Here is a 70638-nt window from a genome sequence, read left to right as displayed (position 1 = left end):
TCCAGCACTCTACCACAGAACTAAGAACACTTTGTCCTAGGTGACATGAATGCATGATTGGCTGCAAAGACACTGTGAGAAGACATGTATACAGACAGACAGGATAGTATATTGATTATAACCAAGTGTCACAAAATGATCAAATGATCATACATTACGGGAATTTTGGCATTATTGATTGTACAGAGGGCGAAATTATCGTACAAATACGATCATTATCGTACACCTGGCAGCGCTGGATAAGAGCCAGGGCATGACCAGGGGAGTGTGTTTGTGAACGCACAACATCCTCTTTGGGCCAAATTGGAGGAGCTGTATTAATTTTGCTCATTTTCATTCTCACTTTCACTCTCCCTCCCTATCTCTCTCTCTCTCTCTCTGCAGAGTAAAGATCTCCAGCTGGACCTCATCCCGGCCACGGCTCCGGGGTCAGAGGTCAACCTGAGGGACGCTGCTCACGAATTAAACGAGGATCGGGCGGCTCTTATCGCTGAAGCACGAAAGATGATCGCTGAAGCACTAAATAAGAAGTTTTCCCAAGTAAGGCTTTTACTGCAGGTTGGGTACTGAAACCTGTTACCCGCTTTAATTGGTACCGCCCGGTACTTTTAGAACCGGTACTACCGATACCGAATTGCAACACAGATTTAGGTGACTCATTTAGGGGCCATGCCCGAGATTCAGAGTGAAATATCCGCCCTCCGGCGCTCCGAAACTGGAGCTGCATGCACCTTCACTAAAATTATAGGGCATAACACATAACATTATTGTTAGAAATCCCCCCAGAAAACTGATTTAAATCACCGTTTTAAAAGTATTGTCTCAGCACCGCTATCGGAAAAATACGAAATGATTATAAATGTCTTATTATAAAGCATTTTATTCTCCCCAGAGTGAAGATCTCCAGCTGGACCTCATCCCGGTCATGGCTCCGGGGTCAGAGGTCAACCTGTGTGACGCTGCTCACAAACTAAATGAGGAGAAGCGCAAGCCGGCGGCTCTTATCGTTGAATTACTAAATACGTTTTCCCAAGTAAGACTTTTACTCTGAAATGTACATAGATTTGCTAGAAAGATAGAAAACATATGATGTCACTAGGTTGACTGTACAGTACAGTACAGTACAGTACAGTACAGTACAGTACAGTACAGTACAGTATAGTAAGTGTTGGTATTAAGTATTTTGAATTCTTATACAGGCTCTCTCCCCCTCCCTCCCTCCCTCTCTCTCTCTCTCTCTCTCTCTCTCTCCCCGCAGAGTAAAGATCTGAAGCTGGGCATCATCCCGGCCACGGCTCCGGGGTCAGAGCTCAACGAAGAGAAGCGCAAGTCGGCATGCAAGAGGAAGTATGTCCCCTTTTCATGTGTCTTCCTATCAGATCTGGAGAAGAGAATGTCACTATGTCAGACGCTTCTGAACGTGACGGCCTTGCGCCAAAGCTCATGTCGTTAAATTACTGATATTAGGATAGCTTAATTTGCTGATATGGGAGCTCTCTGTTTAGTTGTTTAGTTGTTTTTAGTTGTCTGTGAGCTTCTGTAAAGCCTGCTAGTTCCCATTATAACAATTCTCAGTGTTGTAACAGTAATTAACCTCGGTCCGCGTCTCAAACTATGCCGTGTTGGGTCCTTGAATGTGAGGGAATTGGGCCTGGAAAGTCCTTGAGCTTGATGTTTAAGAAGGTGTGGGAGGGGATTGATGAATAAGGAGGGTACGTATGACAATAGCTAATTGTGTGTGTGTGTGTGTGTGTGTGTGTGTGCGTGTGTGCGTGTGTGTGTGTGTGTGTGTGCGTGCGTGCGTGCGTGCGTGCACCCAGGTTAATCATGGCAGAGCTGATTCAGACGGAAAAGACCTACGTAGGAGACCTGCGGGAGTGCATAAATGTAAGTTCAGCTGCACAACAGAAGGTCTCGAAAAGTATGGAAAACGAATTTGATAACTTCCAAAACTTAAAAAGAATAGCAGTTGTAGAAAAGAAATATGCAGGGGGGGAAAGCTCTAGTTCACATACAGTGTCACTACACATCTTTCAGTTTTTCTGAAGAATAATCTGCAGCAGTAGAGAACTTTTAATTGAAAATGCAGGAACCCTGTTGGAGATCTTTGGTGGGTGATCTCTCTTATGTTCTCCATGCAGACGTACCTGTGGGAGATGACCAGTAGAGTGGAGGAGATTCCTTCAGGGATCATCAACAAGGAGCACATCATCTTTGGAAACATGCAGGACATCTATGAGTTCCACCACGAGTAAGCCAAGAGAACACTGTTGTACTGAAACCACTGTGTTTAGCATTGGGGAGAATGCCTTTGAGGAGTCCTGCACCCAGTAAGGGATAATCAACTCCTAGGTGTGCGTTAAATGATTTTAATGCACGACGTGGAGGCGAAGTGCATTAAAATCGTTTACCGCACCCGTGGTTATCCCGCTTATACCATGGTCACTAGCCAACAATATAAAATAAAGACAATCACAGATTTTGAAAATGTAAAGTTTTTCACAATCTATAACTCGGTTTCCCTAGCAACACCTGGGAAACCGACTAATAGGCTACCTGGAAAAATCATTACCATCCCGTCAGCTTCTCATGCAATGGAAACCTTGTTCACTGCTCCAGTAAATAGGATGAACCTTGGATACGTGCCAGCAACGTGAAGTAATCTAGTCTGCCCAGCTCATAGATGCAACCCTTTGGCTCAGAGCCAGAAAGCTAATGTTATGCGAACAAAATTCAAAGTCAATAACATTGCGTACAGTTGACAAACAGTCAATATAATTTAACAGCATGTTTAACAACAAGAATAGCTAGCTATCCAGCCATGTTATTGTCCTCAAATCAATATCAAGATTTTCACCAACGATGAGATAGGCTCTGTGGGTCTGAAGTAGAATAATGAAAAAATATATCACACTGTACAGACACTGTAGCCTACACTGCGCGCAGCGCCCCCTGCACTCTGTACTCGGCCAAACCACATGGAAGATTTACTCGTGTGTGAAAACAAATGACACAAAACATTTGCCTCTTATATGAAAGGGTAACTCCGGGGAACATCTGGACCTGATTCAATGGACAGAGTCCAGAGAACATGTCTGAAATTGGCTTTAGTGAATATGTGAGATGATCGCATGTGATACAAAGTAGGCTATCAGTAAGTTCAGAGGGGCGGTGTTTCTTGCAGTTTGTGTGTTACATCGCCATCCTGTGGTGTTCAGAGGATGAGGCACTGCTGACTCGGTGTTGTAAATAAAATATTCTGATTTTTTTTAGACGGCTACAGGTTGGCTAGCGGATGCATTTTCGAACAGTGATTAAAACTACGGACTACGTGTGCGTTAAAGGGATAGTTCTGTTTGTTTGAAGTTGGGTCCTATGAGGTACTCTCATACAGTCAGTGCCCTGGGTAAAGCAATCTGGACGCATCACGCACCGAGATAGGAGAACTGCACTCCAGCTGCGGCAGGCACAGAGAGCTGTCTGCTGAGTGTGAAGGGGGCCATGAGCAAAAACATAAAAAACAACAGAAAGAATACATAAAGTGCTTCCATACTGCTCACCTGGCATAATGCAAGTCTCCCACAAGGCCTGAGATGCCAAGTTGACTTGAAAAGATGTCATTTACACCTTGTTTTTAGCTAAAATCGCCACTATAGCAAGGTTGTACCCTAGTTGTTGTAATTTCAGCCGCTAGCTCCATTGACGATTTCAGCTAAAAACAGGGTGTAAATGACATATTTTCAAGTCATCTTGGCATCTCAGGGCTTGTGGAGACTTGCATTATGCCAGGTGAGCAGTATGGAAGCATTTTATGTATTTTCTCTGTTGTTTCTTTATGTTTTTGCTCATGGCCCCCTTCACACTCAGCAGACAGCTCTCTGTGCCTGTTGCAGCTGGAGTGCAGTTCTCCTATCTCGGTGCACGATGCATCCAGAGTGCTTTACCCAGTGCACTGACTGTATGAGAGTACCTCATAGGACCCAACTACAAACAAACTGAACTATCCCTTTAAACAGTTTTAACGCACACCTGCCGGCCAATCAGAAAAGAGTATCCACCCAGACCACGGTATACGAGATATCCACGTTATGAAAAAGTTGACAGCTACTCTGACAAGATGGTTGATAGTTCAACATTAAAACAAATTGCAGCACCTAAAGAATAGCAGGTTTCAGCAGTTTCACATAGGCTAATCTGCATTTCCTCCTCAGAGATACTGAATGATGATAATGTTTTGTGTCTGTCTGTCTGACTGTGTGTGTGTGTGTGTGTGTGCGCGCGTGCATGCGTGCGTGTGTGTGTGTGTGTGTGTGTGTGTGTGTGTGTGTGTGTCTCTCTCTCTGTTTCTTCATGTGTGTGTCTCTCTCTCTGTTTCTTCAACAGCATCTTCCTCAAAGAGTTGGAGAAATATGAGCAGCTGCCAGAGGATGTGGGCCATTCCTTTGTCACGTGGGTATGTACTGTTTGTTCACTACTGTTTGTCACATAGGTATGTACTGTCTGTTCATTACTGTTTGTTGTGTTTGCATAAAGCTGTCATCCATTAAAAGCCCACCTCCAAAATGGTCAATTTTTCAGGGATTAAGAACATAAATGTTTTAGTGTAGCTGAAAAAACATGGGTAGATACTGTCCAAAAATCACAATCTTATTTTTTTTTAGGAATAAAGATAATAATATATTGAAGCGCACAACTTTTTAAAATTACACTGGGGTTTGAATGTGATTTGTAGACAAAGGGCTCATAAAAATTGCTTAAGGATTATATACAGGTTACAACAGGTTATACACAGTTCATATATTCTCAAGTAATAAAATAAAATAATCTTAAGCATTTTCCCCTCAGCAGCAGCAGTGACTGATCGTGAGATTGTGACTCGTTTCTCTCCTGTAGGCTGACAAGTTCCAGATATATGTGAACTACTGTAAGAACAAACCTGACTCTGCCCAGCTCATCCTGGAGCACGCCGGACCCTGCTACTTTAACGTGAGTATCTCCGTCTCCCATTGGCCGCTAATGAAATAGGTCCAAGTCAATAACCTCCAATCACAGCACTGTGTTTCTCTGTGTGTGTGCATTACAGGAGATCCAACAGAGGCACCGACTGGCTGAAAACATCCACTCCCACCTGATCAAACCTGTGCAGAGAATCACCAAGTATCGGCTCCTGCTAGAGGTAACCCGCCACGCCAGGGTACCGCAGTACCATCCGGTTGCTATGGTTGCCGTCTCCATGGTTCCTGTTGTAATGGTTTCTGTGTGTGTGTGTGTGTGTGTGTGTGTGTGTGTGTGTGTGTGTGTGTGTGTGTGTGTGTGTGTGTGTGTGTGTGTGTGTGTGTGTGTGTGTGTGTGTGTGTGTGTGTGTGTGTGTGTGTGTGCGCGTGTGTGTGCATTCAGGGTCTGTTGAGGTGCTGCGAAGACAGCAGAGGAGAGATCAAGGAGGGCCTGGAGGCGATATGCAGTGTTCTCAAGAGAGTCAACGACGCCATGCACCTCTGCATGCTGGAAGGTGAGATGTCTGGAAGTCAAATTTGACCATAAACAACAGCAGCACAAATCTACGCTCGACTCCAGGGAATAACAGCTAATTTTCCCCACTTTTCTCCAGGTTTTGATGAAAACATCACGTCACAGGGGGAGCTCATCCTGCACGAGTCCTTCCAGGTCTGGCAACCAAAGAAGTTGATGCGTAAGGGCAGAGGGCGCCACCTCTTCCTCTTTGAGAAGTCGCTGGTCTTCAGCAAGGAGGCGAAGGACTCCAGCAGCACCAGCAAATATGTCTACAAGAGCAAACTCTTTGTAAGTAGATGATAAGATGCTCCTCCGCCCACTGAACAGAACGCCCATCGCCAATCTGGGATTTATTTGATTCTGAATGTTTGATGTATTCATATCATTTCTTGAACAGTTTGAGTAGTAGAGGAGAAAATAAGTATATCTATTTTTACACTGTCCCTTTTTGATGACATCACGCATGACCTTTGTGACCTTCCCCCCTTCTCCCTGCCCAGACATCAGAGCTGGGGGTGACGGAGCAGGTTGAAGGAGACCCCTGTAAGTTTGCTCTTTGGGTGGGACACACCCCAGTCCACGACAAGAAGAAGATCGTCCTCAAGGTAAAACTCTCTTCTTCTTCTTCTTCTTCTTCTTCTTCTGCTCTCTTCTGCTCTCTTTTAGGGTTAGACCGATATGGGTTTTTAAAGGCAATTTTTTAAATTGGAACTGTGAGTAGTAGCTGATGTTTTGTCCAATTTAACATCTTCAAATTGGACCATTTTCATAGCAAAGGTTTCCCCATAATTGTATTATTGTCATGGTGGAAAGGCCTCTGAAATGACATTTAGAAAGAGATAAAGAGAGCAGTTTCCAAGAAACACTCAGAAAATAAAATGAGTTAATCAGGAAGTCAATTTGTGGCGAACCCTAACCTTTGACCCTTACTCCCCCCACTCGTCACTGACCAATGGTAGGCGTTGAGCATCGGGAACAAGCAAGAGTGGATCAAGCACATCAGGGAGGTGATCCAGGCGTGCACCATTCACCTGCGGGGGGCGCTGAAGGAGCCCATCCACATTCCCAAGGCCACCCATGCCAAGCACTACAAGGGACGAAGGTACTGGAAACACATTCTGCACATATAATATCTGTAGCTGTGAATATATTAGATTAGGACATATCTGAGGAGGAAATTATTTTTTAAATGCACAACTGCACATCCTCTACTTGTGCTGCAAACTCACAAGTCTTTTTGTACTCATATTTTCTCATGGTTATACACTGCATGTCTAGATTTTCATTATTTTCATCCTGCGTAGAGGTAAAAAGCACACACAAACACACACACACACACACACACAGACACACCCTCTCTCTCAGTGACCGTGTGTGTGTGTGTGTGTGTGTGTGTGTGTGTGTGTGTGTGTGTGTGTGTTTGTGTGTGTGTGTGTGCTAATCCTGTAGGGATGGAGAGGAGCTGGACAGCCAGAGTGAAGGCAGCAGCCAGACAGACACTGTTTCTCTGGCCTCATGTACCTCACAGAACACACTGGACAGCGACAAGGTGAGAACGCACACAAGAGACACATACACACACACACACACACACGCACACACACACACACACACACACACACACACACACACACACACACACACACACACACACACACACACACACACACACACACACACACACACACACAAAAACAGCTTATGTACACGATATTGTGGAGTGGTTGGCTGAGTCATATGTACCAGTTGGGATGCAAATTTTAATCAATTTCCTTAATCAATTAATTGGTCATGTTAACGATCAATTAATCGATTAATCATTATGTTGAAATACAACATAGGAAATACAGAATGCAGGTTTTTACACCTGTAAGCCTACTCAACGAGTTAATTAACCAACCAAGCTTCCTGCATTAGCTGTCATTGCGCTTGTAGACATGCTGAAATTTCAATATTGCATTGCAATGTTTGCAATGAATACTGTTCGCCCTTGTGGTGTTAAACCATTTCAGCAAAAAAATTAAAATGGACATAGCATTGTCGATTAATCGGTTAATATATGTTGGGATTGATCGCCGATTGATCAGTAGTCGATTAATCATTAACATCCCTATGTCCCGGACGGTAAGTGTGGCTCTGTCCGTGGACTAAAAGCTTCGGCCCCTGTTTACATCTGCTGCTTTAGCAACCTGGCTTGTATCTGGATTGTGTCTAGATATGATTTTTGACACCTGACATGTTTCAATGTTACTGTCCAAGCTTCCTGTTTAGTTGACATAAACTTGAGTTGGAAAGTTTGTAGTCGTTAGTCGTCAGCCAGCATTCATGTAATGTCCAGTGAAGAATGCAGGTCGTATTCTCACATCCTGACTGATTGCCTCTTCCCCTCCCCTCTCTCCCCCAGCTCTCTGGTGGCTGCAAGCTGACTGTGGTGATCAACAACTTCATGGCGGACAACAGCAACAAAGAAACTGAAGCAGTCATGCACATCCAGCAAAATAAAGTAGGTGCAGGGACCAAGAAGCACTATACGAAGAGCAACAGCGACAGCAAGTTGCAGCGATTTGTCACCAGCTGGGTGAGGAAGTCCCTCCCGAACTCTGACCGCTCCAGGCCTTAGAGCAATAAAATCCCGTTTGAAAGGGTGTGCAGACTTTTTAAAATCCCCTTTTAAAACAACGGGCAAAGCTTTGTGATTACCTTTGCATGGTATGAATTTGATTATTCTTATTTCTGTTGTGCTTCATAATATATTAGTCAAAAAGAGCTGAAATACATGACCTTTGTATAGAACATTGTCATGGGATGAAAGCAATGTGCTCTTGATGTTTTCGTCATCATTGTTATTATGAAAGTTATTATTGATATGTATATTTAAGGGATATTTCGATTTTAGAAATGTTATCTTGCTTATTACAGTAGTTAATGAAAGGGGGAGAGGGTTATGAGAAGAAATATATAATTTCCCCTTGTAACAGTGGTGAAACTAATCAATACATTTGAATGATATTTTTCTTCACTCTGCATGTGCTGTGACTCTTGCTGTATTTTTTTATGTTATAGACTCAATGTGATGGATTTGTTATTTGTTATTGTGAAAAAGTTTATGCCTTCTTAGGGCAAAGAGAGTGTTTAGTTTCTTTTATTTTTTGTGTTGCAGTTATTGGACTATTCATTTATGTTAAAGCTGACAGATTTTCTCCTGGGTTATACTGAAAAGAACTGTTCAGCACTTTTATTCTAGGTTGTGCTTTTCTTTCCTATATATTTATCATTTAGATTGAAATGTAGCCTATATGTATATATTGTAGAAATTCTGCCTTTCGACGATTCTTTAAAAAGGTTTTCTACTCGTAAAAGGAAGGAATGTATCAAATTGTAATCTTGTAAACAAATAAAAACTTGAAGATTCTTGAAATGTCATTTCTTCAGTGAATTGGCCCATTCTTTCCTGCCTTGTTGAGGAGGAAACATGCTTGTCAGGTGGTCAAGACACTGTCAATGCACCGAAACACAAACGGGTTTCTGATGGACTGGAAGAAAATGGGCTCATACACCCGATAGACCGTGCCTGGATACAGGGCCGCCGCACCCTATACGCAGAGTACGCAGACTGCGTAGGGCATCATGTGCTCTTAAGGGCCTGTTTTTTTTTTTTTGGTGCCCGCAGTCAGGCCACTCACTGAACAGCAGGCCAGGCGCCGCCTATTGGTTTACTAGTGGTTTTATTACTTTATTCAGGGTTAAAGTTGGTGCATCTCATTGTAAAATTGGACTCGGCCCAAATTGGGCTTCAAACGGCCCAAATTGGGCTTCAAACGGCCCAAATCTGGCTTCAACCGGCCCAAATCTGGCTTCAAACGACCCAAATCGGGCTTCAAACGGCCCAAATCTGCCTTCAAACGGCCCAAATTGGGCTTCAAACGGCCCAAATTTTTCGCCGCCACCCTTCGCATCCTTCAATGCCCGGCCTGAATTATGATCCCAGTAAATATAGTAAATATACTGTATAAATAAGTATTTGGTTTTAAGATTGCAGTTGTGTATTTTGCGGGGGGGGGGGGGGGGGGGGGGCACCACAAAACAATTACGCTTAGGGCACCCAAATGGCTAGCAGCGGCCCTGCCTGGATACATGGCAACTGTAGTTCCTTTAGGTACAAAGCCCCTGGTGACAAACACTCCCGTTCCTGCAAATGGCAACGTGCTACTGCTAGGCCTCCGTTCGAGGTAATAATGAAATAGTAAGTTTTATTTTTTCATTGGTAATTGTAAATATTCGTTTTCTTAAGGTTTTAGCACAATTGACACAGCTGCTCATAACCAATTGGCATGTTGTAGATACATTTGATCTGAATTCCTTATCTTATGATGAAAGACAAACAAAGAAAAAATCCATAGCATAAGCTATTGGATATTTGCAAGTCAAGATAGCTTATATATATATATATATATATATATATATATATATATATATATATATATATATATATATATATATATATATATATATATATATATATATATATATATATATATACAGGATATGTGTGTGTGTCCATATATATATATATATAGCCTAATCTTAACAGTATTTGCAACATCACAGATTAGATGAGACAGACCAGCAGAGCAGGTGACTGGTGTTACCCTATGAAAAATATTGCCACTAGAGGTGTAATTTCATGTTGTTCCCAGAGGAGGGTGCAATACACTTGTCTGTGTCTGTGAATCTGAAGTGGTAGAGAGCGCTCCATGCATTTCCATTAGTAATACAGGCATTTTACCACAAAATTGGGGTCAACCTCTCTCACTAATTGCAACAAAACCAATCTCAATGGATTTTGTGTCCTAAATATCTATCTATTTGTATGATTATTATTATTTTTAACCATATTCACGTAGTGTGTGTTTTGATAGGATCATATTCAGGTGATTTTCACCCCCCATTTAGAACATATTGAGGACACAAAATCCATTGAGTTTGGTTTTGTTTGGCCACCTTGGGTGGTAGGCCTACCAAGTTGTGAAAATTCCCAATAGCCTATTATTCAGCATTGGCTGAGAATGGACTGTAAAAATAAACAACCTGGGCGAGGTCTCCCTCTGACTCACTTCCTGGGAGTGCTTGCGTGATGACGTTCTGAAACTACCTGGAGGACGCCCCCTCCCCGTCCACGCCACGCCTCTCCTCACCTGCTCCTCATCTGTCTACGTGAAGATTTTGGAGAAGTTTAGCTCCAAGCAGCTAGTGTGTAACTAGTCAAAGCTGACTAACTTTAAGTTTACAAGAGGATTTAAGTATCTGTGAAGTTTAATTTGAATTTGGGCGAATTCCCTGGAAGTATTCAGCTAGGTTTAAAAGAAGAAGTTCACAGCCAGGAACAGAGAAGTTTACAGGTAGGCTTTCGAAGTGAAAGTTGTAGTGAACTATTTGAGTGAAACCGTCTGCAAAAGTGATTGCAAACTAACGTTAAACGTCTTTGTTTGAAGTGGATACAGTTGTGCATTTAATCAATCAAACTTAAAAACACTACGTTAGCTAGCTTACACGCCTTGAACTGTAGGTTACAACTGATTCCATCCATGGCATAAGCTAACGTTAAACCAACGACATAGCGGGTTAATTGTATCTATGTGGAATGGGTCTTTTGTTGAAAAAAAATGGGGGTATTGTGTGTGTGTGTGTGTGTGTGTGTGTGTGTGTGTGTGTGTGTGTGTGTGTGTGTGTGTGTGTGTGTGTGTGTGTGTGTGTGTGTGTGTGTGTGTGCGTGCGTGCGTGCGTGCGTGCGTGCATGTATGTGCGCGCGTGTTGTGTGTGTCGTGCGTGTATTGGGGACACTGTATGTCAGATGCCACAAGCCCCACTTTCCTTTGCCTCACCTTACTGGTTCTGCCACACTTGCAGGTTTCTGCCTGCCTGCCTGCCACGCTGTTTCACAACAGTTTCGTCTCTCTGCATTCCCGAACAGCTGCGTTCTCCCTGCTGTGTTATTTGCAGAGATCCTTTTTGATTCATGATGACCCGAGTTATCAAGATTACTGGCTTGTCATTGTGTGAAGAGCCTTTTAGATTTGTTTCAAGATTCGATTTCCTGATCTTGCCTAGCTGACCTACAGTGCCTGGGGATTTTGAAATGATATCCCAAACCAAATGAAGTTTTATTGATCAGTACTGTCAGGAGCCATCCTCTGCACAATCCCCCTGAAGAGCATGTTGTTTGGCAACAGGATCATGATGGGAGTCAGAGTAGCCTAGTTGTAAAGTGGGTGTTTGCCAGATACTTCAACAATGTTGACGGTACATGCCATGAGTACATTAAAACCACTGGCTGAGCGGAAGGTAAAAGGCTCTGGCCTGTGTAATTAACAGCCACTCTGTGTGGGCTTTAAAACCACTGAAGTATTTGTCCTCCAAAGCTCCCTATATTTACACACGCAAGTTTTGCTATTCCTGATAAACCATGGATGTATATGCTGAAGCCTCAAGAGCACATTCCTTTTGTGATACAGTCACTTACATAACATGTTAGCCATTTACATTGACTAGAATAGCTTGTTTGCGTCATGCACTATGAAGAATTCCGGTAATGTGGCACACACTGAAAGTAGGCCTCTGTTGTCTTGGTGAAACATTAGCTATGAGTTGAGTTGAGTTGACCTCTTAGCTTGCTTGTGGTGGGAACAAGGTGCTCAAGAGACCGTGGAGAATTGGTAACGGTAGTTGTTTGCACACTGGAAGGCCAACGGCAGAATCACTTCTGAGCTCTTTCTGAACAGACTCCAGACTGCACAAGTGTGACTGTTTACCTACTGAGCTCCTTAGCTTCACTGCCCCAGCTGCTACTGAGTGTTTGCTTTAGTAACAGTCTTCTTCTTCTTCTTCTTCTTCTTCTTCTTCTTCTTCTTCTTCTTCTTCTTCTTCTTCTTCTTCTTCTTCTTCTTCTTCTTCTTCTTCTTCTTCATCATCATCATCATCAGGTGGTTTGGTTCTGCTCTGTTTCCCTCAGACTGATTAATAATTCAGTACTAGTGGCCTGGCCGTCCAAAGGCCAGCTGTTCCACCACACCCACCTGAATGTAAACACCTGCATCAACATGTTCCACACACACCACTTCTTTTTGACTGACTGTACTGTGGAAGCAGATCGTTGCTAATCAGTTACCAACTTACTGTTCAGGTGCACAAATAATCTCTCCGGCATGACCTGCCACTCCTCTAGAGTACAGCAGACTGTACACTTGAAGACGGGGCATGGCGATGGCGCTGATAATCAAAGACTAGCAGAGAGAGATTGCAGCACGCCCACGCTTTGGGCCACGCATACATGTTTACCACGTAGGAGAGATACAATCAGAAGTCCCTCTCGTTTCCTCCTCTTGATCTCATATTAGCACAGCTTGGAGTCTGTAAAGGAACCCAGGAAACTTTACTCGGGGCAAGCAGACCTATAGCAGCAAACACCCCCGTCAATTATTAACGGGCCGGCGCTCTCATTCCCCTCTGCGTAACCATAGCACCAAGCGGAACGAAACCCAGCCGGCGGCTTTGGGGACCTGCTGTTGCCTTGTGGGAAAGACCACAAGCGAACCTAACATAGACACACACATCCACACAGTGGGAGTGAGTGGACCCGTTTGACTTTATGATCCCATCAGAAAGGCAATAATAGCTGGGTTGATGGATCCATGACCTAACTGGTGGAGTTTGTGACAGATTTTTCGGTGATGGGTTTATATATTTTTAGGTTTTAACTTTTGTTTTGTTTTGTTTTTTACATTTTTCTTTTTTGCGGCCTCCCTCCTGTGGACTGTCTTCCCTGGATGTCTATGTATCGGTGACGTGTGTGTGACAGAGATGTAGACTAGACTACAAGGGCATTTACTGACTTGGCTCAACTCTGGAGTTTGCCTCTATGAGTGTCGGGCAGACCAGGGGTGGCTCAGTTGGTCAGCATCTGCGTTAACCAGAGGAGACCACATCACTGTTGTTGTCATCATGAATCTGACACAGCGAATGAAGCTGATGAAGCACTTTGGGGCGATGCCCCCGGAGCCTCCGCCGCCACTCCTGGTGGTGCCTGTAAGTGGATGGATACTACAACACAAAGGATCGTCTCGATTTGCTTCCATCTCTTACTGTTATAGATGTCTAGGTTGGGCAGGGGGTATGTTCCCAGAACATTGGTTGTGTGTAGCTTCATTCTCTTGGAGTGCTGCAGATCAGATTGCTTGTGGTAGTGGCTGTTTTATACTGCGTATAGTTGACTGTGGTAAAAGTGGTACTAACATCACCTACTGTTTAATGACAATTAGGGCTACAACTAACAATTACTTTCATTAATATCGAGTAATCCCCCTCTTCGATTAATCATATAGTCTATAAAATGTCAAAAATAATAACAAATGCCCATCACAAGTAGGAGAGTCCAAAGTGACGTCTTAAAAGTGGAGAAAAGAAAGCAAATGTTAGTACGGTACTTGGTATTATACTTACTTGTTAAATGACTAAAATGATTAGTCTATTAGCCACTGATTGTTTCAGCACTAAGGCAGTTAATGAATGAGCCTATCCTTGTGTGAAATCAGCACAGTGTTTCCAAAGTCATGTTTGAACTTACCCACAATAGCCCTCATTCACTACCCTGACTTTATGCAGCACTGAATACCTATCTGAATACCTATCTATACCGATCACATTTAAGATGCCTCAGCTTTCCCATATGGCTGAATGGGCTTTTTTGTGCAGGTTCCACCTTAAATCCCGGGCCATAAAGGGCAATAGAGAGTGGCTGAGAGAGTGGGCAAAGGCTGGGTGGGGGAGGAGCACTCCAGGTGGGGTTTCTGTTAGGCGTTTTTTTTCTTTTCTTCTCTCCCCATTGACACGGAAACAGCAAAGCCAGACACATTAGATATTAATTCGGTAGGAGGATCAGGTTTCTACTGGACCACGGCCACCACCATCGACACTGAGCAGATCCAAAGAGGAAGGCATTGGATTTGGGAAAGTGTGTGATCTGTGATTTGTTGCTTTTGCTGTTGCCATATGGGATATAAAGAGCGGGCTGTTTGTTGAGTGCAGCAAGCCACAGGTGTGCTGCTGAGCTTAGACATCCCAGTGGGAGATGGAGGTGAGGTTCAAAGAACAAGTGGTAAGTAGGAAGTGAGGAATACAAAGCATTTTATAGTCTACTAACTACTACTACTACTGTACAACCTGCTGGAAAGTACCCCAAAATAAGGATGTGAAAGTGAGATGACTTTATTATTACTAAGCATATATATACTAGCCCCAGCTACAGGTTCCTTAGAAATGACAGGGTGAAAACCTAAAGGTACAGTAGTTTCAGAAAGGCCTGAAGCCTGTGGGTTTCAACCAGGCTTCCATCATCCTCACAGGCAGTAACTTTGTTAGCCTGTCATTTAGCGAGTTAGCCTACCTACCTTTCTTACCATTTGACTGAGTGAACTGAGTTTTATTTATACAATTGACTTTGTTTCATGTCATATTTGTGACTGAGATGCACACATGCCATGTGCTGTTCTGCTTGTCATTTCAGCAGCCTGGCTTGTTGTTAGAAACAGCAAATATGTTCAGGAAAGTCCCTAGAATGAAGGCTGATAGCATCACCGCTATTTCCATGTGTCTATCTTTCTTCCTTTTCCTCCAAAGGTGGATAGATGTTATGTAGGCTGCATAATCAGTGCTCACTTTTAAAACTTCTTAAAAGTTGAACTGATTAGAATTAGATCATTAGTACTAATCGTTTGACCAACCAGTATAAATATTGATCCACTGACCAGTGTACTGGCAGATCATGCCTTGCTGTTTGTCAGACAGCTGTAAAGTTTAACGATTGTGTTTGCTGTTTGCTCTCACAGTCATTTCATTCAGTCCTGACTTCTGCTCATTTTGGCCTATTGATTTTTATTGGACTTGTCTCATCTGGACCACTGATCTGGACGAGCTAGTTAGTGATCTTCTATTCTTAAGATTCAAGAGCTCTTCACTGATCTACTGCTGGACTACTTGACCTTTCATTGACTTGCATTTTCAGCACAAAACACACGCTGACTCACATTTGTAGTGAGGTTATCCCCTCATGGGCTGTCCACACTCACTTGTGACTTGTGAGACAGACAGTTAAATGCATTTGAACCCGTATTCTCCTTAGGTCAAGGTTAGATTGTATTGCTCACACTGCTTTATGCACCCCCAAGCTACAAATAAACACTACAATATCAAATAACATCAGGTATTGATGTCGGTATGCAAATAATAGCTTGGCGTGCACTTGGCCAATCCACAGCCAGCTCTCATTTGAGGGGACAGCTCTGTGTCCTTGTCTGTATGTTTTTCCCTGCTGTGTTCTGGTTGATCATTAACACTAGTCAAACAAACGGCCTACTGTTCACAGGTCACACATTACTCCTGTACTTCTGCTTAAAGGAAGTTAGGTTTCCCCTGCTAGTCTGTCTGTCAGCAGGATATCTCAAAAATGACACTTGTGAACAGATAGGCCTTGCGCCAAGGAACAATTAGCCTTTTTCACCTCAGCCATTTTGTGTCTAAAAGGCAGGAGGTAACACAGGTGCAACCACAACATTTACAAAGCCCCACCCCCACAGGCACTGGTACTTCCTACCTTTAGTCACAAAATGGCTACTGGCTCCTCAATTGGTTAAATCTTTGTGGTGATCCAGATGTGGGGTTTCCACCGCTGACTTTTTTTTTTAAGCCATAACTATGAAACTAAGAGAGATAGTCAATCCAAATCCTATATGTGTATTTTTGCAAGGTCAAGAAATCAATCTAACTTAACTAGAAATGTAAGTGATTATGTTTTTGAGTGCAACAACAGCAATTTAGAGAATTGTTCAGCATTGATGGATTTTTACCTACTGTCCCTGCCAATGTAAATGTGTGTCAATATTGTTGACACGATGTTACTGGCTCCTCCCCTTTGGTATGTTAATAAACCATTGGCTGTATCAACACAGGACTACAACAGTGCATCTCTGTGTTTCCGAGTAGACTAGCTGGCTTTACCCGTTCCTGTCGATTAGTGTGACCCAGAGTCGTATAAGAAAAGAGTTGCGACATCTTCATTCACTCCAATGGACCAGTTGTTTACCTCACAAAAGTTCCCGGAAGTTAAGGTCCTGGATTAAGCAGCGCTGTCGAGTTGCAGCAAAATGGACCTTCTGTGATGTACTTTGAAAGGGTCAGACGTTTAAAGAATCAAATTGTATTTTATCAGCTTTATTTGATGCATTCAAGCCCCCTTCCTGGCTATTCATTGGCTACTGAGTCACACATTTTGGACCTCCGCTGACGCCACTCTCTAACTAGATTGCTCTGGTATGACCAAGCAGGCCTCTTCCTCTCCTGACATGATGAAATGTAGGGCCTGACCGCCTGCATGCTGTGTGCTTTGGAAATGTGCAGAAAAATGGCAGTCATGTATGGTATGTTGCTATGTCGGCGCGGCGAGGTGGCCTAGTGTTTAATTAGAAGTTTGCTCCCAATGCTTCTGCTTGAAAATAAATATATAACGTATTGACTGGGAAAATGCTTAGATACTCTGAATAACAAGAGCACTGCAGTGCTAGCTGACACTTGACTATCTAAATGCTCTTCCAATTGACCAACTTCCAAGGCCAAGTGAATAGACTGTTTACAGAACGACAACTATTAGAGATACAATTGTGTAGAAGAGACACATTGTCTCTGTGTCACTGGAGGAGGAATATATACTGTATTTGACTCTACACATTGTGTTTCTAGGGGTACGCCCGAGGTGTCATATGTCGTCAGTACCACAGGGACATAAGCACACACACACAGACACACACACACACACACACACACACACACACACACACACACACACACACACACACACACACACACACACAGACACGACAGTAGCCCCTCCCCCATACCTGTCAGGCAGGAATGAGACAGGTGAGAGCATGCTGGGAGAGGGTTGGTTCAGTCAGTCAGTCACACACAAACACACACTGTTCCTGCTCAGGCTGTTGTCACTGTAAGGGCCTGGCTTTTATACAGTATATTAGGCTTATGATGTTGTCAGTGCGTTTCCAGTACATTGTCTTTGTTGATATAATCATTCAATATTGACAAAGTAAAGTATTTCTGTGCCTTCAGTTGTTGCAGTTGTTTTCCAAAGTCTCATGGAAGCCGTGTTGCTTTTTTCCAGAAACCAGGCATGGAGGAGTTAACGATATGGGAGCAGCATACGATAACGCTGAACAAAGTAAGTAGTCGTTTGTACCTTTTATTCTTGTTTTATGATATGCTTCAATGCCAGAGGTGAAAGTCGAGCTGCCATGTATGGCACACAGAGGCACTTGTATTGTCTCCGAGGGTATTGTCAAACACTTTGGGGGGGGGGGTGGTTGAGCTGGACCGTGCTTCAGACCTATCGCTTTCGCAGAACAGAGACTCCAGGAGGAATTCAGAGCGACACACCCTGCTGCGCACGGCAGCACAGCACCAGCGAGCTGCTCACTGCCCAAGTCGCACCGAAGGCTGATGGAATGCGGGCCACTATCTCTTCATCTCCCACACAGGCGCATACCCTGTGATTCTCTGTGACCCAGTGGTCATTCTCAAAACCTTTTTCATATCAAGGACCCCTCATTTAGTACACGCGTTAGGGGCACGGACCCCCATATGATGAGGTTGTGTCTCTCAACCCTGAGAAATCTGAGAATATCTTAATCACTACTAGATATGAGTTTGTCCAGAATTCCATGGCCATATGTATTTTAGAGAGATAATGGAGAAACTATGATCTAACTATGATGAACTACTTGTAAATTAAATAATGCTGAAGGTCAATAATTGCATTAGTTTGCTGGGGACCCAGTAGAACCCGCTCAGGTGGTCCTGGTGGTCCCTGGACCCCATGTTGAGAACCACTGCTTTAACCTGCTCACTTTCCAGCACTCTTCTTTTTTTAGGTTCATTTCTGTGTTGTGTGTTATGTTTTGCTCACTTACGTCCTCGGTCAGCCAGCCTGTATCTGACTCTCTCTGATCACCTCCCACCCCTCTCCCTCTCCCTTCCTCTCACCCAGGATTCCAAGGTGGGCTTCGGCTTTGCCATCTCGGGCGGCAGGGACAAGCCTCACCCGGATTCTGGGGACACAGCTATAGTGGTGTCCGACGTGCTGCCAAACGGACCGGCCATAGGGCGGCTTTTGTGAGTTAATTACCATTGCACTTGACTGGCGGTTTGTTGTGGCGCACTGTAGGAGCTTTAAGCCTGTTTGCATACAAAACAAATGATCACTGCCTACTTGTCTTGCATAATGTGAATTTACCTGAGAGCTAAAATAATACTAGAGGCAAATACAGTCACATGTTTCTTTACTGATAGTAATGTTCCTCTGCCCCTGCAGCACCAAAGATCAAATTGTCATGGTCAATGGAGTGTCCATGGACAACGTCTACTCCACCTTCACCATTCAGAACCTCAAGTCATGTGGCAAGACTGCCAACATAGTGAGTATGGGCCAAGCACTAAGCACAATACCTTAAAGTCGAACTGAACCCGTTCGTCACGTGCATATGAGTCCGTTTCAGACTGAAAACACATACACATTCATTTGGAAGAGAAAATTATCCTGAAATGAAGATTTGATTGACAGCTACATGTCATGATATGATTGGTTGAAATGGGGTAGAAATTTGATAGTACTAGGTGACGTCAGCAAACTGTACATTACTGTTATCAATGAAATTTTGAAAAATGAACTTTTGATGTGAAAAAGTGTGAAAAACGAAAGAAATTAGATTGTTGTGATTTTTTTTGCATACATTATTACGGTAAATAAGTGCACTGCATACCCAGGTATTTGAACTAAAAGAAAAGAAAAGTCATTTTTGGGTTCAGCTCAACTTTAATACTTCTCCTCCATTGTCTTGTCTGCCTTTTGTAGTTTAGATTAGTGAACTCAACTGTACCCTGTGTCTTTCCTAGACTGTTCCCAAGTGTTACAAAGTCCTCTGTACTTTGCTGATTCCCGCATTCTCTCGTTTTCTCTCTCTCATGCCTTCGCTCCCTCCCTCTCCAGACAGTGAAACGTCCTCGTAAGATCCAGATCCCAGCGACGACCAGGCCGTCGCGGGCCGCCTCCCACTCCAACCTCCTAGAGCAGGACCCTCCCAGCCGACGACAACGCCGCTACTCTGACGGCAGCGACAAGGGTCGAGAAGCCACCCGGTATCGCGCCCGCAGCTCCACGCCCGACCGCAACGGGCACGGCCACACACTGCCTCTCATGTCCACGGGCTACAAGAGGCTGCCACAGCAGCAGGCTGCAGACAAACCCATCAGAGCCACTCTAGTTAAGAAGAAGCTCACAGACGGTAAGGATCTAATACAGCCAAGTTAGCTCTCTAGCCTTACTGCCTTGGAACTTGCACATACCTTATCAATGCAGGTGCCAAGGTGTGGTCCAAAAGTACTCAAGGGGAAGGAGACTTTTCTACCATTCTTACCGGTTTCTTTTGTCGTCCTTTTTCTCCAGAGTACGGTTTGAAGCTGGGCAGTCAGATCTTTATTAAGCACATGACAGAAACGGGCCTGGCTGCTAAAGAAGGCACACTCCAGGAGGGAGATCTCATTCTCAAGGTGAGACTAAAGACTCTGCAGATTAATCTGTACAATGTATCTTTTCTATCCTGATATTTTGTCAGGCCAGGGTGCAGGTGTAAAGCCAAAGGCCTGGATCATTTCAGTGTTCATCATCTACAATGTAATTCTCCACTGGCATGTCAATAAGCAACTCAAGGTAGTTATGGAGTACCACAGGGATGACATCTTTTTGTAGGCCAACCCGGAAGTTAGCATTGTGCTGTTTCCCTCGTCTGGTAGTCAGTGGGATTTTTCGTATGTGGATTTTGGTTAGATAAAACTGCAATCTTTGTGTTCAGCAAGATAATCTCCACAAACATCACTTTTAAAAATGTGATTTTCAGAAAATACTTCAAAAATCATAAAAGTGGTGTTCATTTGTGAAGATTATCTTGCTGATGCACTCAAATATTGCAGTTTCATAAACTCTTGTTAACCTCACATGTTATTTCAAGCATCTAACCAAAATCTCCATAAAAAACAACAACATTGACTTTGAGACGAGGGAATCCAGGAAGTGTCAACTTCCGGGTTTTTATGACTCATTCCTGCGGTACTCTATTTGTGCTGATGACTAAGACAAATTCCTCATATGTAGTCTTGCATATTGTGGCAATAAAAGTGATTCTGATTACATGCAATGCAGTTGTATTAATTTAATTTGGATCGATTTGTCCAGATCAACGGCATGACGACGGAGAACCTGTCCCTGCTGGAGACGAAGCACCTGGTGGAGAAGAGCCGAGGCAAACTGACCATGATGATCCTCAGGGACGACCGCAAGTTCCTGGTCAGCATCCCAGAGGTGGAGGACAGCGCGCCCAACAGCGCGGACGACCGCCGCCACAACAGCAGCTCCGAGCTGGAGGGTGAGAGAGAGGAAGAGGAAGGGAGGGTCGGGTGGAGAGATGGTGTGCGTGAGGGTTAGAGGGACAGAGTGTGAGGAGGAGCTTTGAGGGAAGAAAGTTGAGAGAGAGATGCTCTGAACTAGAGCATGTGAGAGAGGGAATGGAAGAGTAAATCAGTGCAGAAGGGAGGATTGCAGAGGCAGGGTAGTGGAGGATACATTGAGATATTCAAATGCAGTCAGTCACTAAATGTCCGATCTCATTGCTCATATTCCCTGTCTTTCTCCCGTCAGACATTTCAGACCTTGACGCAGACATCCCAGCTCCCAGAATGTCCCGTCCCCAGACCAGAGAGAAACGGTCACGCAGGTACACACAGCGCCGCCGCCTACTTCACCACATGCTAATGAATACCTTGTCTAGCCCGGTCACATTTCTTTCAAGTTGTATTATTACCCAGATGGCAGAGGTACACTGGAATGCATGGGTATCCCAATAGTAAAACTAACAAGCAATAAAAGCATCTTAAGAGGCTAAACAGTTTTCCAATACTGTCACTGCAGTCTGTATCTGTATGCCTTAAGCTTCTGAGAATAGGATTACTGAAAGACACACTTGCTGTATCTCACCATTGACATGTTAATGCTTCATACTGTAACATATCTTCTTGTAGCTACCTGATGTTGTCACATAATGTTTTGATTTGATTTAGATTTTTATGTACTCTAGGTGCCCAAGAAAACCTATAAATCATGTTGCAATATGTGTGTATTATAGAAACAAACTCACACAAACTACACACAAACAAAGATCACTGCTGTTTTGCCCAGGCTTTACAGATAAAGTGTGCCACATAGAACCTACCTTTTCTCAAACATATATCATGACAATCATAATTCTCGAACACCCCCCAAAATGGCAATACAAATAATTTAGCTGTAAAACTCACCTCTCAGCTCATCATATAAAGGACAATATAACTTGTAAGAATAGGAGTACCAAAAGATGATTCTCTTCTCTTTTTTTGTCTTTTTAACCCAGAACCAGAGCTGAACCACCTCCTCCAGCCAAGTCCCGTGACCCATCCCCTGTGCGCTCCACCTTGACCCGGCCTCCTGCCAAGACCTACCCCTCTCGCAGAGGTCAGCCCTGCAGAGAATAGCTCTCTCCTACCACAACCACACACAGTTCATTCATCATATACTCAAACAAATAGCGATTGAATTACACATATTTCAGGGGTTATGGGGTTTCTCAAATTACCAAATCAGGGGCGCCCCCAGAAGCTTAGAAATATGAACATAGACACCCCATCGGCAGGAACAACACTGATATTGCAGAGCTCTATTTTCAGAGCGTCTTGAGACATGACTGTGTAAGTTGAGCTCTGTCGCCTACTGTGTTAGCAGAGCTTGTTTGTTTTTCTCTAGCTGCTGCAAGTCACATGGTGAATGAAATCCAAAAAGAGAGGCAGTCAGCTGAAGCGAGGCAGCACAAATGTGGGCAAAAATACCCAATGGGGCAATATGTACAGTAAAAGAACGCAATTCATGTTTGTTACTGTCGATTATTGTTTCTCCAGCCCCATCTGAGTCCGAGTCAGACCGCAGTGCCTCCCCTCCTCCTGCCAGGAAAGACCGACCCAGTCCTGACACGAGGGACCACTCCAATAAATACGGGTCAGTAATGTGAATCCTACAGTGGTTCGGACAAAAATGGAAGAGTTCAACAAGCTCTATGATGAATTGCATATAATCATATTTCGCTATTTTAGTTTCCACAATAAATGATCGTAGATTATTGGAAATAACTAAAGATTTAATTTCATTTGATGATGGGCGCATATGTAAATTGTCTGATTAAGGTGCCAAAAGTTCAAGAAAATATTGTTCATCTAAAAATTAAGATAAATAATCCTGATTACTTGCAACAGTTTTCATTTTAGCCAGCAACCCCAGTAGATGACCAAAAAAAGCTACACAATACACCTGCATTGTATTTTGTGTATTTCTACAGCTTTTAGCTTAGTTTTAGTGTCAATCCCATGTAGCCTATAAGAAACTAAAACCAGAACAATATACTCTCAAATTTACCATCTAACCTCAAATCAGATTTTTTGTTTTTTTACCACACAATGTCAAATAGCGCGATATGTTGTTAATAAATTAAGTTTGTTTTTCCTCTTCCTCCAGGACTCTGTCAGGACTTTCCACCCTCCCCAACCTTTCCACCCTCCCCAACCCCCGATCCTCCCCTGTGGTCCACAGCTGGACCGCCCCTCGCTCTTCCTCCTCCGCCTCACGGCCCCGCAAGCCGGTGTCGGACTCAGACTCAGACCGCAGTGCTTCCCCTCCCCCAAGGAGAGAAAGCCCCCCCCGCCCCGACTCCAGATACAAGTAAGGACCAGGGATGCACATGTTGATTCAGCTAAACCCTCACATCAACTCAGATCCATTCTTTCCACTGCCTCTCTCCATATTATCTTTCTTCTTTTTTTTGCTGATACCCAAATGAAGCTAGAGGAAAAAGCCAGCACTAAAAAAGGAAATGTGTTGTGTTGAAATTCAGGGTTTATTTGCATGATGGTAAAACGTAGAAGCTGCATGTCTAAAACAAACTGATTGTAATGATAGAGATGTAATCAATAATGTGTGCAGGTGAGATTAAAGAGAAGGGGCTTATAAACATCTCACCTGAAAGATAAAACAACCACGAAAAAAATAAAGATGTCAAATTTAGATAACAGAATCCATTCAGTTAAACCCAATGTACACCAGATGCGTTGCGGCTCCGTGCCGGAGCGGACTCTCGCCCATGTTAATAGATGGGCAATACATGCAGTACGGAAAAAATACACACCTGTTTTATTTTTATCGGATCCTGCATGCATCTGACAGATTACATTAGTGTGGGTCTACTCTGTTCGCAGCCGTACCGCATCTCTTCCGGAGCTGGTGGACATTAGCCATTACAATGATGTTTCAGCTATCCAGCATTCCTCAGCATCAACCTCCCCTTTCCTTGTAACCTCTCTATCTTCTATCGCACAAACTCACATGTCCCCTGTGTTCCCTCCCCTCCACCCAGAGTTCTCCCTGACCTGCCCATCCCAGGGATGAGAGCCTCCCCTATCCCTGTTCGCCAGGAGCCCCCGCGGAGAGTCAACTCTCCTATCAGGGCCCCTCCCCCAGGTCAGTGTACACACACACACACACACACACACACACACACACACACACACACACACACACACACACACACACACACACACACAGCAGTGTAACCTCCCTGTGGCCGTACACACCCAAGATTTTGCCTGAATCCCCTTTGACAGTATTTGTTTAACCATAGTGTATTTGCTGAAGTCTCACTGAACTGGGCTTACAACAGCTCAGCATTAAGCTGGAAACATGTTACAACATCAGCGTCGACTATTGGAGGGTCACAGGGGAGTCCCCAGCAAAATGAGTAAATTGTGTGATTTCATTAGGATTTCAATCACTAGAAGTTAGCCCAAGGAGAGAATATAGTGTATATACTTGGTCATAGTTTCACTCTCTCCTGTTATCTCCCCATCTACATTATATTATACTTGCGCTGTTCACGTCAGCTGCGTCGACTCACATTTTCGGGGAGCTGCACGGCAGCTGCGCCGGCAGGCTCGCCAGCCGCGGCGTAGCCCTCGGTGCAGGGCGAGGGCTTTGACGTTGTAGCATGTTTTCAGCATTACCAGTCAAAGTTAAGGTCAGAGCACTACAGTAAAGGACAAATAAGTTAATTGTGATACTTTGTATAATACCCATTAACTAATGAGACCACGGTGGAGATGATTTGGAGCCTCATCTCAGACCAGTTGGTGTTAGTGTTTCTCAAAACTAAGACCACATTTCTCATAAATCATGTCAAAAGGATGCTGCCCATTTCCTGTGGAATCCACCCGATGACACACACAGTCAAATGCAGTATAGAGGCCGCCAGAGGCTCCACTCCTCGTGGTGATGGTCTTGTTTGTTTATGGTCATGACTAATGTTTTAAAATGAATGTGCTAATGATTTATTGATGTTAAAATTCTACCCGTAGCAAGTTTAAAGTGGCATTAAGTAGTGTCTGACCAGGGAATTGCATCAACACATTGTCAGCAGGTGTCTGGCACAGCTTACGGTGGCCTTTAATGGACATAAATAATTAAGTCACATTCATAAATAGTTAAGTCACATTTTCACAAAGGAGACACGTCAGCAAGCTAATTAGAGCAGAGATCCACCTAGTGAGGAGGTGTTGTATCACAAAAAATATTTTTAAAATACTGTAATAACAATGCTGCATTTTACTCCTTACTGCACCTTTAAAGATACCATGTGTTGTAACTCTTCTTCTCTCTTTCTCCCTAGACTCTGAGTCGGAGTCGGACGGCAGCTCGGCCCCTACCGAGAGGCAGGGCACCCCCTACAGTCAGGACTCTCGCAGTAGATACAGGTATAGATGAAGGTCCGCCCCACCCCAACCTCCCACCCTCCCCTCTCCTGAACCCAACACCCGGACTGGGACACTGAGCCGAGCGTGCACGCCTCTTCCCTTAACAGTGTATACATTAGCTAATCATGAGATACCGTTTACCATAACTACTTTTAATTACTTCCCTCTGTGCTGTGATTTTTATTGATTTACTGATTTTGTGTCTGTAGAATTGTTGTTGTTTAATTTAATTTTATTTGTGTTTTTGACTGTGTACCCCGTGATACAATTTGTATTTCTGTTGAAGTTGTGTTTATCAATTAAATAAAAGTGACTTAACACTGAACAAGTCCCTCTACTGTATGTGGCTAAGTGTTGATGAGACAGAGGACACTTTTATCGCTGATTAAAAAAATACCCCAATCAATAAAAAATCCCCTATTCACTGATCAGCTCTTGCAAATCAGCATGTTTTACACAACACCTGATTAATGGATGAAATTCATAACGCATAATAAGCATGACGAAGCAAGGCCAAGCAAGACAAATAACACTACGGTAATTGATTTTGTAATCGGTCACAAAGCAGTTAACCATCAAAGGGAGAACTACCCCCAGAGACACTAAGGTGAATATTAAATATTACAGTCTCATCCTCTCATCAATAATCATCATTGTAGCCACGGCCCGCCCCTCTCCAAACGTAACTCAGATTGTGTTGTCTTCCTCCTCCCTCACTCCCGCCTTCCTCTCTTCTCTTCTCTTCCAGAGTCCTCCCCGAGTTATCCCAGCCGCCCCAGGTGGAGCCGCCGCGTTGGAGCGCCCCCAGTGTCACCGCCAGCAATCCACCACAGAAAGGTGTGTGTGTGTGTGTGTGTGTGTGTGTGTGTGTGTGTGTGTGTGTGTGTGTGTGTGTGTGTGTGTGTGTGTGTGTGTGTGTGTGTGTGTGTGTGTGTGTGTGTGTGTGTGTGTGTGTGTGTGTTGAACGTTAGTGAGTATATGTGCAGGTGTGCGAGGGAGTGTTCTTGTTTGCATTCAGTGTCTTCTCGTTTGCATTTGAATATTCAAAGAGTTAAATGAAACAGCCACCATTTTAGAAAGGCAATAAATTGCAAAATGACTTCTGGTATGAAAGTAAAGCACATTATCGGTCATCTTAACATATCTTCCAAATGTGTTTATGAAGACAGTCATCTGCACTCTGTGAAATACTGATGAATGAATGTCAGGTAATCCATCCAAAATGAAGTGTTGAAGTACGGAATGAATTGCTTTGGAATGAGCGCCTTCGTTTACTGATATCCACAGCTCGCTCAGAATCGGGGTCCGAGGCGAGCTACGCATCTGTCCCTCGCAGGAACTCGACGGACAGTGGCAACTCCAACAAGGCTAAGAACCGATACAGGTGAGTCAAACAGACAGAACGAAGCTGGTTTGATAGGATATTGTAATAACACATTATTTGTCCTAATATGGTTGATGGATTATCGGTAGCCCTCCTTTCATTGTTGTACTAAAAACCACTTCCAGACAGCTACAGTTGTTCTATTCACCTTATGTGGCCCCGCCCACTTGACCCAGTTGTGTGTGTTATAACTTCCTGTTCAAGACGCTGTCTGTTTTACCTGGTCAAACCTAGTCTGACTCACTGGCTGCAATTTCACATTGAGTGGCAGATGATTATAGAGGCTGATAACACAATGAACACAATATAAGTACTGTGCTGTCACAGGAAGTGTCAACACAATAGGAAGTAATTGGCTGACCCCCGCGTTGGATCATAAGGCGAATAGTAGTTGTAGTAAATACACACTGTGTTGAGGACGGGGGACGGGGGGGGGTTGCCAACAGTTGACCAACATTTTTGTTGTGGTAGTACATGGTGTAAAATACAGTTATTCGTGCACACAGAGGAAAATTAGAGAAGGGAGTGAAGTTTTTGGGTCACTGCTTCAGAGTAGAGATGTGAGAAGAGATGTCCACACAGGGTGTCAGACTGGTTCATCTGCTTAAGACACATGCATGTTGGCTCACTGTAAAAGACTCTGTACACACTGACGCACATGACAATACTTCCTGCAGGTATTGCATAACATCATGTTTCACTTCCATTACTGATGTGAAAAAATATTTTTAAAACGAGCCATCTGGTGTAACGTCCCGAACTCCTATTTCAGTTCACCAATACTTTGTTCATATGTTTTCCTCCATTGTCATAATATATCTGATGAAAACTAATCATATTCAATAACACGGTTCTTTAATTATGTTCTCTCAGAGTCCTTTCTGAGATGGGCTCGTCTTCTGTCCCCGTGAAACAGGAGCCGCCTCGTCGGACCCCACCACCGGTTTCTAGACCACCTCCTGAAGGTCAGTATACCTGTCTGTCTCTCACTCTCTCACCCCTTCCTCTATCTGTCTCTCACTCTCTCACCCCCCTTCCTCTATCTGTCTCTCACTCTCTCACCCCCCTTCCTCTATCTGTCTCTCACTCTCTCATCCACCCTCCTGAAGGTGTCAGTATACCTGTCTGTCTCTCACTCTCTCACCCCTTCCTCTATCTGTCTCTCACTCTCACCCCCCTTCCTCTATCTGTCTCTCACTCTCACCCCCCTTCCTCTATCTGTCTCTCACTCTCTCATCCACCCTCCTGAAGGTGTCAGTATACCTGTCTGTCTCTCACTCTCTCACCCCTTCCTCTATCTGTCTCTCACTCTCACCCCCCTTCCTCTATCTGTCTCTCACTCTCACCCCCCTTCCTCTATCTGTCTCTCACTCTCACCCCCCTTCCTCTATCTGTCTCTCACTCTTTCATCCACCCTCCTGAAGGTCAGTATACCTGTCTGTCTGTCTCTCACCCCCCTTCCTCTATCTGTCTCTCACTCTCTCATCCACCCTCCTGAAGGGGTCAGTATACCTGTCTGTCTCTCACTCTCTCACCCCCCTTCCTCTATCTGTCTCTCACTCTTTCATCCACCCTCCTGAAGGTGTCAGTATACCTGTCTGTCTCTCACTCTCTTATCCCCCCTTCCTCTATCTGTCTCTCACTCTCTCATCCACCCTCCTGAAGGGGTCAGTATACCTGTCTGTCTCTCACTCTCTCACCCCCCTTCCTCTATCTGTCTCTCACTCTTTCATCCACCCTCCTGAAGGTGTCAGTATACCTGTCTGTCTCTCACTCTCTCACCCCCTTCCTCTATCTGTCTCTCACTCTTTCATCCACCCTCCTGAAGGTGTCAGTATACCTGTCTGTCTCTCACTCTCTTATCCCCCCTTCCTCTATCTGTCTCTCACTCTTTCATCCACCCTCCTGAAGGTGTCAGTATACCTGTCTGTCTGTCTCTCACTCTCTCACCCCCCCTTCCTCTATCTGTCACTCTTTCATCCACCCTCCTGAAGGTCAGTATACCTGTCTGTCTGTCTCTCACTCTCTCACCCCTTCCTCTATCTGTCTCTCACTCTTTCATCCACCCTCCCGAAGGTCTGTCTGTCTCTCACTCTCTCACCCCCCTTCCTCTATCTGTCTCTCACTCTCTCATCCCCCCTCCTGAAGGTCAATATAACTGTCTGTCTCACTCTCTCACCCCCCTTCCTCTATGTGTCTCTCACTCTCTCATCCCCCCTTCCTCTGGATGAAGTTTGTTATGCTCATCACAAAGTATAGAGCAGAGGAACTGTATACAGTAAGTCCTGACCACTGTGTCTCTGCTTGTACCTTGACCTTATTCAGATTCCTCAGAGTCAGAGAAAGACCAGCTTTCACACCTAAGGAGGTCTGGGAGCTCGGAGCGGGAGAGCAACCACGGGTAAGACAAAGTGATGCCATGTCAGATCTTCAACCAAAGACAATACACCACTAGTTTGTCCCTCTTTAGTGAGTCTGTTTCTGCCCCCTTGCAGTATTTCTCGTCCTACTAATGGAACTGGCACACTTAAGTCTGGGATTTCAGTGAAGAGCAACCCACCAGCCTACTGTAAGTACCAGCTTTGTCTCGGTACTGTAGCCCTTTCTGTCTTCCCTGCTATAATACAGTAGATGCCTTGCAGCATGATGTCACATGGGTTCCATCTTGTCATCTTGGGTCCCAAATTCAAAACACACTAAGCCAGTTTATACTGTGATTTCTGAACAAGTACAGAAGATACCAAACAGCTGAATTAAAGTGATAAATGACTGTAAGTGGTGACCCATTTAAAGTTGGAATGGAGTGTGCTCACCTGGTAGCACACGTACGACGGAGGCTCGGTCTTTGGCGCGGCCGACGCGGGTTTGAATCCGACCCAAGGTCCTTGGCCGCATGTCATCCCCTCTCTCTCGCCCCACCTTTCCTGTCTGCCTACTGTCCTATCTAAAATAAAGGCAAAAATGCCCCCCCCCCCCCCCAAAAGTAAATTTTTAGATTAATAGTTTTTTATTTTCCTTAAACATAGTGCAAGAGAACACATCACAAAACATACACTTGCATCCCCCCCAAACCAAAAAAAAAAATCTTAAAAAAGAAGTTTGAATGGAGTTTATAATACAAAGTATGTAAGAGTAGTTCAAAGAGAGAGAAGAGTAGAGTAGAGTTCAAAGAGGGCATGGTTTGAACTAGGGATGTTCATTTTGAAAATTTTCCAAAATCGATAATCGGTGAGAATTAACGATCAATTATCGATTATCGATTTTATTAATACTTAAATTTTTTTTCAATATTTTCAATTTTTTTTTTTTTTTTTTTTTTTTTTTTTTTTTTTAACAAAATGAATGCCTATGGCAGAAAATACGAAAGACAACGTGTTCTCCTCAATGAACTCTTTATTTCAATGTGTCTCCTCTCCAACACTGCTGTCCCCGGCGCATGCCGGTTTGAATTTCTCATGTTTAAAACAGTTTTGTTGGCACAAAGGCCCGTGCCCAGCCAGAAAACTAGAGACTATATGAAGCTCCACCTCACGTTAGTCGGCTGTGCAATGGAGTGGGGCGAGGAGGAACGAATTCCACCCAAACCTAGTCCAAAAAAAAATTTTTTTTTTTTTTTTTTTTTTAAATACCGGTAATTAAAAAATCGATCCAAATGCCACAGGATCGATTCCAATCCTTAACGATCGATTATCGATTTCCGATAATTGATGAACATCCCTAGTTTGAACTGTCCTCCCATAGCCTAAAGCAGGTAATAAAGTTGTGTTTTGAATTCGGGACCGAAGATGGCTGACATTCCGTGACTGGAACCCATGTGACATCAGCTACAGTACAAGGCATCTATAGGAGGAAGACACTCAACAGTGTGCTGTCTCTTTCAGCCAAGGCAGCAGAAGAGCCAATCTACTCCCTGCCTCCAGACTCCTACCCTACACCTAATCTAGGGTGAGTAAAGTCCTGAATAAAAAGTCCTGAGTAAATTATGCAGAAAAACAATGTGGCCTATCACAGCTATGCTGACGACACGCAATTGTATATTGCTCTCTCTTCAGCTGACTACTCTCCAATAGACTCGCTCTGCCGGTGCATTGACCAAATAAATGTCTGGATGAATCAAAACTTCCTGCAGTTGAATGGAGACAAAACGGAGGTGATCGTTTTCGGACCAGAAAAGCAGAGGCTCAGAATTGCCGCGCTCCTCGAGTCGCGATCCTTGAAGCCCAAGGACCAAGTCAGGAATCTTGGTGTTATTATCGATTCCGACCTGACCTTTAACTCCCACATTAAGTCTATTAGGAAATCAGCCTTCTATCATTTAAAAAATATAGCAAGAATTAGGGGCTACATGTCCAGACAAGATTTAGAAAAATTAATCCATGCCTTTATCTCTAGTAGGTTGGACTATTGCAATAGCATTTTCTCCGGCCTCACTAAAAAAGAACTTGGACAACTCCAGTTCATCCAAAATGCTGCGGCTAGAGTTTTAACCAGGACTAGGAAAGCTGATCACATCACTCCAGCTCTTAGGTCCTTACACTGGCTTCCAGTATCCTATAGAATAGATTTTAAGATATTGTTGTTAGTATATAAATCGCTAAATGGCCTTGGTCCAAGTTACATCGCCGACTTGCTCCCACGCTACGAGCCGTCTAGACCTCTCAGGTCTGCAGGGTCCAGCCTATTAGATGTTCCTAGGATCAACTCCAAACACGGAAAAGCCGCGTTTGGCCACTATGCCCCCACTAGCTGGAATAAACTTCCTAAAGACCTCAGGTATGCCCCGACATTACTTGCCTTCAAGAATAAACTTAAGACCCTGTTGTTCTCAGTCGCCTTTGACTGTTAATCAGCTCTTCCACTGCCACTTTTAACTTTGACTCATGTTTATGAGTGTGCTGTCATGTTTTTAATCTGTCCCTAGCTCTTTTTTATTTATTTTATACATATATATACTTTTATTATTATTTTTATGATACATTTTATGATTCATTTATTGTCATCATGTTCTGTCCTATTTTATTTTTTGATTTTAAATAAGGCGTTGTGTGCCTTTGTTTCTCCTTTTGTAAAGCACTTTGAGTTGCATACTTTGTATGAAAGGTGGCGGTGCTATATAAATCATTAAACTTGAACTTGAAACTTAAAGCTCTTTTGCAAATGGTTATTGATATGAATACAAATGTATGCAGTTACAGTATTTCTTTGAGCAGGTTAATTGGTGGCAACAGTGCCAAAACTTCAATGTTCCCCTCTCTTTTCCCTCTCTTTCCCACCTCTCTCTCTCTGACTTGCTCAGGTACAGCTCAGACCTGCACACAGTGAGGTTTGTGAAGGAGGGCAGCGTGGGCCTGAGGCTGGTTGGGGGCAATGATGTTGGGATCTTTGTAGGCGGGGTTCAGCCCAACAGTCCTGCCTATGAACAGGGCATGAAAGAGGGAGACCAGATCATGCAGGTGAGATAATGTTACTGTCCTTTAGCTCAAGAATTGAGGGTAAATATTATTTTCAATCCTATGATCAAACTGCAGTTATTTCCTACTTTACTTATTTATTAACACGCTTGTGTCTTATTTTGTTCAGGTAAATAAACTAGACTTTGGCCATTTCACGCGAGAAGAGGCCGCCAACTTCCTCCTCAACATCAAGAAAGGAGAACAGGTGGAAATCCGCACACAGAACAAGATGGACCGTAAGATCATAGGATAACTTCATTTCAGTCTGCTATCTAGCTATCTAGTGAAGATACTGTCTATAGGTGACATTAAATTTATAAATCTCAACTTTCCCCACGACTTCACCACATTCTTTTTCGCCATTTCTCTTTCCGCTCTCTTCAGTTTACAAGAAGATCCTCAAGTCAAACCTAGGAGACAACTTCTACATCCGGACCCACTTTGACCACGAGGCAGAAGGCCACATTGGGCTGAGCTTCACCAGAGGAGAGGTTTTCAGGGTGGTGGACACCATGCACCGCGGCAAGCTAGGCAACTGGCTGGCTATCCGCATGGGGAACGACCTGCACGAGCTGGACAAAGGCACCATCCCCAACCAGACCAGGTCAGGGGAGATGGAGAAGGAATTATTGATTTGTTTCATTTAATTTTAGAATGTTATAATACTGAAATAGATGTGTGGAATGAGTAAAATGCAGTTTCCCACTATTCAAATTTACAGTTTAACCTATTATTATTATTGTTGTTGTTGTAGTTATGAAGGGAATCTATATTTGAAAACATAAATTATTTTAACATCTTAGGATGGCTCCTATCTTAAATGCTAAACCATTATGTGATGGTGGATATCTAATTTTGAAATTAAACACTTCATATATTCATGTATTACAAGATTTATTTTCCTGTGCTTCACCTGCATTGACCCGGATTATCATTTTCCTCTTTAGGGCAGAAAATCTGGCCACCATGGAGCAGGCACAGAGGTCCAGTGGAGAGAGGCAGCAGGTGTCAGGACCAAGAGCCGAGTTCTGGAAACTACGGGGACTCAGAGGGAACAAAAAGAACGTCCGCCGGACTCGCGACGACCTTCTGCAGCTCACCATCCAGGGCAAATTCCCAGCCTATGAGAAAGTCCTGCTCAGAGAAGGTTGGCATTGTTGTTTTCATTTGTTTGTCTGCTGTTGAACACACCTTAGATGTGTGTGATCTAGTGTCATGTCAAAAGGCAGTGCTCCATTGTTTTATAATGAACATGCTCTCACAAGCCCATGTGTATTGATAACTAGTTGAACCGGTTTTGTTGAAACTTGTGTGTCCCCAGCCAATTTCAAGCGGCCCATCGTCATTCTGGGTCCTCTTAATGATATTGCCATGGAGAAGCTGGCCAGGGAGATGCCTGACGAATATGAAGTGGCAGGTTGGTTGATACTTTATATCAAAAGAGAGTCCTCCTTAGTAATGTATTTTGTGTTAAGTGATGAATGTAGCGTGTTGTCACTGTCGAGTGAAAACCTTACCTCTTATAAATGTAGACTTTTTAGGAACTTGTTTTTAGCTGTCATGTATTTGAGTCTAAACTCAACCCAAAGAGGAGCATGTCATTTGATGAGATCTTCACCAGACAACAGTGACATGTTTGCCCATCTTTGTCACTTATTCTCCTCCTTTCTTTTTATGTGGAACAATTTCCTCTTCTTCTCATTGTGTTATGGCAGACATGGTACCCCGCAGTGGAGCAGGAGACAGTGGCTCCACAGTTATTAAACTGGACACAGTGAGGAAAATAGCAGAGAAGGTGAGCAGTAAGAGTCACAAAGGTGAAACAGCTATGCTATGGTCATTCAAACACCAGTGAACCAGATGAATTCTCTTTCCATGTTTTGTTTTGTTTTTTTGTTTTGCTTTGCCTTCACACCTGACCTGACTCCTTTTGTGTTTCTTGTCTCTGTCCTCAGGACAAGCACCCCCTGCTGGACATCACTCCCACTGCAGTGGAAAGGCTGAACTACATCCAGTACCACCCAATGGTGCTGTTCCTGGACCCTCACAGCCGCAAAGATGTCAAGGCTATGAGGCAGAGGTACAGTCCCAATTCCAACAAGAGCTCCAGACGCCTTTACGCCCAGGCCCTCAAGATGAGGAAACACTGCAGCCACCTGTTCTCAGGTAATAACACGCACAAACACTGTCCCTGCCACATGCTACATTTGAGTAGACAGAATTGATTTGCCATCACGAGTATTTGAAAAATACCATATATGTTTGTCTGTGGTTTCTTTCTATCTTTATATATCCATTTATCCCAGAAAGATGGGTACACATTTTCAGTGTAGTCTCACTCACTGCTGAGATTTCAAGTCATTGTAGACATTTCAATGAAGTAACCACCACCAGCATGTAGTTGGTTTTGCACTGTTTTAATGTTTTTCCTCCGGCCCTTCCTCCCAGCGCGCATTGACCTGCAGCCCAGCTCCAACGTTTGGTATGAGATGCTAAAGGACAAGATCCGCCACCAACAAGCCAAACCTGTCTGGGTGTCCGAGGTCACGGTAAGACACACAGCTCCATCCGTCTCTCTCTCACTCACACACATGCACGCATGCACACACGCACGCACACACACACACACACACACACACACACACACACACACACACACACACACACACACACACACACACACACACACACACACACACACACACACACACAGAGTAAACACTGCATACTCAATTCCTGTGCTCTTACATAAGTTGGCATATTGCTACAACCTTGTGAAAAATTGGATATGTCCAAAAAGTTTAATTTCAACTTCATGATTCCAAGGGTCATAAACCTTTATCCCATAAAGGCCAATGTAAACTTTCAATTCAAACACTTGAAAATCACTGAAATTCGTTTAGTAAAATTGGTAATTGTTTAGCTATTGGGAAATTTGTAATTAGTTCATATTATTATGTACATAATAGTTGAATCATTTCATGAACTAAACATGTGTAAATAAAAGGTGATGCCAGAAAGTTTTTAACCTGTGACCTCAGTTGCACATTTTGCTACTCAATGACATACTTTACTTAAAGGTAATAACTAAAACTTTAATAACTAAAAGCCTGTGTCTTTATGTCAGTTGGAGAGTGGTGGGGAGCAGGACCTGGATGCGTTGGACCGAACTCACTCCGACTACCTCAGCGCTGCCAGTGACCTGGAGGACACTGATGGAGAGGCCTTCACTGACGGAGAGGCCTACACCGACAACGAGGACCTGGACGAGGCTTTCCCCAGCCAGGAATCCGCCAGGAACCAGCGGGGCTCCAGAGCGGCTGGATCCGCTCTGGCCCGATCCTCTGAGCCTGCCTCTGGGCACCGCAGCCCTGCCATGGACCCCGAGTCCGAGTCAGAATCCTACGCGCTCAGAGAAATCCCACCCTTGATGCACGTTCCAGAGCCACAGTCGTCCCGCCGCATGAGTTACAGCCCGCCACACAGCGCCGAGGAGGGGGAGGACGACGACGACCTTCCCCCTGGTCATCGGAGCTACTCGGACTCAGATTTCAGTGCCACCGATCCAGTTGCCCCCACCACCCCATCGGACGGACCCCCGGACTTTATAGCCCCAGACCCCCCCAGGCTGAACAACTATGTTTCTGAGCCTCCAGCTGCTGAGTTGCAGCCTGAGAGCCCCCCACCTGTCACCCTATCTGCCATTGAAGAGAAACTACAGCAGGTAAATAACATTTCTCCTTTTATTTTAGGCCACTCACTGACCTTTTGCTAATTGTTTTAAACTCAAACTTATGCTTTTGTAGTGTTCTGTGTAACTTAACACTAAGGCTTTATTGAAACCTCTAGTCAACACTGTGCATCATATTCTACTAATTGTTCATCTGGTTTTTAGAAATAAACAATATAGATAATAAATTCAACATAGATTTGTTTTAAGTCATTTTCTATGTTATGCCATGTTAAATAAACAGAATTGAAGGTATTTAGAGAGGGAAAGACTCCCGTCTATGTTGTTACTGTGGTCAAACAGTCGCTATCTGGAGCTCAGACAAGTTGCTGAGGGTTTACTGGTTAATTTGGTCCAGAATTGACCATCTTTATTGTGTGAAATAAATATTTATCTCCCGTGACTAGTCGACTACTTTTTCCGTTTTTGGGAGTTGTCACTGACTATTAAAATGCAGTAGTCATAAATGCCCTACTTAACAGAGCTGTTTATTGTCTAAAATGGGTCTTGTCCTCTTCCAGGCTCGTTTGGCAGAGCCGCAGGCAGAAGCACAGGAAAGGAAGCCTTCCCCTCAGTTCATTGTGTAAGTGTCCTGTTGCTGTCCATTGGTTTCAGAGTGTAGTCGGACTGGAAAGAGATATTAAGACATCGACCGCCTCCTCACTCTCTCTCTCTCTCTCTCTCTCTCTCTCCTGGTCTCTGATAGGCTGGCACATCACCAAGCAGTGCAGATCAGACGCACACAGATCCGAGGCAGCGATAGCTCTGAGGATGAGGAGGAGACGGACGATATTGAATGGGGTCCAGCCACAGAACTCTAGACCTCCTTCGGATCGAGGATTTAAACTGGAGTCAAACAGACTTGACAGGGACACGTGACCATTTCCACTCCCCGTCCCCACCAAAATGGTCTATGTGATAGAAACTCCGGGTTTCTCTGATCGTTTTAGACATTTTTCTGCAGAAGTTTTGTCTGAAGATGTTTTTGGTTGTGCCCATGTTTTTTTATTTAAACAACCCACTGTATGTTATTGCTTTTACCTTGACCTTTGTTATTATTATTGCTATGTAACACTAACAAATTCTAGTTTTATTAGAAATGCTATAAGATTGTACTCCCATTATCTTGATTCTCCTCATGAAAATAGGATTGTCAATGCAAGGATATTCATTAAATGTACCATGTATAATTTTTTTCTACATTAAACTGTTTTCCTGGTTTCCAAAATGGTTTCATTCATACAATATGGCATAGCTGCAAGGCCGGATTAACCATAGGGCAACCGGGGCAGGTGCCCCGGGGCCCTCGGGGTGAAGGGGCCCTCCAAATTTTTATTTTTTATTTATTTTTGTCGGGCTGATGTTGGGCTCCACAGAACTATGACACAAATCTAAGACCAATCAGGACAAAATAAAATGTGTTTCCAAGAAGATTAAGTCTGATGATTTAGTCTCATTGGATGCCTGTGGGCAAGTGGTGACCAGGGCCGCGGGAAGTGGGGGTGCTTGTGGTGCTGCGGCACCCTCTGCTGTTTTGTATTGGAAATGTAATGTCAATTATTTTTTCATCATTGTAAAGCCACAGCACAGTGAAGAGGATATTAATGTGAAGATTAGCCTGTTCCTTTTGCTCTCAGAGTGCATCAGATTCATGCATTTTACTTTAAAATGTACAAAATTTCTTTGTCCAGAGGGGGCACAGCCCCCCCTAGAAACCCCCCAGTCAGACTAATATCTTTATCCTGCTGGTGCTACCTCTTTGCAAAGCCTATGAGTGAGTGAGAAACTGAATCTCAGAAACGGAATAATAACATAACAGTATAATACTAATGTTAATTTAAAATGAGATATTCCTCTAAATATGGCGAAAAAACATCCAAACATCTGGACGATGGGTAGGGGGGCCCCTGGGAGCTTCAGTGCCCCGGGGCCCCTGGGGGTGTTAATCTGGCTCTGCATAGCTGATCCTGTATGTACGTTTGATTCTTTTTTGTCATTGTTGCCTACTGCAAGATAAAAGTAAACAGCCCCTGGATTCAGTGATCATCACTCATCAGTCAAGTTAATCACTGAAGGGAAAATAACTATTTTGTGTGTATAAATGAAAACCGGACACCGAAAATGTGCAGGGATTAATGTGAAATAGAGCATTCATTTGATTATGCTGTGCGTAAATGTAGGTGACTTGGATTATGGATTATTTGGTGCGTGCGTAAAGACGTTCCCAAGAGTAGCCTATGCCCCCTCACTTTCACTCCTCAAAATGTGTCCTTCATTTTATCAGATCAGTTTCCTATGTCGAGTCCACCCGATAGCAGAGGAGAAATATCATGTTTGGTTCAATTAGTAGGCCTTATGATGGCACTCGCTATCCCAACGCATAAATAAATACAATTTTAATTTTGTTGTATAGCCTATATCAGGGTTCACATAAATCTATCTAAAAGTTGTGTAAAAAAAGATAAAATAAAAGGCATTAGTCCATAAGTGCACTGTTCCATCTACGCTGCGCAAGATAGTTTGGTGGTGACCTCTTGCAAATGCAAGACGCATCTTGACAAGCAGGTGCAGACCAGGCGGGGGGTTCGATGATCAAACGATCACATGATCGAAACACACGTGTTTCAGGATGGATTGATTGCTGAGAACTGGAGCAGGGACATGCGGTATTTTCTTTCTGTGTGGCTCGCGGCATGAGGCACAGGACGCACCCGCCCGCCACCCAAGTCTTCACTCACAATTAACTTGCATTTACGAGAATGTTTTGAGGTAGTAGCCTACAAATCCTTATTCATAACATCTCCAACACTTTCGAAAACGTTGTGTCTGTCCTCTTCCCCTTGAGAGAGAGAAGGGAAAAAAACCGCCCAGAGAGAGCGGATGCTGGGGGCGCACTGACTGTTTGCGGTGAGCTCAGCTGTCTGTCTCTCTCTCGTCAGTGAGCCTGCGCGCAAATGTGCGACAGCAGGAAGGCGGACAGACAGTTCTCGTGGCTGAAGGTCGGGCTTGATGGCACTGAGGTACCGCTGGGAGTAAGTGGCCGAGCACCCAAGTGGCGAGTCGGGGGGTGGGTGGGGGGGTTGTACGTAAAACTGAAAGAAGTCGGGATGGACGGCAAAGGGACCCTGAAGATGTTCACCAGGAAGAAGCGGGAGCTGATCAAGACGCCATCCATCTCCAAGAAGAGCCGCACAGGAAGCCCCGGGTCCGCCGCACCGCACAGCAGCGCAGCCTCCTCTGTAAGTTCGCTTCTGCATCACTTCTGGTTTCCTCTGCGCACTGTCTCTGCCTTGTCCATTTTGTACAGTCTGTGAGAGAAGAAGCAGGACAGGCGACAGCATAAGCTGCTTTGGACAAGTGGTGACTTGCTGTGGGAAGGGGACTGACAACCAAAATCGACTGACACCATGGGATAAAGTCAAGTTTGTTTGAGCAGTAATGGACTTGAATGATTCTGACTCATGTAACAAGCTTCTGTGGGTGAGAAACTTGGGCTCTGGCTGTGTAAAACTATGTATAGGGCTATTTGGTAATAACGTTCAATGCAATATAATGCAATGCCAGTGCTACATTGCTGATATAATGAATGCAATTATGTATTTTAGTATTGACTATTGAAAGTGTTGGTGAAGCGTATAGCTGCAGTGCACATTTACTCATCTCTGGCTCAAAGGGAGTTTCTGTGGGGGGTTTTACCACCAAACCCTTGGGGTAAGCTGCACTGTGACTGTACGTGGATCCTCTTGTGAGGTCAACGTCGTTTCAAGAGTGACTTCTGCTTAGCATGGGGAGATAGCAGTAGGGAAAGCAGCATGAAACGTGGTGGCAAAACCAGCTACAACCCTTACTCTACTAGCCAGAGGGTTAAGAAGACCGAGTCCAAAGGCAAAGACAAACTGGACATACTGCCTAACAAACACAGCGTATGGCTTAAGCAGGTATGTTTGTTGTTTATACACACACATCATCATATAATACTGTATATGTCCAACACAAATAGCAGATATGCAGGGTGCTTGCTTGTGTGTATAGTTGTACAACTGAGACTCTGCACACAAAGTGACGCAAGTGAAGTTGAGGATTCAGTTACAAATGATTTGCATACTTTTAGAGTAGTGATCTCATCACAGTTTAGAGAACTATAAAAGGTGGTCGTTCCTATTGCACACGAGCTGCCACCTGCAGCAGTTATTACCGGCTGCCTCTGGAGGCCATGCACCTGTTGGGCCTACAGCAAAAACTCCAAGGCTCTTCTTCAGTGCTATGACTTCCAAGAGTTGAGATGCCCGCTGCAGCTCCTTTGCAGTCTTTAGTACCTTTCGCTCTATCCATCCACAAGAGCACAAACCGGTTTTCTTTGTGTTTTGTGGGCAAATGTGACGGTCGCCACCGTACCCTTTCTGAAATGACACTGTTCTTAGTCCAAACATTGACATTAGCTGTGTTTCTACTAGACACCGCTTGATTTGCCACACCCTAAAACAGCTTGGAGTCAGGAAGTGTTGCACAACCCAACACAGGATCTTGTGAAACTCTTCATGTGTGTTTACCAACAGTGCTGGGTTTAAGGTCGTCAGTTGTCATGGCCACTAAAGCGAAGAGGGTCATGTTTGGTTTGAACCATTTTTATAAAGTCTATCTTTTAAGGTTTGAATTCTGAACTAGATGGCATACAAATCATATGATTGCCTTGACCCTTGACCTTTGTGTCCCTGATGCAGTGTTGTAGTCAAGTCAGACTCAACTCGAGTCCAAGTCCCAGACACATTTTCAGGACTCGTGACTCGACTTGGACTCGAGCATTCATGCATTCGGACGTTGGAGACGAGGACTCTGACTTATTTTGATAAAGACCGTTTTTTTTGTTTTTTAATAGGCCCTAATAATTTGGCATACGATATTGATAGCTATATTAATACTGTGACATTATTCAATTTCGTGGAAGGGCAGGCATGTGTGTTCTACATGTGGATTCACACTCATGTTCAGTAGGCTAACTCCGGACTGAGGACTCGGACTCAGTAATGGGGACTCGACACAACTCTTCTTTGGTGACTTTGACACGAACACTGGCGACTCGAGGCGACTGGACTCTATATACGGACTTGACTACAACATTGCCCTGATGTATCTTCTCTCGTGCTCTCTCTCTGTATCTCCCTGTCTCTCTCTCAGCTCTCCATTCTCCAGGAGCAGCCTCGTCGCGATGCTGTCGACGGCACCCTCTCCTCTTCACCCTCCTCCTCTTCTTGCTCGTCTGCCACCCTCACCCCCACCTCCTCGGGCTTCCAGGACCCGTCCTGCCCGAGCACCCCCAGCCCCCATCACAGCAAGATGGCCGCCATGCAGGGGGTGGGCTGCCCGTCTCCCGTGGCCACGCTGAGGAGGCCGAACGCCCTCATCAGACACGCCAGCGCCGCAGGTCTGCTCACTGCCTCAGGAGCTGTTTATGAAATGTGGTGGAACGTCGTCTCGTTCCTTTCTGCTGCACTTGACCTGTCACATCCACACAGCAGCTTGAAAGATCAACATCAACATATACCACAAATGCCGAAAGCATATGTCAAATCTAGTGGGAAAACGCTTGCAGTTATACTACATGTACTGAGTGTGCAAACATATTTAAGGATAAGTTCACCCAAAAATGAAAATCCAGTCATTATCTACTCGCCCCCATGCCAGTGGAAGACGGTGGATTTATTTAGTCCACAAAACATTTGTGGAGTTTTCCAGGTACAGCATTCTCCTAAACAAGTGAAGAACACCTTGTGCTTACATTAAGCAGGTGACTAGAGCTGAAACGATTCGTCGATCGATCAGTTGGTCGACAGAACATTTATTGATTTAATCTTTTTAGTCATTCATCAAGTGAAATCAGCCCAAAAAATTGCTGGGTTCACAATGCTAAGATTGGCTGCTTTTCTCTTTCATATCATTATCTAATGAATACTTAACTTATTACTTAACTTACTTAGACTACAGATTGCATGGTAGGCTACTACTACAACGTTCTGATACTGTATTGTATTCCTCTTTTAAATCCAGTTCAGTCATGAGGGGCTGATGTAAACGAAGGGCAGTTTACAGAATGATTTTGAAGCCTTGAGACAAGTAAAACACAGATTTGTGCAAAAGGGGCACTCAATATTAGAAATGTGTTCGTAGTATTTGTCGTTGTTGTCGACTGGAGGCTGTGAATGTTTGCTGGAGTGCTGATCTGTGTGTCTTCTCAGGAATCCCGCTCCAGTCATGGGTGTTCAATAAAGGCCTGGGGAAAGGGGCGCTGACCCCGACCTCCCCGCCCGACGGTCCGGAGAGCACGGCCATCGAGGTGGAGGACATCCCCGCCCTGCTGAGGGACGTGGCGCGCTTCGCCGAGGCTGTGGAGAAGCTGAAGGACGTGGTGATGGCCGAGGGTGAGAGGAGAGAAAGTGCAAAGAGTGTTGTTCTCCAAAAGCTCCCCTCCAAGCGTGCGTCACAGAGGGGCGAGGCGGACAGCGAGCCCCAAAAAACCGACCCGCAGGAGCCCTGAGCATTTCATGAAAGGCTGATATATGATTTTATAGGATGCCAAATATTTACTGACTCTCAGGATCAAACTACGTTTGTTAGAGGGACATGTCACATGCTATGGGTTGATTTGGGTTGGTGCCAAGCTCTCTTGGGAACGAGACCTGAACCTCCTCCTGTGCTTGCGATCGCAGACGTGGGGATATGAATAGGGCTTGTTTTCACAACTGTGGAGACAAAACCTGTGTGTGTGTGTGTGTGTGTGTGTGTGTGTGTGTGTGTGTGTGTGTGTGTGCGCGTGATTAATGTGCCTTTGTTCATTGCCGGTTAGGATTTTTGGCTGCTGGGCGGTGACAGTATGTCATTGTTTCTGCTGTGTGTTATTGTTTGGCGTTGTGCGTGTGCGGCGTCCTACACGACGCTGCACACGTTAGCATGTGGCCAGAACAATACTGTTTAGTCTCGTCCTTCCCCTGTTGGCCCTGTGAGGTCGAGGGGGGGCGGGGTGTCACGCACGCATTTTGATAAGGAGGACACAAGGAATCCGCAAAGGGCCTTTTTCAGAGACCTCCATCGCCCCTGTTCTCCACCACGTGTATGTGTGTGTGTGTGTGTGTGGGGGGTGCGGGTGGGGGGGGGGGGGCGGAGCCACTTTGCACAAGTGAGCTAACGAGTGGCAGGCTGTGAGCTTCCTCTCTCCAACTGATGGGTTGCGTTTCCGCTGCGCCCACAGAGCCGACCGCACTCTTGTCTCCAGCAGGAAACCAACTTCTTGTTTACTGCAGCCTCTTACACACTCTGTTCCCCTCCTGCACCCACATCAGGGCCATATGAAATGCATGTTATTATTTTTTCTCCAAGTTGTAATTCTAATCTAGGGGTTAGGATCGATATTTTTTTGTTTTTTTTGATGCCTTGGCTCTCTCAAACAGCCTCTTCGACATGTTTCTCCAAGTGACAAACCAAGTTGTGAGGTGATGCCAGAGTCCCACGCAACACCGACCCCCCCCTCTCAAAACACCCCAAACACCCCAATCAAAAACTATTTCTCTATGCCTAAATATTAAATCATTTAGGTTACGACAATAAGCAGGTCTACTTTTGATTTGGATAATTAGGCCTACTTTGTTAATGGAATTATGGAAAATTCTGACTGCAATATTCCTTGTTTTACAGTTGATTCAATTTTTATGACCAAATTCCATGATTCCGTCTCTTTTTTTCCTGCATTGTGTAAATCATAAGGGCCTACGTTGTGCAGCGAGGCTCACGATGGCTGAGAACACCTTTTCTCCCCCGTGGCTAGAGCACATGGGTCTACCCGAGTCCCACCTCATGGCTAGAGCACATTGGCTAGAGCACGTGGGTCTACCCGAGGCCCACCTCAGGCACAGTGTTTTCTGCTCAACAGACTGGATCTCTTTTAAAAAGTAAGGTTGGCCTCAGAGCAGGTCATTTCTCTACAGCTAGAGAGGCATTTTTCAGACTTCTCCTACTAAAGATGAGAGCGCTCTGTGTTTATCTGCACGTCTGTCTGCCTTTATCTGGCTCTATTCTGCCAGCGTGAGCTTTCTAAACAGGAAGCCGTGATGGATGGCCTCTGACAGAAAGGCCTCACTCACACTTCCTCCTCCGATAGGCCGGGCTGCGTCGCTGTGACCTCTCCTCCCTGTTACATCAGCAGCACCATCGGCGCTTTCGTCCCGTCTCCGCCGTCCCTCACTCCCGACGATTGCCATCGCTGGGGTTCCCCTCGTGTCTTAGGTCGCCTTTATTTCTCCCGACATCAGCCTCGAACCCTTTTTCTAAAGTCAAGAAGTAACGCGGGAAGTAGCGCGTGAGCTGTGTTCTCCCAGTAAGGTCTCTTGATGTTCATCATCAGACACAGAAAGCTTGACGGCGCAGCACCAGAATTAGTTTTTAATCTGGTGGAACAACAATAGGATCGACCACATCCTCTCTGTGGGACACAAACCTCAGGTCACTCTGTCCCTCTGTTGTCTGCTACTGTAGCACAGACACTCTGACACACAGTCACAGACGGGCTGTGTTGTCTGTTACTGTAGCACAGACACTCTGACACACAGTCACAGACGGGCTGCTCACAGACACTCTGACACACAGTCACAGACGGGCTGCTCGCGGACGGATGATTGGCTGCCATCTGAGAAAAAAAGTGGAGGAGGGTGAGAGTGCAAAAGCAGTCAAATGGCAGCAAATGGTTGAGAAACCTGTGTGTGTGTGTGTGTGTGTGTGTGTGTGTGTGTGTGTGTGTGTGTGAGAAACAGGGAAATGGGGAAGTAGGCTGCAGATGTGTCATTACTGACATCAAAGCAGAGGTGCTGGAATGGCGCTGACACTGTCTCCCTTGACTTGACCTGTCAGTCTGACAGCCATTATCCTCATCCTGACTCTGCGGTCAGCCTGTCTGCCTCTCTGCCCGTCTCTGTCCTCTGTCCTGCCATCGTCTCGCCCTCTCACCCGTCTCTCTCTGACCCCATTTACACCTGGCATTAAAATGCGATTATAATGCTGTATCTGGATAACGAAAAAGACATGTTAATGCAAGGTGTAAATGCGTCATGATCAGAATGTGATCAGATCTGCCAGACCACATCTGGAGGTAGTCTGGCTCACATTGTGTTCTTAGGTAGGTGGTGTACACGCAATCTATACAACGTGCTGGCATCCCAAAGATAGGAGGTGTGATTTGTGCTAGCAGGATAAAGCCAGCAACAATTTTAGGGTGCGGTTGTTTTAGGGTTAGGTTTAGGGTCTGGGTTAGGTTTAGGTTTAGGGTTAAAATCGCTAAACCGGAAGTCAACTTGTGGGAGATTGTTGCTCACTTCATGGGGATATTTGTGATGATGTGTCACTCTCCAGATGAATGTACAGAGATAGGAAGAAACCAAGATGGTTCACTCACTAGCTACTTCTGCCATCATAAATAAATAAGCAGACCTTGGTGCCTAAAGTGATATTTTTGTTACCCTCCGCTCCTACCAATAAAATATTCATAAGGTTTATATTTTAACATTCTGATCTCAATGAAGATAATGAGAACGCATTTAAAATACCAGGCGTAAACGCAAAGGCAAGATCGGATCGTTTGTTATGCGGATAACGTGTCCAGATACAGATGGCTGTTTAATAGCAGGTGTAAAAGGGGTCTCTCTCCCCGTCTCTCCTCCAGGTAAGAAGGAGAGTCGGCGCCCCGTGGCCCATGAGTGTCTGGGCGAGGTCCTGCGGGTGCTGCGTCAGGTCATCAGCACCTATCCTCTGCTCAACACCGTAGAGATCCTCACCGCTGCCGGCAAACTCATATCAAAGGTTAAAGGTAGGATGTGTTTTTTTTTACATCATTTCTGTGAATTTTTTGTTTTGAGATCAAGAAATAAGATATACAAACTAAGCCATAGTTCTATCTTGTCAGGGTTTAGTAAATCCATACCATCGTGTGTAGTCTACTAGTCTGCCTTCTACAAACAGTCCACTAAGCTCTGATCTAAACATTCAGATATATTTATCTCCCCCGTTGAACTCCCAAGATCAGAAAAAAACGTATTCTTGATAGACTCTTAAAGTGACTTATCCCAGTATTCACGTTGTGGACCTCCCTCTTGTTATCTTTTGAGTGGCATACGTAGATTGAATGTATCCATTGTACAGTAGTGAGGGGGTGGGAGGGTCCTCATTCATTAACAAAAATCCAATGGTGTGATCGAAGTAATGAATGAGTTTATTTTTCTTAACCTGTTAAAAACAGGTTAATATTATACACATGTTCCCTAATCTTGTGTGAAACTCATGGTTATGCTGTGATTTTTCAGGTTTCCACTATGAACTTTGTAACGAGGCAGATAAAAAGGACTTTGAGAAAGCCATTGAAACCATCGCAGTTGCTTTTAGCAGCAAGTGAGTATCTGCTACATATACAGTACATAGTATATGTATACATACAGTACATGGTATATGTATAGTATCTGTTATACCTCTCATCTCATAAACCGTCTTTCTCATTTTCTTATATTCATCCTAATAATAACCCTTTCTGTAGTTAGCAGTGGTATTTGCTATTGCCGTTTGTATTTCAAAGATAAGTCTGTGTACTCGATCCAAGGAGGGTACTCTAGTTTTGGTTATAAGGAAATGGAGCCATGACTCGGTGTCTCCACAGATCTTGCCTGCTTTACAGACCGAATCAGGTGATACGTGTGCAACCGTGTCTATTGTAGGGAGATTAGAGAGAAGTGCAGTGATGGTGACACATTTGCATGCGGCAGAGCCGAAAAACAGGAAGTGGTTTTTCTCTTCTTCTACCACACGTACGGCACAAAACCAAGACTCTGAAAAAAAACGCCATTCACTGCCGGGGGCTGTTGAGTGAACAGATTACTATTGACTGAGGAGCAACATGTGAAACGCTCTCTCCCACTTGGACATTGCAACGCTCTGTGAGAAGATGATTTGACTGATGAGCGGACAAGCTGCTTCTGTGCACCATTTAAGGGCTTAGGCAACAGGAGGAAGTGAGCTGGCAGAGAGACCGTTGAGGTCGGCGTGGCACGGCTTGTTTCCTCATCTCTCGTCAGCTCTTCCCCTCTCTTGACTCCCTGCTGACATGAAACACAAACAGATCAAGATGGAGATTTGACTTGATTTAACCTGTATTGGTAGCAGACAGATCAACAAACTTAATCAGAATGACAGATGGCACAAGGCCTCTAGTCTAGAGGAGAAGGGGATAAGCAGAGATCATTTGACATACAGAAATGCAACATGCAGAGTGAGGAAAAAGCCAGTACAGACATTTAGGGCCTCTTCTTTAATTTCATTCATCTTCTCTACCATTATCTCCCCACTTTTCTTACAATCACAGATCATTATTGCTGAAATGAGATGTCTGATTTTGAACACATTGGTTCTCCCACATTCTTTCATCACATTTATCACATGTGTTTTTGTGCTGCTGCCATAGTTCTTGATGTAATGGTGTGCATATTGTCCCCCTTCCCCAGTGTGTCCGAACTGCTCATGGGAGAGGTGGACAGCAGCACCCTGCTCTCGCTGCTGCCTACTGAGAAGAGCAGGGTGAGTGTGTGTGTGTGTGTGCAGACAACTGTTTGTGTGCAGTTATGTGCACTATTCTGTCACAAGAGGGAGACAGCCTGAGTTTTCCAGGACAGTCGGACCATTTCCATGACCGTGATGTTTTTTTGGGATCTCTGCCAGTTCCTTTAAAAATATATATATTTTATTTTTCATTTTTTATATCCAATAGAGACACACACAAGAACAAAAAACTCTGCCAGTTACACACACTCACAGACACACACACTCTCTCTCACACACTCTCTCTCTCTCTCTCTCTCTCTCTCTCTCTCTCACAGACAGACAGACAGACAGACAGACATACAAATGTGCACACAGACATACGCAGGCAGTATCAGAGATAACGTGTCCCCCTCTAAGCCCATTCTTCACTGCAATCTACTGGCATCAGACCTACACAATGTGACTATTGTGGTTCACAATTGTATCTTTTGTGCTTTCATTTGATGTTCATGCATTATTTAGATTATTAGATGGTACATAACATCAGTATCAGACACGTATCACAGTGCCACCAGGATCTGTATCAGACAAGTATCACAGTGCCACCAGGATCTGTATCATAACAGATTTCCATTCCTAGTTTCCCAGGCCCGGTTCTACGTGGGTGCAAGAGCATGCATTGCACCCTCAGTTTAATATTTTGCTGCCTCAGTTGCAATTTGTGCCCGCAGCCGATATTAGTCTTTCGGAGGCTGTAGGCTTTTTAAAGCTAAAGTGAAGATCCTGGTAGCATATGAAACTAGAAAACCTAAGGCAAGGGGGCTAAATAACACTCCAAAGTTAGGCAACATTTTGGTGAGGGAAAAACTGGCATGGCCATTTTCAAAGGGGCCCCTTGACCTCTCACCTCAAGATATCTGAATGAGAATGGCTTCTATAGGTACTCACAAGTCTCCGCTTTACAGTAAAAATCACCCTACGTCATTTTGTTCTGGAACCTGGTCTGTTGTCTCCACTGGGGAAAATACCCTTTGAGGTTTGTGCTCTGCTTGTCAGTGATGAGTCATCTAACAGAAGTGTGTGTCCTCTGCAGTCGATGGAGAACCTGTACGCCGCGTCAGGCCATGGAGCAGATGGAGGCCAGTTCAGGAGTGACCTGCAGGACATGGGTATGGTGTCTCTCTTCAACTCTTCTTTGTCCTTCAAAGTGCCTCATAAACTGCGAGTGTGAGACGTGCTGCCTCTCTGGCCTTCCACATCCGTCCCCCAACTCCTCTCTCTTTCTCTCCTCCTGTAAAAGTTGCATTTTTGTGAGAATTTCACATTCCAAGTAGTAATGACATTTTTTATATAAACCAATGGTCAATAAATCAGTGTTTTCTGATGTAACGCAACCATGTTTCAACTAATAAACGGATTGTGGGGACGTTTTAAGGGACGTTCAAACCAAGAGTTTGACCGTGTGAATTATTCGTGGGGAAACATCATCCCCACATGGGAGGGGATGCGTTTATGTTGCCAGCAGCATCAAAACCTTGTTTGGAATAAATAAAAGAAGTGGGTAATTGGCATGAGCAGTGCTAGCTGAGCCGACAAACAAAATAGTGACACCTACCTACACCAACTTCATCAGCCGAAAATCAAAGAACGTGAATGCCAAAGCGCCTGCCCCAAAGTGATATCTGGGAAGTTTACTGCAGAAACGCCACAGCAATGAAATTCAACTAACGATTATTTTCATTACCGATTCATCTGTTGATTATTTTCTCGACTAATCGATTAGTCGTTTGGGCTATAAAATGTCAAAATGGTGGGAAAAAATGTCGGCGCACTTTTCCCCCAAAGTCCAAGATGACATCCTCAATGTCTTCTGTTGTCCTGACCATCAGTCCACATCCTAAGGATAATCAGTTTACTGTCATAAAAGACTAAAGAAACCAGAAAATATTCCAGCTCCAGTAACACTGCATGTGTGTTGGTGTGTAGGCCGGGCGGAGGAGGTGGACATTATCCTCCAGCACAGTGAGGGAGGAGTGGACTCTGCTCTGCTCTACGCCAAGACCGTCTCCAGGTATATGAAGGACCTGATGAGCTACGTGGAGAAGCGGACTTCGTTGGGTAGGCAGATGATCTAATAGAGAGACTATCTTAACACTTTCGCCCTACACGTTCAGTTGCTAATTGACTCTCTTGATTTACCTTTTCCCCTTCAGAGATGGAGTTCACCAAGGGGCTCCAGAGACTCTACCAGTCCTGCAAACACAGCATCACACATGTAAGCACTGTCTTTAAAGCTATCTTTCTCACGGGTTGTCAGTGATGTTAAACTGTTAATATGTAGAATATAATATTGACTAGAAAATCACGTTTAGCTTGATCTGTTCTGTTCCATTTGATACCGTCACCTGCTCCCTTGTGTGAGTGTATGTTGTGTGCTGATCTCTCCCCCCAGCCCCACATGCCCTTCTTCTCCATCTACTCTCTGGCTCTGGAGCAGGACCAGGAGCAGACTGCGGGGCTTCAGCAGGCTAACACCACGCTGCACAACCAGACATTCATCCAGGTGAACATTCACCGAACCTGATGCACCACTCACTTTTTTTTAAACTGTAACACTGCAATGGTTGAATTGTGTACTGTGATGTTCATGCTTAAATGCTTGAATCACCCTGCGGCAGTTACTGTTATTATTGTAGTACTGGTTGCTTTAGTACACAATACCTGTCCCATCATTGCATTGTTGCACTGTTCTTTTTTTCTATCGTCTGTGCTACTCTTATTTTTACTCTTGTTTGAAACCAAATCAAGTTTGATTGTGCGTTCGGAAGGTGGAATGACAAAGTTCATTCTCTCTACATTCCTCATGTTAATCTCATGTTTGTATGCGTTTGTCCATGCAGCCTCTGATGCAGCGTAAACACGAGCATGAAAAGAGACGGAAGGAGATCAAGGAGCAGTGGATTAGAGCCAAGAGAAAACTGGTATGATCTCTTCTTGCCTGGGTCCAGATCTTCGAATCCGCCCACTCCACCAAGTTGGCTTCTTATGGTCTGGCATCGTGACGTGCAACAGTGATTTCTTACGTTGAAAAAACATTCGACCCATTGAGCGCCGAGGGGGACTAACGATTAGCCAATCGGCGCCAATAAACGGCGGAATGGGCGGGACAAACGTCATTGTCAAGCAAGCTGTTGTCAAGTCCACCATACGCAACAACAATGGTGACCGCTATAGACGAGATGCTATCGAGGTTGTTCTAAATCGATTAAAATTAGCCTATCAATTACTTTGAAATCTGCTTTGAAGGCATTTATTTAAAGGGGAGATGTTTTTGCATTCTTCCCACCGGATTAGATCGAGGAAGATACGTTGGACTCCAGGTTTGAGAAAATCCAATCCCTCTCGGGAATTTCCCTCATGGAAAGCAGTTAGAGTGGAGGCAGTGTCAGACTGAAGAGGGAAATGGAGTGTAACAAGTTGCTGATTCATTGATATCAGGGTAGATCTATTTTGAACACTTGGTCGTGAAGCTCGCATACCGTTTACAGCAGGGATGGACAACTGGCGGCCCACCGGTCACATACGACCGCCAACCTCACTCAGTGTGGCCCTTGGGTAAAATAAATAAATAAATAAAATACAAGGGGGCGTTTTTGGGTGAAGCTTGAATATTCCATTAACTAACCAACTAGGTTAGACCACCCAAATCTGTGTTTTTATTTTACTGTACATCCCAGAACATGGCGCTAATGGCGTTAGCATTGTCCATCCACATACTGTTTAACGTTAGCATTGGAGCCAACGCTATTGTAACAAAACTATATCCAGGATGCACATGTGCATCCTGAATAAAAAAACAAAAACACTCCAAGATATCTGAATTAGAATGTATCTATGGGTATCCACCGTACCCACGAGTCTCCCCTTTACGGAAAAGTGAGCAATTTGAAAAATGTCATGGAGGCAGAGGAGAAATGCATTTACAACATGAATATTAGTTGCTGCACTTTCTGTGTTAACTTTTGTACCATTATGAAATAATTCTTTTTGAGACTCAATTACACTGAAATTGGTATATCACTCAGGAATGTGAACACCCCCCATCCCCCCCTTACTGGTGGAAGTGCATGGTCACAATCTGGACCTCTGGTAGCGATGACCTCTTTTTTGTGGCGCTCTCTATCATCAAAGTCACTCATCCCTGATTTACAGAATTTGATGAACCGGTGGTCTGTTTTGGTTTATCTCCAAGTTACAAGGGAAATGTAAAGAAAAGGACCAGAAACGATGTCCTACCTACGTGTGTGTGTGTGTGTGTGTGTGTGTGTGTGTGTGTAGATGGAGTGTGACGCGAACCTGCGGAAGGCCAAGCAGGTGTACATGGTCCGCTGGGAGGAGTACGACAAGGCCAAGACAGTGGCCAGTCGAGCCGAGGAGGAGGGAGGCGGAGCCACAGCCAAGTCTGTGGAGAGGAAGAGACGACTAGAGGAAGACGCTCGCAACAAGGTCCGCATCAACGCCTACAACGCAATTCAGTCCAACTTCAATTCTTTATTTTATGCAGATTTTTAGGAGATTTAACCTCAGGAAATGATGTTACTGGGTTTCACCTTTCATACTCATATTCATCATTACTCAATAGCACATTTTTTTTGCTGGCTGATATTTTGTGGGTTTATCTCTACTTTGTGATCATTCTTGCAAGTTGAGTCATTTATTATTATATACATTTGCTTTGATTTTGATTTGTCTCGAACCAACAGATACAGATATCACAATAATTGGATTAAAACAAAATGTATAAAAAAGAAAGAGAAATAACAATCAACAATATGATATAAAGTTTGGTCCAAGAAGGGGCAGAAAGAAGCAGTGCTTATCTAGTCCTATCCTAAACAGTTATGTAGCATTTTAACACATAATCTACCAAGGCTCACATCTGTATGCCGCATTATCCAATGGATAAAGAGAATGAACACAAAGCGTGTGTGTGTGTGTGTGTGTGTGTGTGTGTGTGTGTGCACAGGCAGAAGAGGCGGAGGCCACCTACAAGACGTGTGTAGCAGACGCCACTGCTCAGCAGATGAACCTGGATCACACCAAGGTCACAGTGCTGCGGCAGCTGCAGGAGGTCATCAAGCAGAGCGACCAGACGCTGCGTTCGGTCAGCACACACACACACACACCTCATCCTCATCACTACAGTAGACTAGTGTCAACCTGCTACCTCTCCTCAACTCAGTGTAGTAATCAAGTCACTATATCCCCAGTCCAAGTAGAGTCTCGGTTGTTCGAGTCCGAGTCAAGTCCCCATTACCTGAGTCCAAGTCCGGAGTTAGCCTACTGAACATGAGTGTGAATCCACATGTAGGTGAAACACACGTGCCTGCCCTTCCACGAAATGTAATAATGTCACAATATAACTATCAATATCTTATGCCAAATTATTAGGGCCTATTACATACACACACACACATACACCATCTTTATCAAAATAAGTCCTCTCCAACTTCTGAGTCCGAATACCTGAATGCTCAAGTTAGATTGGTTAGATTGTACAAAGCTTGTAGGACTGAGTAAGAAATGAACCTTCACTATGATGATGAAAACCTCATTGAACTGGACCTTTTTAAATGGTGCAGCCGCTTCTATAAGTGTGTTTGAGCACGGGATGCGTGGACGAGATATGCACAGGAGATTTAGCCTAGGGCCCTCCCCCCAAGTTCAAACGCACAAGGAAGTGAGAGTGGACTCAGACGGTGCCGCGCCTCCAATCCGGTGAAAGACGCACGCATGCACACACACGAACGCACGCACAGGTCCGAACTGCAAAACCTGCACCGCTTACTTCAGCACCTGGATGTGATTTTTAAGTACAGCATGATAGAAGCTGACCATTATGAAGATCTTCCCTGATTGTTTCTGTTGACCTCTGTTAACTCTTCCCTTTGTCCCCTCCTCCACCAGGCGACCATCTCCTACTACCAGATCATGCACATGCAGACGGTAGCTTTGCCCGTCCACTACCAGACACTGTGTGAGAGCAGTAAGCTGTACGACCCCGGCCAGCAGTACGCCGCCTATGTCCGAGACCTGCAGCTGCCTGGACAGCCTGCTGTACAGTACGCGTTCGAGGACTACTACACTTCCAGCAGTGCCTCCACACAGTAAGTGATGCCAGTCAAAACACAGGCGGAAAGAGCTCCATCACAGTGACCGTTTGGGGCAGAGATGAAAATGTCAATGACCGTTGTGTTTATGATAATTATTGCACGTTTTTATCAATAGATGCATAGGTTTTCAAATGAAACTTGAAATAATTTGAATAAATATGTCACTTTGAAATTATTTACTTTACTTATAAGTCACCAATGTTGCAGGCAGGGCCACAGGCAAAGGAATGACAGTTTCAACACAGACAGTCCTGCCAGCGCTGTGGACACAGGACCTGTGGATGGCAGAGAGACAGAAGCCGAGCGGAAGAGTGAGTGATGCCTACTGCTGTGACTATTATTGCTGTGGTTTCGTAAAAAACACAATTATTTTTGTATTATTGAGTTATCTGTGCAGACCAGAGCTTTGCCTGTGGTTTATATTATGCATTTCATTGCATATTTCAACCAGATGGGATAGTTGCCATGGGATACAATTTTGTAATGTAACTGTATATGGGTTAGGAAAGGGATTCATGTGAGTGATTTGCAGTCCATGATCCTTAAAATGGTTGATAGTTTTACAACATAGGACAAATAAAAATAAATTTAAAGCTGCAGTAAGCAACATTATGTAATCTTATTTGTAGGTCTATAAGGGTTGGTTAGCTAGAACATAACTAGCCAATCACAGCACACAAACAAGGGTCATTCGGGATGTTGCTATGGTTGCTATTGATGTTGTTGTTTAAAACTGCCTACTGCAGCTTTAATATTTTCATACTGACCAATCCCGTAATCGTCCGTCTGTCTCTTCGTCAGGACGGGGGCACAAGTCGTGGAGTTCAACAGTGAGTGACGACAGTGTCGGAGGAGAGGGAGGCCTGGTGTTTCCTTCTGCTAGCACAAGTAAGCTGTAATCCGCTGTCATTACAGATTCATGCTAACCTGAGCCACAGCACCTGATGCCTCCAAAACAGGAAAAAATCTCACTGGGTGAAACACAAAGTATGTTACATATAAGTGTGAGCACATGCATTCTAAAACTATTTATTTATTTTAGGTGACATCACTAAAATGGCTCGAACATCTTCCACTGCAACCATGTCCTCCAGTGAGGATGCAGATGAAAAGGATGGGAACGTGGCCTCCTTTGAAAATACAAGTATTCTATTCTTTAATTATGTCTGGTGGAATCCTCCTTATTATATAAAAGTGAGCAAGTGGGCAATATCTGTCTGCTGTCTGTCTGTTTAAATTTTTGTCCCACTGATGATGTCACAATGCCTATGACATCTTCAGTGATGTCAACATTGACATAATTCTTGACAAAAATCATCTTATGACATCACTGATGATGTCATAGGCATTGTGACATCATCCATGACAGTGGTGTCATCAGTGATGCCAAGTTCAGCAATTGTGCGCTGCGCATGCCAATAGAGCAGGCCTAGCTGCGGGCAAGGCCAGCGTGCGGTGACTTCTTAACAATGACTATGATTGCTGCCATGTATTGTCCATGTATAATGGGGTCGTCCTCTCTAGATATCAATGGCATGGAGCCAGATGTTGTTGTTTCTACTGGACCTTTCCGGAACATCGGCCTGTCCAAAGCGGCCCAGACCCACCGGCTGAGGAAGCTACGGACCCCTGCTAAGTGCCGGGAGTGTGACAGCTACGTTTACTTCCAGGGGGCCGAGTGTGAGGAGGTGAGAGGTTTCCTTCTCATATCCCGTACCACCAATCTCATGGAGAGATGGCTGCTCCAAGAGATGTTTATTTCATGAAAAGTGGTTTTATCATGCAGTTCGTCATGCATTGCACTGCACTGCATGCATGCATGCATGCACTTTCAACATACTTTGCGGTGATTGCCTAAAATCTTCTTCATGTGTTCAGTGTTTCCTTTCGTGCCACAAGCGCTGCCTGGAGACGCTGGCCATCCAGTGTGGCCATAAGAAGCTGCATGGTCGCCTCCAGCTGTTCGGCAGGGAATTCACTCAGGTGGCGAGTAACGCCAGCGACGGCATCCCCTTCATCATCACCAAGTGCATCTCTGAGATAGAGAGACGGGCACTAAAGATGAAGGTGAGGGAGTAGTGCTCTCTCACACACACACACACACACACACACACACACACACACACCTCACACACAGACAGCAGTGTCTTAAAGTGTTTTACATCAACCCTGTTTACCTGTTTGCAGGGTATCTACAGGGTGAATGGGGTGAAGACTCGCGTGGAGAAGCTGTGTCAGGCCTTTGAGAATGGCAAGGAGCTGGTGGAACTGTCCCAGTGTTCACCACACGACATCAGCAACGTCCTCAAGCTCTACCTCAGACAGGTACAGCTGCAACCCAGGCATTCCACCACACGCACGCACCAGTCAAACAGATGTTTTGCTTTGCCTGATAATTTGTCACCGCGTTCCTGCTTTCAGTAGAGACCTGCCATGTTGACAGTCTATAACGCATATCGTCACTATCCAGCAGATACACCGTAGCTATCTCCAAAAAAGCCATTTTTCACAAGGAAGAAAAAACATTCCCATTGGTGTAATAGTAATAACATCAATGACCAGTAATTAGTTATTTTTGGGTAGCCACTAAATCCATTTATGACCCCCAAAAAAAGGCCAACAGGCCAGACAGCAACGATATGTATGTGACCTTTTGTTGTAGGGTTGATTTTCTCTCGATATAATCATATTATATATTCTGTCATATTCTGTCACATACACACTCTATCCACCCTCGTTCGCTCCCCCCTTCACTTCCAGTTGCCGGAGCCCATCATGCCTTTCCGCATGTACAACAGTCTGATGGGAGTGGCCAAGGAGAGCCTGCAGAGCGAGGCGGACAGGCCGGAGGAAGAGGAGGCCGAGCCCCGAGGCGTGAGCCCGGGGCTGGGCCGTGGGCCAGAGCTGGTGGACCTGGGCTCCAACACCAACCCGGACGCCCTGGTCTTGGTGGACAAGCTGAAGCAGATTCTGAAGGATCTGCCCAAGGCCAACATCGCTACGCTGCGCTACCTCACACGCCACCTCCGTAGGTCAGTAGTAGAGCCCGACCGATACTGGAATTTGTTTTCCCCCCGATACCGATATTGGGGAGTAAAAATATTCCAATACGGATATACAGTATATCAGCCAATATTCTTGGCCGATATGGACCAAGGAATATATACATATATAAACAAACTTTTTTGCAACGATCCCTCAAATATCAAAGACTTGTGACAAAGATATATGTATTGGAGAGAGAATATTTTACAGTTTATAACAATAAACTTTATTGTCCAAAATGACATCAGTACACTGAAACGGTAAGCTTCACTGGGAATTTCATTGTTATTATAAATAACTATAAAAAAACACAAATAGAACGGGGGGGATATATATATATATATATATATATATATATATATATATATATATACTTGAATCAAGAATAAGGATCAAAGTACTGTATCAGTATACACGAACTCTCAGGAATTTGTAACTGAATGTAAGTTGTGAATCCTAGACTGCATGATGTAATACAGGTTAGATGGAGTGCATTATTTGTCTATACTGAATATATGCATTGTTGATGCATGGGATTGCAGACTGAGACCACTATACACATGTACCAAATAATAGAATCTGGAAGACATAAATCCAATCTGATGCTCCACACTGAAATGAGAGCGCAGATCTACGGTACATTACAACGGCTATTTCCGAACGCACCCATACTGTATAACTCAATTGAATTTACTTTTATTTTACTTCTGCTGCTGTTTTTTGTTTGTTTTTGTTTGTCTTTATTGTCTTTTTCCATGTACTGTACAACTACGTGAAATGCTCAATAAAAACAATGTTCAAAAAAGAATAAGGATCAAATTTGGATAAAATGCTGCCTATATTAAAACAAAGGAAACTGCCATATCCGACAACATATACGCCAATACTGAACTGTGATAGGCCAACAATATCGGCCGTGCTGTTAGTCAGTAGCTGTCTGCTTTACAGGCACCGTTTGACAGCCAATTCTATTGCCAGGTAAAAAAACAAGACCAGACTTTGATGAATGGATTCCTCACTGAACCATCAAATGTCTCCCTTTCCTTGTAGGATTGCGGAGCTGGAGCAGGACAACAAGATGAGTCCCAGTAACCTGGGGATTGTGTTTGGGCCGTCGCTGATGCGTCCGCATCCCTCCGGGGGCACGGTGTCCCTGTCCTCTCTGGTGGATTACCCCCACCAGGCCCGCATCATAGAGGCCTTTATCGTCTTCTACACATCCATCTTCCAGTCCAAAAGCTCATCCTCTAGCATCACCAGCCACACTGCATCCACCTCCACTCAACAGGTAGGGCTGTGTGTGTGTATATCTGCATTTGTGGCCGGTTTGTGATGGCAAATACTGTTAACATTAAAATCTTAAATTGTATATATTTTACATCATATAAACTGAATGTTTGTCAAAGAACCTGATGTAGAAAGAAAATGTCAGCACAGCCATTTCACCAATCATTTTACAGTCATGATTTCTTTGAATTCAGTACTTCCCTTTTTCATTTGCACGTGTCATACACTGTCGGCAATAAAACAGTCCAGAAACGGGTACACATTGTTTTTCTTGTTCCCCGTATGAACCTCATTTCCTCTACCTCCTGGCCTACTTCTGACTGTCTCCCCCTGCTGGTTCAGAGTGGGAATACAGACGGCAGGACCGAGAGCTCTTCTGTTGAGGGAGAAGAGGAGGCAGGCAGAGAGGAACAGAGCAAACCAGACTCTGACAAGATGGAGGAGGGATGTGGTAAGTTTTGATGACGGCTAGGTTGCATGATAGTTTACACCACGTAATTGTTGTAAACAAACTTCCAGTTCCTACTTCCTACCTATGTAAAGAAGTTCACTCATGTTCTCACTCATGTTCTCTTTGCCAACACAAGCAAAGAGAAAATGTAATTAATTCCTCAGCAGGCGTTCTCCATTTAAAATCCAGTTCAGATGTACGCAGTTCTTGAAGCCCCTTACTGAGCAGTGACCACTGTCCCCCTCTCTCTGCTCCATCCAGGTAGTTCTCTGGGGTCGTTGGGCTCCAGCGAGCAGCTTCCAGACTCCGACTCGGAGCCGGACGAGAGCAGCCAGAGGACCGCCCAATCCCAGCACTCCCACGGCCTGATCAAGCAGGAGAGCGAGGTCAGCGTGGACGATGACCAGATAAACTACAGAGACAGCCTGGACCTGTCCAGCCAGTCGACGTCCCACACAGACGCAGAACAAGACGCGGATCAGGAGGACCAGGAGAAACCGGAGCCATCTGAAGCAGCAGAGCCCCCGACCCCGCCACAGTGTGAGCCGCCAGAAGAGGAGACGCGAGGAGAGCAGGATCTGAGCAGCTCTCTGGCAGCGCTCAATGTGAATCAGTCCAACAACAACTACCCCTGCTCCCCCGTCCTGAGCCTCGCAGGACACCCGTTGGCACCTCTGTGCGGAAATAAACTACCCCTGACCAAGAACAAGGACCAGGATCCAGAGTTTGTCTGATATCATCAAATTTTTAGTGTGTATGAAAAGTGTACTGGCCTGCAAGGGCCTCAGTAGGAAGGAGTTATTCTTTTGAATGGCGCAAATCCAGATTTGGGATTTGAACACGTTAAAATGCAGATTAACCATACTGAATTTGTATAAGGGTTCTATTGTTGTGTACATCAAAAATCAACTTAGTTTGAGTCTGCGTAGATATTGCAAGCTGTATTATCTGGCAGTGGAACCTCTGCATGCTTACTGCTGTTTGATGCAATCACTCGGTCAATTTAAGAGACTTTGACTTGAACCATTAGCATTGTACTTGTGTGCCAGTTTGTATTTTTAAACAGTGTTTTTGGTCATGCATGATTGGTGCGGTAGAAAAGGGTAATTTCAGATTGTGTGCAATGCATTCCTAAGCAAATAATTTCCCTTATTAAAGTGCTGCTGGTTTGATTTCAGCACAATTTTTTTTTTAATAATACCTGCATTTCATTCTTATAAATGTTGCCTGTATTGCCTCATTTTGAATGTTCTATTTTAATAAATTTTCTATATTTTAAAAGCGTTCCAAGTTTAATTGCTTCATGTACGAGTGTCGCTCACACAGCTCTAAATATTGACATGTTTGTGCTGTAAATTGTGCAGGTGAAAGCCAGTAAAGACAACAGGGAAGTGGTTATTTTTAGGTAAGCAGGAACAAAATTATTCACCCATGTGGTTGTTTGGATTGAAGAGCACAATTAGTTGAAGTGAGATGAATCCTTGTCCTGAGTGACACATTTGCTTCACCAGAAAAACTTGAAATAAGAGGAAGTGGAGGACATTAAGGTAACCGTAGCCTTGATCTTCCTACATGCGAGGCAGTATACTCTGGCCAATCTGAACTCTTCAAACTAAAGCAGCTACAGCATGGCTTTCAAAAGGAAAAAGAAGGTAGGCATTTAAAAACGATAGCAGTGAAACATGCCGTTATGAGCGGTGTCTTGCTTAAACTATAATTTGCCTTTCAAATGTATTGCAACAAAAGTCAGGGATGTGAACTATATCAGCTAGTGAAAACATTTGGTTCAAATGTTTTTAAATGGGGTTTATTTTACATAGTCATTACAAGCACATAATTAGTAAATAAAAAAATAGGCTAAAGTTTCAAATGGAAAAGACCAACAGCAGAAGAATATGAAAGATGGAACGTCTTCGGTTTCTTTTACTCCTCTTAAATATGGATCCAGAAGATCTGCCAAATGAAAAGAGCATGCAATATACATACATAAACTTAAATTATATTAGGACAATAACGATCACAGTATTATAACAATAATGAGGCATCATAAACCTTTCTGACAGTTGACATGCTCAAGATAATGCATGAGCTAACATTACAGGTTCAATGTTTGCTGATGTATGCTTTTATCAATATGAATGCCTTACTGTTGCAACCTTTGTTCAAAATCTGCAGATTATACCAATTTAACACTTACTTAACTGTCACTGGACCAGTCTGTATGTGATGTACCTCCCAGCAGTCTCACTAGGTCTGATGATCTTTACCACCTGGGAAGTTGAAAAAAGAAGTATAGTATAAGCCTGGATACTCGGATAACGTTAGTCCAACATGGACAAAAGGCATTCAACATAGGAACTGCTGTCAAGGGTGAATAATTACTTAACGCTGCAGGTTTATGGAGGGGGGTTTGGTTATATGCAAAATAGAGCTTGCCACCTGAGCGTTGCTATGCAAGTCTGCCATCATACTATTCATGCAAATGCATTTTATAATCGCACACATTTCCTTGTGCTTCAAAAGTGCTCAAAACAAATCATCATTTCTGCTGTAAACAAGTAAAAAGTATGTCTGAAAAAGCTGTTTTAGTGGCTAAACACCCTAACTGGACACTTTCTGAAAAGCTTGACTTAGTCAAGACCAAATTAAACAGCACTGGGTAAGCAGTCATTGAAATATGTGGTTGTGACATGCGTTATGTGAATGAGAAGGGACATGTACTGTAGTCATGTTTGTTACCTGTCCTCTTTTCAGGCCAAAGTACCGAGCCACAGGGTCCCCAGCCTGGATTCTTGGCAGCTGACTTTCCTTTAGTTTACTGAGGTAGAATTGTAAAGGAATGATGGCAAATGTGTATTTACATGTAGCCCTAAGAATTATACATACTGTACAGCTAGACAGCGTTCTTCAGTTAGTCTTCAGTTCAATGAAGGTCGCCATTTCAAGCTTTATCACAAAAATTGCATTGTAACTACTCTGAAAGATGACTGACGTGGGAAATGTAAATCACATTAGCCTTTATTTAGACAATAGTTTAATTATTTGTTATCATGACCCCATACACAGGGCACAGAGTGGGAGAGAGAGGAACTGTAAATGTAGACTACAGGTTATCTGAATGGTGTGTATCTATGCATACTACTATTAATAACTATGTGTAACTTAAATGAAGATGTATATGAGTGCATTAAACTATTGATTGTCTAAATAAAGGCTAATGTGATTAAAATTACATTTTCTACAGGTAAAATAAGGTGTCTTCACCCCCACCCACAACCACCCCCACCCCTAAGTACAATTTGAGGCATTCAAGTATTGCAGTGTGTGTAAGGATACTATCTTGCCAGTAGTTCCGTCACTTCCTCTTTTGTCATGACAATGTGTTCTGGAACAAGCTGCAAGACAAGGAAGAACTGTATCAAAAACAGAAATGTACTTCCACATCTGAGGCCTTGTGTGTAACTCAGACCATAAGCAAAGTTATTTTGGAATACTAGAGTATCGGCCCCGAAACCTAGGCTCGCCTGCTGCGTGGGCTCGCCTGCTCTATTGGCATGCACAGCGCACAATTGCCTGCTCTACTAGCATGCGCAGCGCACAATTCAACTTCGCATCACTGATGACATCGCTGTCACTGATGATGTCACAATGCCTATGACATCACTGATGATGTCACAATGACTATGAGTTATCAGTGCCTATGACATCATCAGTGATGTCATAAGATGATTTTAGTCAATAATGATGTCACTGTGACATCACTGATGATGTCATATACATTGTGACATCATCAGTGGGACAAAAATAAAAACAAACAGATATTGCTCACTTGCTCCCAGCTTTTATATAATAAATAAAAGATGCTGGAAATGAGTTTGTAACACAGCAGGCGAATCAGTCTTGTTTACCTCATGCTCTGTGATGTTGATGAGCAGTTCCTGCTGTAGAAACTGTTCCAGAATGTATTTGGGTGCCATGTCAACTAGAGACTGAAAATTGAGACAATAGGAGCATGTCCATAAATACACAGTGATGTAGAGTATACTGAGAAAGCAGCATCCAAAACAGAAAACAAGGCAATAATATCAAGACATGATTAAAGTTGACAGTCTGTCCAATACTATACACTTATACACTCTCCATCATGGAAGCTTGTGTGCAACCTTAATTTAAAACGGTAAATAGAATTTCTGCAACTAAGGTTTTACCTGTTTAGCTGATGGTGTCATGCCCATCTGAACAACAATGATGGCACGTGTGATGTTCTCCTCCTGCATCCTCTGACAGTACATCTTGATCGTCTTGATTCCCACCTTGGGCTCCTCTGACAGGTGGAGAAAAGGATGACTTACTCAGAGTCAGATTTATCAGCAGACAGAGAGTGGTATATATTCAGTCCTACAGTGCTCTTCTTACCGTTAGTGTATTAATTGTTTGAAAATGGAATGTTAGCTATTGTAGCATCTAAAATTTGACATCAACCTACCAGGAAAGAAAACGAACATCTGGTCAGTGGGGTCATCATTGTGTGCAACCAGTACGGTGAGGTCAGTGCGTCTGGGGCGACCCTCGCTGGGCTTGTCTCCAAACTGACTCTTGAACTCATCCAGAGTCTGGTCCAACTCGTCCTGGGTCACTAGATAGCCTCTGTCATGGCACAGCTGGAAGCACAGCAATTAGACCAGACGGTTAAGTAAAAGCACAGAAGCAAAATACACTATGACAGGACTAATACCCGACATATTATATGATCCTCAAACAAACGTTAGACACATACCAAACAACGAATATTCCTAGTTAACGCTAGTTCCAAACACAAAAGTAATGCCCCGTTAACATAACGGTAACAGTATATTTACTGTCAGTCAGTCTGCTTATATGCCGACAAACTGCTGTCATGTGTCGGTTTTTGGCATTGTGATTTAACAGCTGACCCTGATTTAATGGTAACGCTAAGAGACATAGTAGATTATTTCCTCTTTTGCGGTAACGTTACCATTAAATCAGGGTCAGCTGTTAAATCACAATGCCAAAAATCGATACATGAGAGCAAACAGTTTGTCGGCATATACGCAGTGTGTTAAAATCCCTTAGCAACTAAGGGATTTGTTATGCTAACGTTAGCTAAGGCTTAGCTAACGTTAGCATAACAATGCGTAACACTAGTCAGAATGGAGCCGCTTCAGCTAACGGTTAAGCTAGCGAATGTGATCAATCGTTTATTATATTCTAACCCACCTGCATGATGGTTTTGCGGATTTTCCATAGTCGGTATGTTTCCTCTTCGTCATCCATGTCCTTTCAAATGTTTAACCTGCGCTAGATTGGATCAAATTGTATTTTCGTTGAACTGTCTGCTAACGACGCGACGCACGTTTTCGTTTACCGGCGCAAGTTGATGACGTCATAGACGGTGTGGGTTGGGTTTAGGCATGAGGAGTGATGATTGGTTATTGTTCAGGTTACATTTTCAGGCTAAGCCTATCAGAGGCGGGTAGGATGTGTAGGATTAATAAATTCCCTAAAATGAGGCTGGTTCTGGTTATGACATTTGGGACTTTGGCGAGCAGTGGAGTACTACTGGCATTCCTACTGTGCTATTTTTTATCCACAATGGTAACGTAAACCTATAACGTTAGTAGTTGGCATGGCCTACGTGATTTGCGTTAATTAATCACCGCGTTTAATCTTTTCCACTGTTGCAGGATGCCCAGCTTTGTATGCAGGGTTTCTGTCTGTATATCGAGAAAAAACAACAGTATTTTGTCGTAAAGGTTACATTGAATTGTGTTTGGAGTTTGAAAGGTTTTTTCCTGGTGTCAGCTGATAGGCTTTAATATCATTCTGGGAAATACAGTGGTGGCAAGTACACGCCACAGTGATGTTTCTTTATGCTCGGTGTTGATCTACCGATCTAGTATAATCCTATGCTGTTAACTGAATGTCATTACAAACCAAACCAATGTTCCAAATGAATGTGTGAATCTGAAGGGGATAGGCTCTCCTGATTTATGAAGGTTAGGTCTTCTGTGGCTTCCAAAAATCCCATGTTCTTCAGAATATCAGAATATATTAACGTGGCCTGAATGTAGGCAACATTGATTTGAATTATGTTTTGGACACTGGAAATACATTTTCTGCATCGTTGTAGCATAGTCTATTGTATATCTGCAAGTAGTTGAACTATATCCAAAATGTATTTTGGCCACTCAAAATATGTTTCAAATCAATATGTCATTTTCATATAAAGAAACACTTTTTGGTCAGTTTTTGTTTGCATAGCCTATATCTTTTGAAGGCAGTATGTAAACATAGCCTACTGGACTCAGTATATGTAAACATATACTGTGTGTGTGTGTGTGTGTGTGTGTGTGTGTGTGTGTGTGTGTGTGTGGGTGTGGGTGGGTGTGTGTTCTTGTGACTATCAATGGTGGTATCATGCCATGTCATGTCCCACATTGGTGCAGTGTACAGACTTGTACAGACTTGTCATCAGGAAATTGAGAAATAATCTGCTAAAGTGAGATTATGTTATTGCTCAAACATTAACCTGGTTGTGTAAAAGCAAGTCCCACGGGCATTTCAAGTATGCCATGAGAAGTTGGCAAGGCATCCTGTAGCCTAGAGAGGAAAGAACTGGGCAAATACAGACTGCTCTTACATGAGTTCAGACAGCACAGATAATTTATAGTACTACTGTATTATATTATATTATACATCTAATAAAGAATTACTGACGTAGGCCGAGTATTTTCTAATTGCGCAATGGAAACATTGGCTCTGTAGCCCTTGTTTTCTTGGGATATTATTATTCAGTGGAATTGTTTGTTGCCATGTCAACCTCCAAAACAGAAACTAGTCTTCCACTCAAGGCTGTTTGTCTGGGTAGGTTTACCAGATTCTGTGTGCTGTATTCTCTGATGTCACTGTTTTCCATTCAGATACTGATACAGAACCATATATAATTATAGTTTAATCCGACTGTTTCACCTTTGCCCTGACCACATGGAACTCACCTCCTCATAAATATTTTGCTTTTATAAAGACTCAACAGTATCCTTGCTTTTATGATGATGTTGTGGACTGTGAACTGCTGTGCAGACCTTTTGTTGATTGATCAGTTTATCAGAAAAGGGACCAATTGCAGAATCACAGCCTATCGCTTTCTGTTAATGATCAGCTGCAGTTTAAATGAAGACACTCATGGGTGTCACTGGGTCACACCACTCTTTGAGTTGTGGGAGTGAGGGGCAGCAGTGAGGCTTTTGGCTGAAGTCATCCAGGGTTTTTAGAGACACATTCGCTTTCTGCGTTCAGGGGACCTTACTGAAACGCAGCCATGCGTTTCCTTGGGTCCACTGTCCTTTTCTCTGTCCTGCTGCAGGCTATGGTAAGACTAATTGAAATTAAATGGTGCGATGTGCGATCACGGAAGGTTTAGGTTTAAGCGTTTGTTTCCTTTTTTTTTCTCTGATGTTATTTTTTGCTAAGTATTTAATTGTTTCCATTCTGTGGTGATGAAACACTTCTTGGAATTGAATGTCTACTCTGTTCTCCATGGCTGTCAGAGAAAGAGATAACAGGCCGCACTACTTTGGCTGCTATCTCTTGTTGCCTAAGATATTCACAGTGCAGAAAGAAAGTAGTCAGATCATATTAATTGAAAAGAGGCTCCCACTAAACTTACTTGTTGTCACACACTCACCTCTCCTTCCCCCGTCTCCAATCCCCCACCCTCACCCCTCTCTCCCTCACAGTCTACCCCGACAGAGACGGCCACGTCTATTTATGGCTTCTCAGCGTTGGACATTGATGGCAATATGGTGTCCCTTGAAAAATACAGGTGCGGTTATGAAAGATTCTCTTTCTAAATGAGGCACAGCCTCCCATTGGAATCCATCCGTCCGTGAAAGCATTATGTCTGTGTCTCTGTGTTTTCAGGGGGAACGTTGTCATCATCACCAACGTTGCCTCTAAATGAGGTAAAACCCCAATAAACTACTCTCAGTTTGCGGAGATGCACGCCAAGTACGCTGAGAGAGGTTTAAGCATCCTTGGCTTCCCCTCCAACCAGTTTGGGAACCAGGTAGGTGACACAGCAATGTTTTACTACTGTCTGAAGCCTCATGCACTCCCAGTTCAACACACAGCCCCAGATTATAACAGTTAACGGTCTCCTCATTCTGTAGCTCATAAAGCACAGATATGGTCTGTGATGAGACCTGGCTTGCAGTGTATCGTATACTGACAATATTGAAGGGTTTAATATGTTTTGTGTCCGCAATATTCATATAATCTGTGTAGGGAACATCACTCACTTATACTGTATCTGGATGGAAACTATTTTGTTAAAACTACACTATTGGGGTTAACCTATCTAAGGATACTGTGCCCATTGTCATCTAACTACAGTCTGTACCATATACATATACTTGTATAATATACAAGTACTGTATATGTATGTATAACACAGTATATGTGTAACACATTTGTTCAAACTCATATTATGAGTTTGAGCACATGTGTTTTTATGTACATAACTACACAAGCAGTAGTGGGTAGTGACTATGTAAAGTTTTTCTGTTTGGCTAGATGGATGTTATTTATTATTCTTATTCTTATTATTATTATCATTATTATGAGGAAGACTGCAGGAAGTCAGCAGTCAAAACATGTCAAGGTACGAAAAATAGCCTACTAGTGTGTTCATAAAGACATTTACTTTACATGAATCAAGTTTAGACTAAACATGAACATTTTTGTATTCTTCTTCTTATTGTTAATAATCAATATTTTAGTTTTCGGCTTCATTACTGTATTATTGATCTAGTATTTTAGATTGGTGTCTATCATTACCAATACCTAGATACCGGTCCTCATACTTGCCTAATCGTTACCACGTGCATACTGTACATAAACACACCAGTTAATTTCTCATTTCTCACTTATTTGACTTCAAAGGAACCTGGTACTGAAGCTCAGATCAAGGAGTTTGCCAAATCCTACAATGCCCAGTTCGACATGTTCAGTAAGATCAATGTGAACGGAGCCGATGCCCACCCGCTGTGGAAGTGGCTGAAGGAGCAGCCCAACGGGAGAGGCTTCCTGGGAAAGTAAGTGGTAAAGGGATTGACTCTGTGAACAATTTCTGAGGCCATTTAGACCTGGCACTAACATGCGTTTTGTGTGATCAGATTGCAATCGAATAGTGCTTGACCACATTAACCTGATTTCATTTACACCTGGTATTAATATGTGTCTCCAGTGTCCACATTGAGATCTGATTGTGATCTTATCAGGCAAGCTCCCGAGCACAGAGCAGCTGATAAACAGTGGTGACTGTTGTATCTGGATTGAGAGGACGCATTGCCTTTACACTTGTGTTCAATGTGGTCACAATGCATCCCTGAGTCCACCTCCGGAGGTGCTTTGGCCGATCAGATCGCAATCAGTCCTCAATGTGTGGGGGTGTTTACACCTGTACTTTCAAGTGGTCAAGCACTATCCGATTGCAATCTGATCACAGAAAATGCATGTTAGTGTCAGGTGTAATTGGCCTCAATGATTTAATACTGGGGAAGGAAATGGCTTATGTGTTGATGAATGAAAGGCTTGTCTGACTGATCCAATGATATTATATACTGTAAGCTATTTTAGCACTTTAATGATGTAATAATTATCGACAAACTGGTATATTTTTGATTGATTAACACCATACCCCTAAATAAATTTTCATCCAACATACTAATTCATTAGATGACAATGTGGTTATTATTTTCTAACATGCAATTTGTTTTCACCACTGCAGCAGCATCAAGTGGAATTTCACCAAGGTAAATATTTAATAGAAATTGATATTTACAAATGTCACTAACAATTAATCATCTAATCTTGTGCCAAAGGTAGATTTGTAGTGAAAGCTAATCTCCTGCCATCTGTCTATAGTTTAGTGTTATGTGTTCAACGTAATCTCTCTGTAATCCACTTTATTATAAATCAAGTGTATGAATGTACCTACAACACGAGATTGTGTATCAGAGTAGGTACCTGTAAATGCTTTAAACAGGTTTGTGCTATTGTTCTGAGTGTATTTTAATGTTCTTGTTTTCCTTTTCTCTCTGTAGTTTTTGATTAACAGAGAGGGGCAGGTGATGAAGAGATACGGACCTATGGATAATCCAAGTGTACGTAGACAATAACCCTCTCACTTAACCACAACCAGAGTGAATAGCTGGTTAATAACTTTTTGATATTCTCTGTCATATTGTCGACCATCTCTCCTGTGTGTCTGTGTCATTTGCCTTCAGAATCACTACTGACATGGATGGGGAGGAGCTTTGTTATATTATGCTCATTATGCTATTGTCGTATCTCATATTCTGTCACTCTGTGGAACTGGGTCGGGTGTAAAATTGTCGCAGAGTGTTGTGTTGTGAATATGGAACAGTTGGAGTGAATGAAAATAAAATGGGAAAATTGAGAGACGGTCCTGTTGGAATATGATGATTTTAATTCCTCCCCTTGCTCTCATTACAGGTGGTGGAGAAGGATCTTCCCACGTACTTGTAATTTCATAGCGACTGATGCCTCACTTACTGATACTCCATCCCGTCCCTTCATCTATCCATCCCATCCATTCCCCATTCCCTCATTCTTCCTATCTCCGCCTCTCTCCAAGTACCAATGGATGTAGTTGGCTCCATCCCAGACCAGTGACGGTCTGTCTGTAAACCCGCCTGGCGGACAAGACAGCCCTGATGAAAATGGCGTGCAAACCTACTGGGAGGATTACCAACCTTTTATTTATTTGGTCCATGGGAGAGAAGGAATAGGAATCCCTAAAGCATCCAGTAACTGTTCTCACACTCGGTTTAGTCACCCAATTTGCATTGTTCATAATAAAACTTACGTTTTGTTGCAATGATCATTTTGTCTGTTGTGTTTATTTTCTGTTAATGAAACCTTTGTGTTTTCAATCCCTAATTAACATTGTTGATCAGTTGGTGGTGATTGTGTGTGTGTGTTTTTTTTACTGATAAGATAGTTTGGTGTTTGTGTGGGAGAACGCCGCCCTATTAGTAAGATGGCATCAGACTACTACTACTACTACTAATAGGCCTACATCATTATTATTATTGTTTTATTATTTTGTTAGTGTTATTAATTAGAGTAATTAGTGGCCGGGCCAGCGACGCGGCAGGGCCACTTATTGTATTTGCCTGTATTATTATTCTTCCTCCCGGGAAGTTCGACTTCCCATGGACTTCCCATGGACCTTTGTGCAAACTTTGCACAAAGGTCCAGTCCCATGCCAAACGTCTTTGACACAAATTTGGGGCCAATAGTCCTAACGGTGGCACTACAGCGACCGTCTAAAGTTTAAAACTTTAAAAATTCATAAAAAAATCAGCCATACGTGCTACGGGCTTTGCAACTTTCACCGAAATGTGCGCCTAAATGAGGGGAAACTTTTGTACAATGCATACCGATGAAGTCTAAAGACCGCAAAACTGCAAAAACTGCAAAAACGAATTAAACCCTACTCCTCCCACATTTTTTCTTCAAACGACACCAAAATTCAGCATCTGCATCGTTAGACTGTTCTACACAAAAGTATCGAAACAGATTTTCGATCAGTCAAAAATTGAGCTCACAGTGTATCAAAACGTTGAATTCTGGCCCCGTGTATAGCCTAATTACCTTAATTACCTATGCAATTAGGTTGTATTTGTGATGTCATCAGTCAGTCAAGCATAGTGATGCCATCACTGATGTCACTCGAGCAATTGTGATGTCATAATAGCTCAAAGCCTTGAGACTTGCCCAGCCATGACCCATTGCTGCGCAGCAGCCACTTTTTTGGCGCGTAATAACTCCCACAATTTCTGCGCCACATAGACATGCCCGAACTCAAAACATGCGGCTTATTGAGGACAGGTGTGCTATGACTTTTCTAAGGGTTTGGTCAAGCGGTTTGGCACTTCTTTTGAATGGACCCAGACCCGGCCGGGTCCGGGTCGGAACCTCGGGTATTCGGGGGGTCGGGC

At 43.8% G+C, this 70638-nt stretch overlaps 4 protein-coding genes across 9 annotated transcripts; 3 read left to right on the top strand and 1 right to left on the bottom strand.

Moving 5' to 3' along the window:
• Positions 1 to 10754: 10754 nt before the first annotated feature.
• On the top strand, positions 10755 to 37292 carry tjp3 (tight junction protein 3). 3 transcript variants are annotated; one of them, XM_083647851.1, is made up of 30 exons: positions 10755 to 10910; positions 17735 to 17791; positions 18617 to 18741; positions 18941 to 19043; positions 19616 to 19910; positions 20072 to 20175; positions 20858 to 21047; positions 21320 to 21395; positions 22068 to 22168; positions 22609 to 22705; positions 23219 to 23422; positions 24114 to 24217; positions 25419 to 25503; positions 26252 to 26340; positions 26791 to 26887; positions 27761 to 27852; positions 29213 to 29288; positions 29383 to 29456; positions 30769 to 30832; positions 32184 to 32340; positions 32468 to 32576; positions 32725 to 32944; positions 33288 to 33487; positions 33662 to 33757; positions 34056 to 34135; positions 34296 to 34506; positions 34789 to 34889; positions 35468 to 36064; positions 36592 to 36653; positions 36777 to 37292. In XM_083647851.1, the coding sequence occupies exons 2-30, from the start codon at positions 17744 to 17746 to the stop codon at positions 36889 to 36891; spliced, it is 3972 nt and encodes a 1323-aa protein (XP_083503977.1). In that variant the 5' UTR covers positions 10755 to 10910; positions 17735 to 17743; the 3' UTR covers positions 36892 to 37292. The 3 variants fall into 3 exon arrangements, with proteins under 3 accessions (XP_083503977.1, XP_083503976.1, XP_083503978.1); XM_083647850.1 differs by lacking the exon at positions 10755 to 10910 and adding an exon at positions 16935 to 16979; XM_083647852.1 differs by lacking the exon at positions 10755 to 10910 and adding an exon at positions 17491 to 17560.
• A 1817-nt stretch (positions 37293 to 39109) lies between these two features.
• On the top strand, positions 39110 to 59875 carry arhgap45b (Rho GTPase activating protein 45b). 2 transcript variants are annotated; one of them, XM_083647853.1, is made up of 24 exons: positions 39110 to 39309; positions 41246 to 41492; positions 42304 to 42486; positions 45774 to 45917; positions 46411 to 46495; positions 47599 to 47671; positions 48729 to 48804; positions 49622 to 49753; positions 49849 to 49910; positions 50088 to 50198; positions 50536 to 50616; positions 51974 to 52141; positions 52662 to 52799; positions 53603 to 53802; positions 54016 to 54119; positions 54610 to 54696; positions 54851 to 54952; positions 55333 to 55496; positions 55687 to 55875; positions 55996 to 56133; positions 56569 to 56840; positions 57904 to 58141; positions 58483 to 58591; positions 58853 to 59875. In XM_083647853.1, exons 1-24 carry the CDS (start codon positions 39178 to 39180, stop codon positions 59323 to 59325), a joined length of 3708 nt encoding a protein of 1235 aa, XP_083503979.1. In that variant the 5' UTR covers positions 39110 to 39177; the 3' UTR covers positions 59326 to 59875. The 2 variants fall into 2 exon arrangements, with proteins under 2 accessions (XP_083503979.1, XP_083503980.1); XM_083647854.1 differs by lacking the exon at positions 39110 to 39309 and adding an exon at positions 39404 to 40008.
• Positions 59876 to 60132: 257 nt separating this feature from the next.
• gpx4a (glutathione peroxidase 4a) lies at positions 60133 to 69465 on the top strand (the record flags this gene model as incomplete). 2 transcript variants are annotated; one of them, XM_083647883.1, is made up of 7 exons in its annotated part: positions 60133 to 60243; positions 66349 to 66434; positions 66533 to 66677; positions 67553 to 67704; positions 68400 to 68424; positions 68716 to 68775; positions 69128 to 69465. In XM_083647883.1, 7 exons carry the CDS (start codon positions 60220 to 60222, stop codon positions 69158 to 69160), a joined length of 525 nt encoding a protein of 174 aa, XP_083504009.1. In that variant the 3' UTR covers positions 69161 to 69465. The 2 variants fall into 2 exon arrangements, with proteins under 2 accessions (XP_083504009.1, XP_083504008.1); XM_083647882.1 differs by lacking the exon at positions 60133 to 60243 and adding an exon at positions 64118 to 64207.
• On the bottom strand, positions 60391 to 63959 carry polr2eb (RNA polymerase II, I and III subunit E, b). Of its 2 annotated transcripts, none has more exons than XM_083647881.1 (8): positions 63830 to 63959; positions 63078 to 63252; positions 62800 to 62915; positions 62500 to 62580; positions 61928 to 61986; positions 61331 to 61409; positions 60785 to 60861; positions 60391 to 60544 (listed from the first exon to the last, which is right to left on the bottom strand). In XM_083647881.1, the coding sequence occupies exons 1-7, from the start codon at positions 63884 to 63886 to the stop codon at positions 60796 to 60798; spliced, it is 633 nt and encodes a 210-aa protein (XP_083504007.1). In that variant the 5' UTR covers positions 63887 to 63959; the 3' UTR covers positions 60391 to 60544; positions 60785 to 60795. The 2 variants fall into 2 exon arrangements, with proteins under 2 accessions (XP_083504007.1, XP_083504006.1); XM_083647880.1 differs by having other exon boundaries at positions 60789 to 60861.
• Positions 69466 to 70638: the final 1173 nt, after the last annotated feature.

This window comes from Poromitra crassiceps (assembly GCF_964638095.1).
Source record: "Poromitra crassiceps genome assembly, chromosome: 12".
NCBI classification, from domain to species: domain Eukaryota; kingdom Metazoa; phylum Chordata; class Actinopteri; order Beryciformes; family Melamphaidae; genus Poromitra; species Poromitra crassiceps.
This window is presented reverse-complemented; position numbering and strand designations above follow the sequence as displayed.

What these genes read in the sequence shown, in the direction of transcription:
- tjp3 (XM_083647850.1), top strand. An exon ending in CCGGCCATAGGGCGGCTTTT is followed by an intron (nt 18,742 to 18,940) that starts GTGAGTTAATTA and finishes CTGCCCCTGCAG; the next exon opens with CACCAAAGATCAAATTGTCA. An exon ending in TGAGGAAAATAGCAGAGAAG is followed by an intron (nt 34,136 to 34,295) that starts GTGAGCAGTAAG and finishes CTCTGTCCTCAG; the next exon opens with GACAAGCACCCCCTGCTGGA.
- arhgap45b (XM_083647853.1), top strand. Translation starts at nt 39,178, where the DNA reads ATGGACGGCAAAGGGACCCTGAAGATGTTCACCAGGAAGAAGCGGGAG. An exon ending in ACAACCAGACATTCATCCAG is followed by an intron (nt 50,199 to 50,535) that starts GTGAACATTCAC and finishes TTGTCCATGCAG; the next exon opens with CCTCTGATGCAGCGTAAACA. An exon ending in CAAGATGGAGGAGGGATGTG is followed by an intron (nt 58,592 to 58,852) that starts GTAAGTTTTGAT and finishes TGCTCCATCCAG; the next exon opens with GTAGTTCTCTGGGGTCGTTG.
- polr2eb (XM_083647881.1), bottom strand. Translation starts at nt 63,886, where the DNA reads ATGGATGACGAAGAGGAAACATACCGACTATGGAAAATCCGCAAAACC. An exon ending in TCAACATCACAGAGCATGAG is followed by an intron (nt 61,987 to 62,499) that starts GTAAACAAGACT and finishes CTTGTCTTGCAG; the next exon opens with CTTGTTCCAGAACACATTGT. An exon ending in TTGGCCTGAAAAGAGGACAG is followed by an intron (nt 60,862 to 61,330) that starts GTAACAAACATG and finishes TCAACTTCCCAG; the next exon opens with GTGGTAAAGATCATCAGACC.